Source organism: Myotis nattereri, assembly GCF_964212035.1.
Source record: "Myotis nattereri genome assembly, chromosome: X".
Classification (NCBI taxonomy): Eukaryota; Metazoa; Chordata; class Mammalia; order Chiroptera; family Vespertilionidae; genus Myotis; species Myotis nattereri.
In genome coordinates, this window is record NC_138078.1 from 17,254,501 (window position 1) to 17,326,321 (window position 71,821).

The 71,821-nt window shown below is 42.9% G+C and overlaps 4 protein-coding genes across 4 annotated transcripts; all 4 read right to left on the reverse strand.

Annotated features, from left to right (window-relative positions):
- Positions 1 to 2,925: 2,925 nt before the first annotated feature.
- On the reverse strand, positions 2,926 to 4,839 carry LOC308511425 (putative ATP-dependent RNA helicase DDX53; the record flags this gene model as incomplete). The annotated part of the gene is made up of 1 exon (XM_081081467.1): positions 2,926 to 4,839. One exon carries the CDS (start codon positions 4,837 to 4,839, stop codon positions 2,926 to 2,928), a length of 1,914 nt encoding a protein of 637 aa, XP_080937593.1.
- Positions 4,840 to 12,000: 7,161 nt separating this feature from the next.
- On the reverse strand, positions 12,001 to 13,914 carry LOC308510889 (putative ATP-dependent RNA helicase DDX53; the record flags this gene model as incomplete). Its single annotated transcript, XM_081080967.1, has 1 exon — positions 12,001 to 13,914. The coding sequence occupies one exon, from the start codon at positions 13,912 to 13,914 to the stop codon at positions 12,001 to 12,003; it is 1,914 nt and encodes a 637-aa protein (XP_080937093.1).
- Positions 13,915 to 21,076: 7,162 nt separating this feature from the next.
- Positions 21,077 to 22,990, reverse strand: LOC308512172 (putative ATP-dependent RNA helicase DDX53; the record flags this gene model as incomplete). The annotated part of the gene is made up of 1 exon (XM_081081985.1): positions 21,077 to 22,990. One exon carries the CDS (start codon positions 22,988 to 22,990, stop codon positions 21,077 to 21,079), a length of 1,914 nt encoding a protein of 637 aa, XP_080938111.1.
- A 7,164-nt stretch (positions 22,991 to 30,154) lies between these two features.
- Positions 30,155 to 32,068, reverse strand: LOC308535960 (putative ATP-dependent RNA helicase DDX53; the record flags this gene model as incomplete). Its single annotated transcript, XM_081114980.1, has 1 exon — positions 30,155 to 32,068. The coding sequence occupies one exon, from the start codon at positions 32,066 to 32,068 to the stop codon at positions 30,155 to 30,157; it is 1,914 nt and encodes a 637-aa protein (XP_080971106.1).
- Positions 32,069 to 71,821: the final 39,753 nt, after the last annotated feature.

Here is a 71,821-nt window from a genome sequence, read left to right on the forward strand (position 1 = left end):
TGATTTTTCATTTCTTTATTTAACTAAAAGTAGGCTTTACATTTATCATTTATAGTCACCCTATGGTCAATTGCAGCACCTGCGAGGCCTCAGGGCCGCGGGATCAGCGGATCCGAGAGGCCTCAGGGCCCCGGGATCAGCGGAGTGGGGAAGCCTCCCGGCCCTGGAATCAGCTGAGCCAGGAGGCCTCAGGGCCCCGGGATCAGCTGAGCCATGAGGCCTCAGGGCCCTGGGATCAGCGGAGATGAGAGGCCTCAGGGCCCCCGGGATCAGCGGAGCCGGGAGGCTTCAGGGCCCCGGGATCAGCGGAGCCGAGAGGCCTCAGGGCCCTGGGATCAGCGGAGCTAGGAGGCCTCAGGGCCCCGGGATCAGCGGAGCCAAGAGGCCTCAGGGCCCCAAGATCAGCGAGCCAAGAGGCCTCAGTGCTCCGGGAACAGCAGAGATGAGAGGCCTCAGAGCCTCGGCATCAGCGGAGCTGAGAGGCCTCCAGGCAGCGGGATCAGCGGAGCCGTGAGGCAGCGCCCGCCCTGGAGCCAGTGCCCAGGCCCCTAGATTTACCACAGGGCCCTTCACCCCTGCCCTTGCCCCGCCTCCACCGCCGCCCCCCTGTCCAGCTGCTGCCCCGCCTGCCTCACTTGCTGAAGTCCAAATCTTAGGCCAGCCTCCTGCAGCTGCTGGCAGGGGCCGCCACCCAGGGGGCTCCCCCAGCCCCCATCCGCAGCCTGTTGGAACTCTTCTTGGCTGCCACAGCCACAGGCGCATCAGGACCACCCTGCTGCTTAACTCCCAGGCCCTGAGCACAGTGTGGAGCCGCCATGCCTGGAGGGCGGGCACACGTGTGCCTGGTGCAGCGGGACTTGCTGGGGAGCCGCCCGCCTTCCCGGCCGAGCCTTAGGCCCGTTGCCCAACGTGGAAGGGCCGCAGCGGCCACCAGGCCCTGAAGGCTGCCCTGAAAGTCACACAAAGACAGCCTTCTACTGGAGGGCAGGCATGTGGTGCTCCGGGAAGATGCCGGAGGTAGGGAAGGAAGGTCATGGAAGGCAACAATTGCAAGAGGAGATCCCGAAGGTTCTGAAAGCAGAGGACCAGCTCCTTGCAGACCTGAACTCTGTGTGGGCCTCCTTATCGGCCCTGGCGGTGGGAGACACAGGAGGAGGTGATGGACCGGGGCTGCGCCCAAGGAAGACTCAGAGGAAGCAACGTGTGGACAGAGCCAGGCGGCGCAGGCAGGCCTGTGCGATGCCCACTGGAGCGCAGCCAGACCCCAAGGCGACCACCAAGCCAGGCCCCAGGGAGAAGGGAGCAGATGCCACTCCACTCTCTGGAGAAGACCATGGAGCAGAAAACTAAAGAAACCGATTTTACATCATTTCTCAGGTGGAGAACAGTTGGCATGTAAGCCCCTGACCAGTGCCCAGCCTCTCCTCTGTCTGTCTATCTCACTCTTAGGTACCATGTTCTTTGTTCTCTCTTAACTGAAACTCATTTTTAAACTAGATTGCTTTTAAAAGAAGACTGAATAAAGTTTCCCTTAAGTTATTTAGGTGGTGCTGGGGCTGCTGGGGCTGCTGGGGGCCTGATAGAAGACACAAACATGCAGCGGGGGGCCTGTACCCAGCAGCCCCAAGGCCCACCACCTTGGTGCTGGGGCTGCTGGGGCCCTGATCAGAGACCCCCAGCACCAAAATCAGAGACACAAACCCGCAGGCCCGGCACCCAGCAGACCCCAGGCCTTCGCGGCAGCGCTAAGGAGCAGCAAGCCGAGCGGTAGGAAGCAGCAAGCAGGTGGGCAGTAAGGAGGGAGGGGTCCCAGAATGCTAGAGGGCACATGCTGGGCTAAGGGACCCCCCACCCATCCCCAGTGCACGAATTTCCTGCACCGGGCCCCTAGTTTAATATAACCACCTGAATTTACTAGTGAAGAAAGTGAGAGCTCCAAAGTCAAGACCATTTTTACCAATGGTTGGTAACAAAATTTGTATGAAAATATGATTTGCACTGAGTCAGGCACCCTGTTCTGTTAGTCACATCTGTTGGGAAAAAAATAGAATTTGGGAATCTTCTAGAAGATTTAGCAGTTATCCTATATAATAAAAAGCTAATATGCAAATTGTCCCCTTGACTGGGAGTTTGACCAGTAGTTGGACCAGGGGATGGGGCCAGCCAGCCAACCACCTATGGCTCCGCCCCTTAGCCGGCCCTGCCCCTGACTGGCCCCCCCACCCCAATCAGGGGCGGGGCCGACCAGCCAACCACCTGTGGCCCCTCCCCCCGGCTGGCCCCATCCCCAATCGGACCCCCCCCCATCTGGGGCAAGCCAGCTGGCCAACCTCCCACGTCCCTTCTACCCCCCCCCCCACCCCCCCCGGCCACCCGGCTTGATGGCCCCGATTGGGGCGGGCTGGCCAGACCCCACCCATTCACAAATTTGTGCACTGGGCCTCTAGTTTTCTTATGAATTAAAATAATTAGGTAAGTACATTGGAGATATTTTTAGGGATTATTGTGGCACTGATCACTGGGTGAAAATGGAATATATTGACTGGGATAAGCTTGATAGAAACTATGTTTCATTTCAGTACAACTATTTTAAAACAAGAAAAGTGCCATTGTTGTCTACTACCAAGTCTTTTAGAGAAGACACAGATGGACATGGCAGGCTATAATAGAATCTAAACTTTAACCAACACATAATATCTATTTTCCCCCCGACAGAATCTCTCACTCCGTCATTTTCAAAACACTTGACTTTATTAAGGAGTTTACACACAATATTGAAAGCTTAGTGGTATTATTAAATAATCAGTTGTCTTCAAACTATCAGTATGTTTCCAATGCTTTTCAATAAGTATCTTGAACGCTGCATATCTTTAACTTATCTTGAATCTTCTGGTAGTCTGGCACAACTTCTTTTCACTGCAGATCTTAATGAAACTCCTTGGGTTTTTGTTGAAATAGTTTTGATTTGTGTCCTGTGTCTCTATTTTGTTCACCTAACTTGTATTTTTTGGCCACTGTTACAAGAGCTTCTGGGATACTTTGATTTGATCTTTCCAGAATTTTAATCAATTCAGGGGCAGTCTTCCAATCATTTTTCGTCATAAGAGTAATGGACGTGCCAGTCTTCCCTGCTCTTCCAGTACGCCCTACTCTGTGTACATATTCTTCAATGTTTCTTGGGAAATCATAATTATACACATGTGTGATATCATCAACATCAAGACCTCGGGATGCTAAGTCAGTAGAAATCAGTATTTTCACATTTCCACTTCTAAAGTCATTTAATGCCTGCTCACGGTCACTCTGTTCTCTGTTTCCATGCAAGGATTGTACAGATAGGCCTTGGACACTTAAATCGCTGGATAAGTCATCAGCAACAATTTTTCTACTGACAAACACAATGACTTTGTCTTTGGGTGACAGGCTGTGTAGGAATTCTTTTATAAGAGATCGTTTTTCTTCTTCTGTGGTAACAATTATATTTTGCTTCACTGTATTTACAGCAACTAGATCCAGAGTACCAACATAAACGATCATAGGCTCTTTCAAATAAGTTTGTGAAAGTCGACGAATGGCATCTGGCCAAGTTGCACTTGTCATAATCGTTTGCCGATCTGGGCGCACATCTAATAAAATCTTCATTATCTGAGGTTGAAATCCCATGTCTAGCATCTTATCAGCTTCATCTAAGACTAAGTAGGTTATGCTTCTAAGGTTGACAAAATTATTCATTTGCAGATCATTCAGTCGCCCAGGAGTTGCAATAATGATGTCTATGTCTTTGGCAACGTCTTTTATTTGTTGTTGTCTACTTCCACCACCGTATATACAGATACTTTTAAGATTTTTATATGCATACTTAGAACATTCATTTCCTATCTGGAGAGCTAATTCTCTAGTCGGTGTAAGGACTAGCATGCCGGGACCATTCCTCTGTTCTCTGGGTGTTGGTTGAGAACTGATGTGAATAAGCCCAGGCAATAAATAAGACAAAGTTTTGCCTGTGCCAGTTTGGGCGACTCCTACAAGATCTATCCCTTGTAGAACAATTGGCCACACCTGTGATTGAATTGGCGTTGGCTTTTGAAACCCTGCTTTTTGAATGTTTTTCATTATTTCAGGATAATTCTGGAAAGCGTCCTCAAATTTAATAGTTGGGTTGGGGATAGACCGTTTTTCACCATCTTTCAAATCATCACAAATTATATTGAAGTGTTCCTTCCTCCAAAGGTCTGCCTGCATTGGAGAAAGAGAACTTGTTGCTTTGGATTCTATGTAAAAGTCTTTTTTAATGGGTGCTAAGTCTTCCCATCGTCTTTTCTCCCAGTCCGTCACTCTTGCCTTAATTCGATCCCAGTCTATCAATGGTCGAACTTCTCTAACAGTGTTATCTGTGGTTAAGTCTCTTGCAACAGCTGGCTGGGCTGCAGCATTATTAGCAGTGCCTTCTGAATATTGGTGGTTGCTTCCTTGTCTTTCAACAATAGTCTCTATAATTGCTTTGGCCTTTGCTTGCATATCCTTGCTGCCAAAAATGTTTACGTCTGCTTCGGAATCACCCTGTACCGGGAAGATCTGTATTTTTGTGTTCGTCCTACTCTGAATGTCTCTTATTTTTGATCCGCCATGACCAATCACTGTACCAACCAGACTGTTTTTTATTTTAAAAACAAGAGGAGGGCCTTGGGGGCCAGGAGCCCTAGGCTCCAGGTGGCTGGAGGAGCTGCCCCAGCTCTGGCCTCTGCCACCTCTTCCTCCCCTGCCATCTCTGTAGGCCCTGCCAGCCCTGGGATCCCTTAGTTTTGGCTCTGCCCACTTCTGCTTTGGGGCCCAGGCCATTGCTACATGGTAGAATTGGTACAGACTTACCGCCTACCACCAGTTGGGAGATGTGGCCTCAGGTCTCTTTCTCTTCAGGCTCTGGAGAAACAGACCATACTGACTTGTATATAGGTAGGTATATACATGTTACCTAGGGAAACATTTAATGTGATGTCACAGAGGGATGGCCTGACCAATCACAGGCTTGGGACTAGGGTGAAGTAAGCAGGTATCTCTGAAGCAAATTTAAAGTGACACTCACTCTCAGAGGTTGAGCCTATAGGCCTTTACAGGACCTTGAGAGTGAGTGTTTCTGCACCATGGGTGTCATAGGTGCCTCCATTGCTCACTTCATGCTAATTTTAGCTCAGTTTGGGAGCAGATTTGAAGCAAGCCATGAACTTATCCACATAGTTTTGTTTTTTATTAAAAAAAATAAATAAATAAATCAATTATTTCCACAGGAAGAAATATAGTGGATTTGTTTGTTTCCTTAGATCCTTCTTCTTTTGCCAGTTACATCTTCATGGCATTTTTCTCTCTTCAGCAAAAGTTGAAGTTGCACAGAATAGGTTTGATTCTCCTTGTATCCTTGTATATGTAAGGACCAGTGTCAAATCCCCTTAAGGTTTCTGTTCATCAGGGTTAAATTCCTAGTTTTCTAAAATATTTCTCTTCTTTTCTTTTTCTTTTTTTGGTTGGCTGTAGGCCTGTCATATATGGCTTTTATTATGTTGAGGTATGATCCTTCTACTCCCGCCTTGCTGAGAGTTTTTATCAAAAATGGGTGTTGGATTTTGTCAAATGCTTTTTCTGCATCAATTGATATGACCATGTGTTTTTTTTCTTTCAATTTGTTTATGTGATGTATCACGTTTATTGATTTGCGGATATTGTACCATCCTTGCATCCCTGGGATAAATCCTACTTGGTCATGGTGGATGTTCTTTCTGATGTACTGCTGGATCCGATTTGCTAAGATTTTGTTGAGGATTTTGGCATCTATGTTCATGAGGGATATTGGCCTGTAATTCTCTTTCATTGTGTTGTCTTTACCTGGTTTTGGTATTAGGGTGATGCTGGCTTCATAGAATGAGCTTGGAAGTGTTCCTTCCTCTTGAATTTTTTGTAGTAGTCTGAGGAGGATAGGTTTTAGTTCTTCCTTGAATGTTTGGTAAAACTCCCCTGTGAAGCCGTCTGGTCCTGGGCTTTTGTTTGCTGGAAGCTTTTTGATGACTGCTTCAAGTTCTTCCATAGTTATTGGCCTATTGAGATTTTTAGATTCTTCCTGATTGAGTTTTGGAATGTTGTATTTTTCTAGGAATTTGTCCATTTCCTCCAGGTTGTCTAGTTTGTTGGAGTAAAGCTGTCCATAGTATTTTTTAACAATCATTTGTATTTCTGTGGGGTCTGTTGTTATTTCGCCTCTATCGTTTCTGATTTTGTTTATTTGGGTCCTCTCTCTTTGCTTCTTGGTGAGTCTGGCTAGAGGTTTGTCAATTTTGTTTATCCTTTCAAAGAACCAGCTCTTGGTTTCATTGATTTTCTGCATTGGTTTTTTTTTTTGGTCTCTATGTCATTTATTTCTGCTCTAATCTTTATTATCTCCTTCCTTCTGCTCACTCTGGGCTTTTCTTGTTGCTGTCTTTCTAATTCTTTGAGTTGTAGGGTTAGATGATTTACTACCATTTTTTCTTGTTTTTTGAGGTAGGCCTGTAGAGCTATAAACTTCCCTCTCAGGACTGCCTTCATTGTGTCCCATAGGTTTTGGATTGTTGTGTTTTCATTGTCATTAGTTTCCAGGATGTTTTTGATTTCTTCTTTGATCTCATTGTTAACCCAATCAATATTTAATAACATGCTATTCAGCTTCCAAGTGTTTGAGTATTTGGGGTTGTTTTTATTGTAGTTTATTTCTAATATTATGCCATCGTGGTCTGAGAAGATGCTTTTTATGATTTCAATCTTCTTGAATTTGGGGAGACTTTGCTTGTGACCCAATATGTGGTCTATTTTTGAATATGTCCCATGAGCACTTGAGAAGAAGGTATATTTTGTGGCTTTGGGGTGAAGTGTTCTGAAGATGTCAACTAAGTCCATCTGATCTAGTGAGTCATTTAGGATTGCTGTTTCTTTGCTGAGTTTTTGTCTAGCGGATTTATCCAGTGATGTCAGTGGTGTATTAAAGTCCCCTACTATGATTGTATTGTTGTCGATCTCTCCCCTGATATCTTCCAGGAGTTTTCTTATGTATGTGGGTGCTCCTGCATTGGGTGCATATATGTTTATCAGGGTTATATCCTCTTGTTGTATTGATCCCTTTAGTATTATGAAGTGGCCTTCCTTATCTCTTGTTATGGCCTTCACTTTGAGGTCTATTTTGTCTATATAAGTATTGCTACCCCAGCTTTTTTTTCATTTCCATTTGCCTGAAAGAGTCCCTTCTAATGAGGTGGGTCTCTTGTAGACAGCAAATATATGGGTCATGTTTTCTTATCCATTCAGCCACTCGATGTCTTTTGATTGGACCATTTAGTCCATTTACGTTTAAAGTTATTATTGAAAGGTACTTGTTTGTAGCCATTTCTATTTTTGTGTGTGTGTGTGTGTGGCTGTTTTCTTTCTGGGCTTTTTAGTTCTTCTTTTTACACCAGTCCCTTTAGCATTTCTTGCATTGCTGGCTTGGTGGTGATAAACTCCCTTAGCCTTTTTTTGTCTGTGAAGCTTCTTATTTCCCCTTCAATTTTGAATGATAGCCTTGCTGGATAGAGTATTCTTGGACTCGGTCCTTTGCTTTGCATCACTTTGTAAATTTCCATCCATTCTTTTCTGGCCTGATGTGTTTCTGTTGAGAAATCATTTGATAATCTAATGGGAGATCCCTTGTATGTAACTTTCCGTCTCTCTCTTGCAGCCTGTAAGATTCTCTCTTTGTCCTGAACATTTGCCATGGTAATTATGATGTGTCTTGGTGTGGGTCTTTTCGGGTTCACCTTGTTTGGGACTCTCTGGGCTTGTGTGACTTTTTTCTTCCCCACCTCAGGGAAGTTTTCTGATATTATTTCTTCGAATAGGTTTTCTAATCCTTGTTCATCTTTCTGTTGTTCTGGCACCCCTATTATTCGTATGTTGTTTCGTTTCATGTTGTCCCAAAGCTCCCTTAGGCTCTCCTCCTGTCTTTTAATTTTTTTTCTCCAATTGCAGTACATTTTGGGTGTGTTTTGCTTCCTTGTCTTCTAATTCACTAACTCGGTCCTCCGCTTCTCCTAGTCTACTGTTGATACTTTCCATGGTGTTTTTTATTGCAGCTATATCACTCTTCATTTCTTCTTGGGTCTTACTTAAGTTGTTGGTTTTTTCATCTGATTCTTCTAGCTTCTTCCATATGTTATTGATTTTTTCATCTGTTTCTTCTTGCTTCTTGCAGAAGTTGTTGATTTTTTCCTCCATCCGGTTTATGCACTCTAGGACCCTTACTCTGAATTCTTTTTCTGTCATGTTGCATGCCTCTGTATTACTCAGCTGCTTTTCTGGAGAGTCGTCCTTCTCTTTCCTTTGGGGGTTTCTTTGTCTACCCATGTTTGATCTCACTGACATATCTAGACGTTGAGTCGTTCAGTGGCTGCTCCCTGGGTGGCAGTGACTCCTTGGTCTGTGGTTGCTCTTCGGGCGGTTGCGGTGGCAGCTGCTCTTCAGTTGGCAGCAGCTCCTCTGGTGGGTGCTGTTCACAGCTGTGGTGGCTCTTCTGGCTGGTGGGGGGAGGTTTCACGTACAGCTGCTGTTCCTCAGCAGAGGGTGTGGTGCTCAGGAGGCTGCTGTTGCTTGGATCGGCTGCGTTGATTTAAAGGCACAAAATACAACACAACAAGGCGCCACATACCAGGCACTTAGTCCTGCCAGGTATTCACGAGAGTGTTGAATTTCCCTGCGATACACTGTTCCTCTGTGTTGTAAACCACAGTCCTTATTTTAAAGCAGGCCGTATTTGTTTCCCAGACTGCCTTATTTTGTGTTTAGCAAAGAGTCAGTTTGTGGCTCAGCCTCTGGGTGGCAGTGTTCTGGGGTTGACCTCAGAGGCTATACGGCTTCTCTATCGCACTTAGAGCTGGTTTGGGGAGGTCAAATATCCAGAGCTGTCTCTTTAATTGTTACCCTGCTCTCTAAAATATTTCCTGATATGTCATGGTTTCCATGATGCACATCATCCTGTTCCTTCTCCATTGGGAATGATTCATTGAGGAGCTTTTGTGATATGGCACATAGAACTACACAAATCAGCAGAAATGGCCTGAACTTTATATGTATTCATTACTGAGCATGACTGTTGTACTCATTCTACCTATGAAGTCAAGACACAAAGCCCCTCACTGGAACATGATGGGCATTTGAGTCCATTCTTCCTCGTCCTGTACTTACGTGATTGATTTTTCATTTCTTTATTTAACTAAAAGTAGGCTTTACATTTATCATTTATAGTCACCCTATGGTCAATTGCAGCACCTGCGAGGCCTCATGGCCGCGGGATCAGCGGATCCGAGAGGCCTCAGGGCCCCGGGATCAGCGGAGTGGGGAAGCCTCCCGGCCCTGGAATCAGCTGAGCCAGGAGGCCTCAGGGCCCCGAGATCAGCGGAGCCGAGAGGCCTCAGGGCCCCAAGATCAGCGAGCCAAGAGGCCTCAGTGCTCCGGGAACAGCAGAGACGAGAGGCCTCAGAGCCGCGGCATCAGCGGAGCTGAGAGGCCTCCAGGCAGCGGGATCAGCGGAGCCGTGAGGCAGCGCCCGCCCTGGAGCCAGTGCCCAGGCCCCTAGATTTACCACAGGGCCCTTCACCCCTGCCCTTGCCCCGCCTCCACCGCCGCCCCCCTGTCCAGCTGCTGCCCCGCCTGCCTCACTTGCTGAAGTCCAAATCTTAGGCCAGCCTCCTGCAGCTGCTGGCAGGGGCCGCCACCCAGGGGGCTCCCCCAGCCCCCATCTGCAGCCTGTTGGAACTCTTCTTGGCTGCCACAGCCACAGGTGCATCAGGACCACCCTGCTGCTTAACTCCCAGGCCCTGAGCACAGTGTGGAGCCGCCATGCCTGGAGGGCGGGCACACGTGTGCCTGGTGCAGCGGGACTTGCTGGGGAGCCGCCCGCCTTCCCGGCCGAGCCTTAGGCCCGTTGCCCAAAGTGGAAGGGCCGCAGCGGCCACCAGGCCCTGAAGGCTGCCCTGAAAGTCACACAAAGACAGCCTTCTACTGGAGGGCAGGCATGTGGCGCTCCGGGAAGATGCCGGAGGTAGGGAAGGAAGGTCATGGAAGGCAACAATTGCAAGAGGAGATCCCGAAGGTTCTGAAAGCAGAGGACCAGCTCCTTGCAGACCTGAACTCTGTGTGGGCCTCCTTATCGGCCCTGGCGGTGGGAGACACAGGAGGAGGTGATGGACCGGGGCTGCGCCCAAGGAAGACTCAGAGGAAGCAACGTGTGGACAGAGCCAGGCGGCGCAGGCAGGCCTGTGCGATGCCCACTGGAGCGCAGCCAGACCCCAAGGCGACCACCAAGCCAGGCCCCAGGGAGAAGGGAGCAGATGCCACTCCACTCTCTGGAGAAGACCATGGAGCAGAAAACTAAAGAAACCGATTTTACATCATTTCTCAGGTGGAGAACAGTTGGCATGTAAGCCCCTGACCAGTGCCCAGCCTCTCCTCTGTCTGTCTATCTCACTCTTAGGTACCATGTTCTTTGTTCTCTCTTAACTGAAACTCATTTTTAAACTAGATTGCTTTTAAAAGAAGACTAAATAAAGTTTCCCTTAAGTTATTTAGGTGGTGCTGGGGCTGCTGGGGCTGCTGGGGGCCTGATAGAAGACACAAACATGCAGCGGGGGGCCTGTACCCAGCAGCCCCAAGGCCCACCACCTTGGTGCTGGGGCTGCTGGGGCCCTGATCAGAGACCCCCAGCACCAAAATCAGAGACACAAACCCGCAGGCCCGGCACCCAGCAGACCCCAGGCCTTCGCGGCAGCGCTAAGGAGCAGCAAGCCGAGCGGTAGGAAGCAGCAAGCAGGTGGGCAGTAAGGAGGGAGGGGTCCCAGAATGCTAGAGGGCACATGCTGGGCTAAGGGACCCCCCACCCATCCCCAGTGCACGAATTTCCTGCACCGGGCCCCTAGTTTAATATAACCACCTGAATTTACTAGTGAAGAAAGTGAGAGCTCCAAAGTCAAGACCATTTTTACCAATGGTTGGTAACAAAATTTGTATGAAAATATGATTTGCACTGAGTCAGGCACCCTGTTCTGTTAGTCACATCTGTTGGGAAAAAAATAGAATTTGGGAATCTTCTAGAAGATTTAGCAGTTATCCTATATAATAAAAAGCTAATATGCAAATTGTCCCCTTGACTGGGAGTTTGACCAGTAGTTGGACCAGGGGATGGGGCCAGCCAGCCAACCACCTATGGCTCCGCCCCTTAGCCGGCCCTGCCCCTGACTGGCCCCCCCACCCCAATCAGGGGCGGGGCCGACCAGCCAACCACCTGTGGCCCCTCCCCCCGGCTGGCCCCATCCCCAATCGGACCCCCCCCCATCTGGGGCAAGCCAGCTGGCCAACCTCCCACGTCCCTTCTACCCCCCCCCCACCCCCCCCGGCCACCCGGCTTGATGGCCCCGATTGGGGCGGGCTGGCCAGACCCCACCCATTCACAAATTTGTGCACTGGGCCTCTAGTTTTCTTATGAATTAAAATAATTAGGTAAGTACATTGGAGATATTTTTAGGGATTATTGTGGCACTGATCACTGGGTGAAAATGGAATATATTGACTGGGATAAGCTTGATAGAAACTATGTTTCATTTCAGTACAACTATTTTAAAACAAGAAAAGTGCCATTGTTGTCTACTACCAAGTCTTTTAGAGAAGACACAGATGGACATGGCAGGCTATAATAGAATCTAAACTTTAACCAACACATAATATCTATTTTCCCCCCGACAGAATCTCTCACTCCGTCATTTTCAAAACACTTGACTTTATTAAGGAGTTTACACACAATATTGAAAGCTTAGTGGTATTATTAAATAATCAGTTGTCTTCAAACTATCAGTATGTTTCCAATGCTTTTCAATAAGTATCTTGAACGCTGCATATCTTTAACTTATCTTGAATCTTCTGGTAGTCTGGCACAACTTCTTTTCACTGCAGATCTTAATGAAACTCCTTGGGTTTTTGTTGAAATAGTTTTGATTTGTGTCCTGTGTCTCTATTTTGTTCACCTAACTTGTATTTTTTGGCCATTGTTACAAGAGCTTCTGGGATACTTTGATTTGATCTTTCCAGAATTTTAATCAATTCAGGGGCAGTCTTCCAATCATTTTTCGTCATAAGAGTAATGGACGTGCCAGTCTTCCCTGCTCTTCCAGTACGCCCTACTCTGTGTACATATTCTTCAATGTTTCTTGGGAAATCATAATTATACACATGTGTGATATCATCAACATCAAGACCTCGGGATGCTAAGTCAGTAGAAATCAGTATTTTCACATTTCCACTTCTAAAGTCATTTAATGCCTGCTCACGGTCACTCTGTTCTCTGTTTCCATGCAAGGATTGTACAGATAGGCCTTGGACACTTAAATCGCTGGATAAGTCATCAGCAACAATTTTTCTACTGACAAACACAATGACTTTGTCTTTGGGTGACAGGCTGTGTAGGAATTCTTTTATAAGAGATCGTTTTTCTTCTTCTGTGGTAACAATTATATTTTGCTTCACTGTATTTACAGCAACTAGATCCAGAGTACCAACATAAACGATCATAGGCTCTTTCAAATAAGTTTGTGAAAGTCGACGAATGGCATCTGGCCAAGTTGCACTTGTCATAATCGTTTGCCGATCTGGGCGCACATCTAATAAAATCTTCATTATCTGAGGTTGAAATCCCATGTCTAGCATCTTATCAGCTTCATCTAAGACTAAGTAGGTTATGCTTCTAAGGTTGACAAAATTATTCATTTGCAGATCATTCAGTCGCCCAGGAGTTGCAATAATGATGTCTATGTCTTTGGCAACGTCTTTTATTTGTTGTTGTCTACTTCCACCACCGTATATACAGATACTTTTAAGATTTTTATATGCATACTTAGAACATTCATTTCCTATCTGGAGAGCTAATTCTCTAGTCGGTGTAAGGACTAGCATGCCGGGACCATTCCTCTGTTCTCTGGGTGTTGGTTGAGAACTGATGTGAATAAGCCCAGGCAATAAATAAGACAAAGTTTTGCCTGTGCCAGTTTGGGCGACTCCTACAAGATCTATCCCTTGTAGAACAATTGGCCACACCTGTGATTGAATTGGCGTTGGCTTTTGAAACCCTGCTTTTTTAATGTTTTTCATTATTTCAGGATAATTCTGGAAAGCGTCCTCAAATTTAATAGTTGGGTTGGGGATAGACCGTTTTTCACCATCTTTCAAATCATCACAAATTATATTGAAGTGTTCCTTCCTCCAAAGGTCTGCCTGCATTGGAGAAAGAGAACTTGTTGCTTTGGATTCTATGTAAAAGTCTTTTTTAATGGGTGCTAAGTCTTCCCATCGTCTTTTCTCCCAGTCCGTCACTCTTGCCTTAATTCGATCCCAGTCTATCAATGGTCGAACTTCTCTAACAGTGTTATCTGTGGTTAAGTCTCTTGCAACAGCTGGCTGGGCTGCAGCATTATTAGCAGTGCCTTCTGAATATTGGTGGTTGCTTCCTTGTCTTTCAACAATAGTCTCTATAATTGCTTTGGCCTTTGCTTGCATATCCTTGCTGCCAAAAATGTTTACGTCTGCTTCGGAATCACCCTGTACCGGGAAGATCTGTATTTTTGTGTTCGTCCTACTCTGAATGTCTCTTATTTTTGATCCGCCATGACCAATCACTGTACCAACCAGACTGTTTTTTATTTTAAAAACAAGAGGAGGGCCTTGGGGGCCAGGAGCCCTAGGCTCCAGGTGGCTGGAGGAGCTGCCCCAGCTCTGGCCTCTGCCACCTCTTCCTCCCCTGCCATCTCTGTAGGCCCTGCCAGCCCTGGGATCCCTTAGTTTTGGCTCTGCCCACTTCTGCTTTGGGGCCCAGGCCATTGCTACATGGTAGAATTGGTACAGACTTACCGCCTACCACCAGTTGGGAGATGTGGCCTCAGGTCTCTTTCTCTTCAGGCTCTGGAGAAACAGACCATACTGACTTGTAGATAGGTAGGTATATACATGTTACCTAGGGAAACATTTAATGTGATGTCACAGAGGGATGGCCTGACCAATCACAGGCTTGGGACTAGGGTGAAGTAAGCAGGTATCTCTGAAGCAAATTTAAAGTGACACTCACTCTCAGAGGTTGAGCCTATAGGCCTTTACAGGACCTTGAGAGTGAGTGTTTCTGCACCATGGGTGTCATAGGTGCCTCCATTGCTCACTTCATGCTAATTTTAGCTCAGTTTGGGAGCAGATTTGAAGCAAGCCATGAACTTATCCACATAGTTTTGTTTTTTATTAAAAAAAATAAATAAATAAATCAATTATTTCCACAGGAAGAAATATAGTGGATTTGTTTGTTTCCTTAGATCCTTCTTCTTTTGCCAGTTACATCTTCATGGCATTTTTCTCTCTTCAGCAAAAGTTGAAGTTGCACAGAATAGGTTTGATTCTCCTTGTATCCTTGTATATGTAAGGACCAGTGTCAAATCCCCTTAAGGTTTCTGTTCATCAGGGTTAAATTCCTAGTTTTCTAAAATATTTCTCTTCTTTTCTTTTTCTTTTTTTGGTTGGCTGTAGGCCTGTCATATATGGCTTTTATTATGTTGAGGTATGATCCTTCTACTCCCGCCTTGCTGAGAGTTTTTATCAAAAATGGGTGTTGGATTTTGTCAAATGCTTTTTCTGCATCAATTGATATGACCATGTGTTTTTTTTCTTTCAATTTGTTTATGTGATGTATCACGTTTATTGATTTGCGGATATTGTACCATCCTTGCATCCCTGGGATAAATCCTACTTGGTCATGGTGGATGTTCTTTCTGATGTACTGCTGGATCTGATTTGCTAAGATTTTGTTGAGGATTTTGGCATCTATGTTCATGAGGGATATTGGCCTGTAATTCTCTTTCATTGTGTTGTCTTTACCTGGTTTTGGTATTAGGGTGATGCTGGCTTCATAGAATGAGCTTGGAAGTGTTCCTTCCTCTTGAATTTTTTGTAGTAGTCTGAGGAGGATAGGTTTTAGTTCTTCCTTGAATGTTTGGTAAAACTCCCCTGTGAAGCCGTCTGGTCCTGGGCTTTTGTTTGCTGGAAGCTTTTTGATGACTGCTTCAAGTTCTTCCATAGTTATTGGCCTATTGAGATTTTTAGATTCTTCCTGATTGAGTTTTGGAATGTTGTATTTTTCTAGGAATTTGTCCATTTCCTCCAGGTTGTCTAGTTTGTTGGAGTAAAGCTGTCCATAGTATTTTTTAACAATCATTTGTATTTCTGTGGGGTCTGTTGTTATTTCGCCTCTATCGTTTCTGATTTTGTTTATTTGGGTCCTCTCTCTTTGCTTCTTGGTGAGTCTGGCTAGAGGTTTGTCAATTTTGTTTATCCTTTCAAAGAACCAGCTCTTGGTTTCATTGATTTTCTGCATTGGTTTTTTTTTTGGTCTCTATGTCATTTATTTCTGCTCTAATCTTTATTATCTCCTTCCTTCTGCTCACTCTGGGCTTTTCTTGTTGCTGTCTTTCTAATTCTTTGAGTTGTAGGGTTAGATGATTTACTACCATTTTTTCTTGTTTTTTGAGGTAGGCCTGTAGAGCTATAAACTTCCCTCTCAGGACTGCCTTCATTGTGTCCCATAGGTTTTGGATTGTTGTGTTTTCATTGTCATTAGTTTCCAGGATGTTTTTGATTTCTTCTTTGATCTCATTGTTAACCCAATCAATATTTAATAACATGCTATTCAGCTTCCAAGTGTTTGAGTATTTGGGGTTGTTTTTATTGTAGTTTATTTCTAATATTATGCCATCGTGGTCTGAGAAGATGCTTTTTATGATTTCAATCTTCTTGAATTTGGGGAGACTTTGCTTGTGACCCAATATGTGGTCTATTTTTGAATATGTCCCATGAGCACTTGAGAAGAAGGTATATTTTGTGGCTTTGGGGTGAAGTGTTCTGAAGATGTCAACTAAGTCCATCTGATCTAGTGAGTCATTTAGGATTGCTGTTTCTTTGCTGAGTTTTTGTCTAGCGGATTTATCCAGTGATGTCAGTGGTGTATTAAAGTCCCCTACTATGATTGTATTGTTGTCGATCTCTCCCCTGATATCTTCCAGGAGTTTTCTTATGTATGTGGGTGCTCCTGCATTGGGTGCATATATGTTTATCAGGGTTATATCCTCTTGTTGTATTGATCCCTTTAGTATTATGAAGTGGCCTTCCTTATCTCTTGTTATGGCCTTCACTTTGAGGTCTATTTTGTCTATATAAGTATTGCTACCCCAGCTTTTTTTTCATTTCCATTTGCCTGAAAGAGTCCCTTCTAATGAGGTGGGTCTCTTGTAGACAGCAAATATATGGGTCATGTTTTCTTATCCATTCAGCCACTCGATGTCTTTTGATTGGACCATTTAGTCCATTTACGTTTAAAGTTATTATTGAAAGGTACTTGTTTGTAGCCATTTCTATTTTTTTGTGTGTGTGTGTGTGGCTGTTTTCTTTCTGGGCTTTTTAGTTCTTCTTTTTACACCAGTCCCTTTAGCATTTCTTGCATTGCTGGCTTGGTGGTGATAAACTCCCTTAGCCTTTTTTTGTCTGTGAAGCTTCTTATTTCCCCTTCAATTTTGAATGATAGCCTTGCTGGATAGAGTATTCTTGGACTCGGTCCTTTGCTTTGCATCACTTTGTAAATTTCCATCCATTCTTTTCTGGCCTGATGTGTTTCTGTTGAGAAATCATTTGATAATCTAATGGGAGATCCCTTGTATGTAACTTTCCGTCTCTCTCTTGCAGCCTGTAAGATTCTCTCTTTGTCCTGAACATTTGCCATGGTAATTATGATGTGTCTTGGTGTGGGTCTTTTCGGGTTCACCTTGTTTGGGACTCTCTGGGCTTGTGTGACTTTTTTCTTCCCCACCTCAGGGAAGTTTTCTGATATTATTTCTTCGAATAGGTTTTCTAATCCTTGTTCATCTTTCTGTTGTTCTGGCACCCCTATTATTCGTATGTTGTTTCGTTTCATGTTGTCCCAAAGCTCCCTTAGGCTCTCCTCCTGTCTTTTAATTTTTTTTCTCCAATTGCAGTACATTTTGGGTGTGTTTTGCTTCCTTGTCTTCTAATTCACCAACTCGGTCCTCCGCTTCTCCTAGTCTACTGTTGATACTTTCCATGGTGTTTTTTATTGCAGCTATATCACTCTTCATTTCTTCTTGGGTCTTACTTAAGTTGTTGGTTTTTTCATCTGATTCTTCTAGCTTCTTCCATATGTTATTGATTTTTTTCATCTGTTTCTTCTTGCTTCTTGCAGAAGTTGTTGATTTTTTCCTCCATCCGGTTTATGCACTCTAGGACCCTTACTCTGAATTCTTTTTCTGTCATGTTGCATGCCTCTGTATTACTCAGCTGCTTTTCTGGAGAGTCGTCCTTCTCTTTCCTTTGGGGGTTTCTTTGTCTACCCATGTTTGATCTCACTGACATATCTAGACGTTGAGTCGTTCAGTGGCTGCTCCCTGGGTGGCAGTGACTCCTTGGTCTGTGGTTGCTCTTCGGGCGGTTGCGGTGGCAGCTGCTCTTCAGTTGGCAGCAGCTCCTCTGGTGGGTGCTGTTCACAGCTGTGGTGGCTCTTCTGGCTGGTGGGGGGAGGTTTCACGTACAGCTGCTGTTCCTCAGCAGAGGGTGTGGTGCTCAGGAGGCTGCTGTTGCTTGGATCGGCTGCGTTGATTTAAAGGCACAAAATACAACACAACAAGGCGCCACATACCAGGCACTTAGTCCTGCCAGGTATTCACGAGAGTGTTGAATTTCCCTGCGATACACTGTTCCTCTGTGTTGTAAACCACAGTCCTTATTTTAAAGCAGGCCGTATTTGTTTCCCAGACTGCCTTATTTTGTGTTTAGCAAAGAGTCAGTTTGTGGCTCAGCCTCTGGGTGGCAGTGTTCTGGGGTTGACCTCAGAGGCTATACGGCTTCTCTATCGCACTTAGAGCTGGTTTGGGGAGGTCAAATATCCAGAGCTGTCTCTTTAATTGTTACCCTGCTCTCTAAAATATTTCCTGATATGTCATGGTTTCCATGATGCACATCATCCTGTTCCTTCTCCATTGGGAATGATTCATTGAGGAGCTTTTGTGATATGGCACATAGAACTACACAAATCAGCAGAAATGGCCTGAACTTTATATGTATTCATTACTGAGCATGACTGTTGTACTCATTCTACCTATGAAGTCAAGACACAAAGCCCCTCACTGGAACATGATGGGCATTTGAGTCCATTCTTCCTCGTCCTGTACTTACGTGATTGATTTTTCATTTCTTTATTTAACTAAAAGTAGGCTTTACATTTATCATTTATAGTCACCCTATGGTCAATTGCAGCACCTGCGAGGCCTCATGGCCGCGGGATCAGCGGATCCGAGAGGCCTCAGGGCCCCGGGATCAGCGGAGTGGGGAAGCCTCCCGGCCCTGGAATCAGCTGAGCCAGGAGGCCTCAGGGCCCCGAGATCAGCGGAGCCGAGAGGCCTCAGGGCCCCAAGATCAGCGAGCCAAGAGGCCTCAGTGCTCCGGGAACAGCAGAGACGAGAGGCCTCAGAGCCGCGGCATCAGCGGAGCTGAGAGGCCTCCAGGCAGCGGGATCAGTGGAGCCGTGAGGCAGCGCCCGCCCTGGAGCCAGTGCCCAGGCCCCTAGATTTACCACAGGGCCCTTCACCCCTGCCCTTGCCCCGCCTCCACCGCCGCCCCCCTGTCCAGCTGCTGCCCCGCCTGCCTCACTTGCTGAAGTCCAAATCTTAGGCCAGCCTCCTGCAGCTGCTGGCAGGGGCCGCCACCCAGGGGGCTCCCCCAGCCCCCATCTGCAGCCTGTTGGAACTCTTCTTGGCTGCCACAGCCACAGGCGCATCAGGACCACCCTGCTGCTTAACTCCCAGGCCCTGAGCACAGTGTGGAGCCGCCATGCCTGGAGGGCGGGCACACGTGTGCCTGGTGCAGCGGGACTTGCTGGGGAGCCGCCCGCCTTCCCGGCCGAGCCTTAGGCCCGTTGCCCAAAGTGGAAGGGCCGCAGCGGCCACCAGGCCCTGAAGGCTGCCCTGAAAGTCACACAAAGACAGCCTTCTACTGGAGGGCAGGCATGTGGCGCTCCGGGAAGATGCCGGAGGTAGGGAAGGAAGGTCATGGAAGGCAACAATTGCAAGAGGAGATCCCGAAGGTTCTGAAAGCAGAGGACCAGCTCCTTGCAGACCTGAACTCTGTGTGGGCCTCCTTATCGGCCCTGGCGGTGGGAGACACAGGAGGAGGTGATGGACCGGGGCTGCGCCCAAGGAAGACTCAGAGGAAGCAACGTGTGGACAGAGCCAGGCGGCGCAGGCAGGCCTGTGCGATGCCCACTGGAGCGCAGCCAGACCCCAAGGCGACCACCAAGCCAGGCCCCAGGGAGAAGGGAGCAGATGCCACTCCACTCTCTGGAGAAGACCATGGAGCAGAAAACTAAAGAAACCGATTTTACATCATTTCTCAGGTGGAGAACAGTTGGCATGTAAGCCCCTGACCAGTGCCCAGCCTCTCCTCTGTCTGTCTATCTCACTCTTAGGTACCATGTTCTTTGTTCTCTCTTAACTGAAACTCATTTTTAAACTAGATTGCTTTTAAAAGAAGACTAAATAAAGTTTCCCTTAAGTTATTTAGGTGGTGCTGGGGCTGCTGGGGCTGCTGGGGGCCTGATAGAAGACACAAACATGCAGCGGGGGGCCTGTACCCAGCAGCCCCAAGGCCCACCACCTTGGTGCTGGGGCTGCTGGGGCCCTGATCAGAGACCCCCAGCACCAAAATCAGAGACACAAACCCGCAGGCCCGGCACCCAGCAGACCCCAGGCCTTCGCGGCAGCGCTAAGGAGCAGCAAGCCGAGCGGTAGGAAGCAGCAAGCAGGTGGGCAGTAAGGAGGGAGGGGTCCCAGAATGCTAGAGGGCACATGCTGGGCTAAGGGACCCCCCACCCATCCCCAGTGCACGAATTTCCTGCACCGGGCCCCTAGTTTAATATAACCACCTGAATTTACTAGTGAAGAAAGTGAGAGCTCCAAAGTCAAGACCATTTTTACCAATGGTTGGTAACAAAATTTGTATGAAAATATGATTTGCACTGAGTCAGGCACCCTGTTCTGTTAGTCACATCTGTTGGGAAAAAAATAGAATTTGGGAATCTTCTAGAAGATTTAGCAGTTATCCTATATAATAAAAAGCTAATATGCAAATTGTCCCCTTGACTGGGAGTTTGACCAGTAGTTGGACCAGGGGATGGGGCCAGCCAGCCAACCACCTATGGCTCCGCCCCTTAGCCGGCCCTGCCCCTGACTGGCCCCCCCACCCCAATCAGGGGCGGGGCCGACCAGCCAACCACCTGTGGCCCCTCCCCCCGGCTGGCCCCATCCCCAATCGGACCCCCCCCCCATCTGGGGCAAGCCAGCTGGCCAACCTCCCACGTCCCTTCTACCCCCCCCCCACCCCCCCCGGCCACCCGGCTTGATGGCCCCGATTGGGGCGGGCTGGCCAGACCCCACCCATTCACAAATTTGTGCACTGGGCCTCTAGTTTTCTTATGAATTAAAATAATTAGGTAAGTACATTGGAGATATTTTTAGGGATTATTGTGGCACTGATCACTGGGTGAAAATGGAATATATTGACTGGGATAAGCTTGATAGAAACTATGTTTCATTTCAGTACAACTATTTTAAAACAAGAAAAGTGCCATTGTTGTCTACTACCAAGTCTTTTAGAGAAGACACAGATGGACATGGCAGGCTATAATAGAATCTAAACTTTAACCAACACATAATATCTATTTTCCCCCCGACAGAATCTCTCACTCCGTCATTTTCAAAACACTTGACTTTATTAAGGAGTTTACACACAATATTGAAAGCTTAGTGGTATTATTAAATAATCAGTTGTCTTCAAACTATCAGTATGTTTCCAATGCTTTTCAATAAGTATCTTGAACGCTGCATATCTTTAACTTATCTTGAATCTTCTGGTAGTCTGGCACAACTTCTTTTCACTGCAGATCTTAATGAAACTCCTTGGGTTTTTGTTGAAATAGTTTTGATTTGTGTCCTGTGTCTCTATTTTGTTCACCTAACTTGTATTTTTTGGCCATTGTTACAAGAGCTTCTGGGATACTTTGATTTGATCTTTCCAGAATTTTAATCAATTCAGGGGCAGTCTTCCAATCATTTTTCGTCATAAGAGTAATGGACGTGCCAGTCTTCCCTGCTCTTCCAGTACGCCCTACTCTGTGTACATATTCTTCAATGTTTCTTGGGAAATCATAATTATACACATGTGTGATATCATCAACATCAAGACCTCGGGATGCTAAGTCAGTAGAAATCAGTATTTTCACATTTCCACTTCTAAAGTCATTTAATGCCTGCTCACGGTCACTCTGTTCTCTGTTTCCATGCAAGGATTGTACAGATAGGCCTTGGACACTTAAATCGCTGGATAAGTCATCAGCAACAATTTTTCTACTGACAAACACAATGACTTTGTCTTTGGGTGACAGGCTGTGTAGGAATTCTTTTATAAGAGATCGTTTTTCTTCTTCTGTGGTAACAATTATATTTTGCTTCACTGTATTTACAGCAACTAGATCCAGAGTACCAACATAAACGATCATAGGCTCTTTCAAATAAGTTTGTGAAAGTCGACGAATGGCATCTGGCCAAGTTGCACTTGTCATAATCGTTTGCCGATCTGGGCGCACATCTAATAAAATCTTCATTATCTGAGGTTGAAATCCCATGTCTAGCATCTTATCAGCTTCATCTAAGACTAAGTAGGTTATGCTTCTAAGGTTGACAAAATTATTCATTTGCAGATCATTCAGTCGCCCAGGAGTTGCAATAATGATGTCTATGTCTTTGGCAACGTCTTTTATTTGTTGTTGTCTACTTCCACCACCGTATATACAGATACTTTTAAGATTTTTATATGCATACTTAGAACATTCATTTCCTATCTGGAGAGCTAATTCTCTAGTCGGTGTAAGGACTAGCATGCCGGGACCATTCCTCTGTTCTCTGGGTGTTGGTTGAGAACTGATGTGAATAAGCCCAGGCAATAAATAAGACAAAGTTTTGCCTGTGCCAGTTTGGGCGACTCCTACAAGATCTATCCCTTGTAGAACAATTGGCCACACCTGTGATTGAATTGGCGTTGGCTTTTGAAACCCTGCTTTTTGAATGTTTTTCATTATTTCAGGATAATTCTGGAAAGCGTCCTCAAATTTAATAGTTGGGTTGGGGATAGACCGTTTTTCACCATCTTTCAAATCATCACAAATTATATTGAAGTGTTCCTTCCTCCAAAGGTCTGCCTGCATTGGAGAAAGAGAACTTGTTGCTTTGGATTCTATGTAAAAGTCTTTTTTAATGGGTGCTAAGTCTTCCCATCGTCTTTTCTCCCAGTCCGTCACTCTTGCCTTAATTCGATCCCAGTCTATCAATGGTCGAACTTCTCTAACAGTGTTATCTGTGGTTAAGTCTCTTGCAACAGCTGGCTGGGCTGCAGCATTATTAGCAGTGCCTTCTGAATATTGGTGGTTGCTTCCTTGTCTTTCAACAATAGTCTCTATAATTGCTTTGGCCTTTGCTTGCATATCCTTGCTGCCAAAAATGTTTACGTCTGCTTCGGAATCACCCTGTACCGGGAAGATCTGTATTTTTGTGTTCGTCCTACTCTGAATGTCTCTTATTTTTGATCCGCCATGACCAATCACTGTACCAACCAGACTGTTTTTTATTTTAAAAACAAGAGGAGGGCCTTGGGGGCCAGGAGCCCTAGGCTCCAGGTGGCTGGAGGAGCTGCCCCAGCTCTGGCCTCTGCCACCTCTTCCTCCCCTGCCATCTCTGTAGGCCCTGCCAGCCCTGGGATCCCTTAGTTTTGGCTCTGCCCACTTCTGCTTTGGGGCCCAGGCCATTGCTACATGGTAGAATTGGTACAGACTTACCGCCTACCACCAGTTGGGAGATGTGGCCTCAGGTCTCTTTCTCTTCAGGCTCTGGAGAAACAGACCATACTGACTTGTAGATAGGTAGGTATATACATGTTACCTAGGGAAACATTTAATGTGATGTCACAGAGGGATGGCCTGACCAATCACAGGCTTGGGACTAGGGTGAAGTAAGCAGGTATCTCTGAAGCAAATTTAAAGTGACACTCACTCTCAGAGGTTGAGCCTATAGGCCTTTACAGGACCTTGAGAGTGAGTGTTTCTGCACCATGGGTGTCATAGGTGCCTCCATTGCTCACTTCATGCTAATTTTAGCTCAGTTTGGGAGCAGATTTGAAGCAAGCCATGAACTTATCCACATAGTTTTGTTTTTTATTAAAAAAAATAAATAAATAAATCAATTATTTCCACAGGAAGAAATATAGTGGATTTGTTTGTTTCCTTAGATCCTTCTTCTTTTGCCAGTTACATCTTCATGGCATTTTTCTCTCTTCAGCAAAAGTTGAAGTTGCACAGAATAGGTTTGATTCTCCTTGTATCCTTGTATATGTAAGGACCAGTGTCAAATCCCCTTAAGGTTTCTGTTCATCAGGGTTAAATTCCTAGTTTTCTAAAATATTTCTCTTCTTTTCCTTTTCTTTTTTTGGTTGGCTGTAGGCCTGTCATATATGGCTTTTATTATGTTGAGGTATGATCCTTCTACTCCCGCCTTGCTGAGAGTTTTTATCAAAAATGGGTGTTGGATTTTGTCAAATGCTTTTTCTGCATCAATTGATATGACCATGTGTTTTTTTTCTTTCAATTTGTTTATGTGATGTATCACGTTTATTGATTTGCGGATATTGTACCATCCTTGCATCCCTGGGATAAATCCTACTTGGTCATGGTGGATGTTCTTTCTGATGTACTGCTGGATCTGATTTGCTAAGATTTTGTTGAGGATTTTGGCATCTATGTTCATGAGGGATATTGGCCTGTAATTCTCTTTCATTGTGTTGTCTTTACCTGGTTTTGGTATTAGGGTGATGCTGGCTTCATAGAATGAGCTTGGAAGTGTTCCTTCCTCTTGAATTTTTTGTAGTAGTCTGAGGAGGATAGGTTTTAGTTCTTCCTTGAATGTTTGGTAAAACTCCCCTGTGAAGCCGTCTGGTCCTGGGCTTTTGTTTGCTGGAAGCTTTTTGATGACTGCTTCAAGTTCTTCCATAGTTATTGGCCTATTGAGATTTTTAGATTCTTCCTGATTGAGTTTTGGAATGTTGTATTTTTCTAGGAATTTGTCCATTTCCTCCAGGTTGTCTAGTTTGTTGGAGTAAAGCTGTCCATAGTATTTTTTAACAATCATTTGTATTTCTGTGGGGTCTGTTGTTATTTCGCCTCTATCGTTTCTGATTTTGTTTATTTGGGTCCTCTCTCTTTGCTTCTTGGTGAGTCTGGCTAGAGGTTTGTCAATTTTGTTTATCCTTTCAAAGAACCAGCTCTTGGTTTCATTGATTTTCTGCATTGGTTTTTTTTTTGGTCTCTATGTCATTTATTTCTGCTCTAATCTTTATTATCTCCTTCCTTCTGCTCACTCTGGGCTTTTCTTGTTGCTGTCTTTCTAATTCTTTGAGTTGTAGGGTTAGATGATTTACTACCATTTTTTCTTGTTTTTTGAGGTAGGCCTGTAGAGCTATAAACTTCCCTCTCAGGACTGCCTTCATTGTGTCCCATAGGTTTTGGATTGTTGTGTTTTCATTGTCATTAGTTTCCAGGATGTTTTTGATTTCTTCTTTGATCTCATTGTTAACCCAATCAATATTTAATAACATGCTATTCAGCTTCCAAGTGTTTGAGTATTTGGGGTTGTTTTTATTGTAGTTTATTTCTAATATTATGCCATCGTGGTCTGAGAAGATGCTTTTTATGATTTCAATCTTCTTGAATTTGGGGAGACTTTGCTTGTGACCCAATATGTGGTCTATTTTTGAATATGTCCCATGAGCACTTGAGAAGAAGGTATATTTTGTGGCTTTGGGGTGAAGTGTTCTGAAGATGTCAACTAAGTCCATCTGATCTAGTGAGTCATTTAGGATTGCTGTTTCTTTGCTGAGTTTTTGTCTAGCGGATTTATCCAGTGATGTCAGTGGTGTATTAAAGTCCCCTACTATGATTGTATTGTTGTCGATCTCTCCCCTGATATCTTCCAGGAGTTTTCTTATGTATGTGGGTGCTCCTGCATTGGGTGCATATATGTTTATCAGGGTTATATCCTCTTGTTGTATTGATCCCTTTAGTATTATGAAGTGGCCTTCCTTATCTCTTGTTATGGCCTTCACTTTGAGGTCTATTTTGTCTATATAAGTATTGCTACCCCAGCTTTTTTTTCATTTCCATTTGCCTGAAAGAGTCCCTTCTAATGAGGTGGGTCTCTTGTAGACAGCAAATATATGGGTCATGTTTTCTTATCCATTCAGCCACTCGATGTCTTTTGATTGGACCATTTAGTCCATTTACGTTTAAAGTTATTATTGAAAGGTACTTGTTTGTAGCCATTTCTATTTTTTTTTGTGTGTGTGTGTGGCTGTTTTCTTTCTGGGCTTTTTAGTTCTTCTTTTTACACCAGTCCCTTTAGCATTTCTTGCATTGCTGGCTTGGTGGTGATAAACTCCCTTAGCCTTTTTTTGTCTGTGAAGCTTCTTATTTCCCCTTCAATTTTGAATGATAGCCTTGCTGGATAGAGTATTCTTGGACTCGGTCCTTTGCTTTGCATCACTTTGTAAATTTCCATCCATTCTTTTCTGGCCTGATGTGTTTCTGTTGAGAAATCATTTGATAATCTAATGGGAGATCCCTTGTATGTAACTTTCCGTCTCTCTCTTGCAGCCTGTAAGATTCTCTCTTTGTCCTGAACATTTGCCATGGTAATTATGATGTGTCTTGGTGTGGGTCTTTTCGGGTTCACCTTGTTTGGGACTCTCTGGGCTTGTGTGACTTTTTTCTTCCCCACCTCAGGGAAGTTTTCTGATATTATTTCTTCGAATAGGTTTTCTAATCCTTGTTCATCTTTCTGTTGTTCTGGCACCCCTATTATTCGTATGTTGTTTCGTTTCATGTTGTCCCAAAGCTCCCTTAGGCTCTCCTCCTGTCTTTTAATTTTTTTTCTCCAATTGCAGTACATTTTGGGTGTGTTTTGCTTCCTTGTCTTCTAATTCACCAACTCGGTCCTCCGCTTCTCCTAGTCTACTGTTGATACTTTCCATGGTGTTTTTTATTGCAGCTATATCACTCTTCATTTCTTCTTGGGTCTTACTTAAGTTGTTGGTTTTTTCATCTGATTCTTCTAGCTTCTTCCATATGTTATTGATTTTTTCATCTGTTTCTTCTTGCTTCTTGCAGAAGTTGTTGATTTTTTCCTCCATCCGGTTTATGCACTCTAGGACCCTTACTCTGAATTCTTTTTCTGTCATGTTGCATGCCTCTGTATTACTCAGCTGCTTTTCTGGAGAGTCGTCCTTCTCTTTCCTTTGGGGGTTTCTTTGTCTACCCATGTTTGATCTCACTGACATATCTAGACGTTGAGTCGTTCAGTGGCTGCTCCCTGGGTGGCAGTGACTCCTTGGTCTGTGGTTGCTCTTCGGGCGGTTGCGGTGGCAGCTGCTCTTCAGTTGGCAGCAGCTCCTCTGGTGGGTGCTGTTCACAGCTGTGGTGGCTCTTCTGGCTGGTGGGGGGAGGTTTCACGTACAGCTGCTGTTCCTCAGCAGAGGGTGTGGTGCTCAGGAGGCTGCTGTTGCTTGGATCGGCTGCGTTGATTTAAAGGCACAAAATACAACACAACAAGGCGCCACATACCAGGCACTTAGTCCTGCCAGGTATTCACGAGAGTGTTGAATTTCCCTGCGATACACTGTTCCTCTGTGTTGTAAACCACAGTCCTTATTTTAAAGCAGGCCGTATTTGTTTCCCAGACTGCCTTATTTTGTGTTTAGCAAAGAGTCAGTTTGTGGCTCAGCCTCTGGGTGGCAGTGTTCTGGGGTTGACCTCAGAGGCTATACGGCTTCTCTATCGCACTTAGAGCTGGTTTGGGGAGGTCAAATATCCAGAGCTGTCTCTTTAATTGTTACCCTGCTCTCTAAAATATTTCCTGATATGTCATGGTTTCCATGATGCACATCATCCTGTTCCTTCTCCATTGGGAATGATTCATTGAGGAGCTTTTGTGATATGGCACATAGAACTACACAAATCAGCAGAAATGGCCTGAACTTTATATGTATTCATTACTGAGCATGACTGTTGTACTCATTCTACCTATGAAGTCAAGACACAAAGCCCCTCACTGGAACATGATGGGCATTTGAGTCCATTCTTCCTCGTCCTGTACTTACGTGATTGATTTTTCATTTCTTTATTTAACTAAAAGTAGGCTTTACATTTATCATTTATAGTCACCCTATGGTCAATTGCAGCACCTGCGAGGCCTCATGGCCGCGGGATCAGCGGATCCGAGAGGCCTCAGGGCCCCGGGATCAGCGGAGTGGGGAAGCCTCCCGGCCCTGGAATCAGCTGAGCCAGGAGGCCTCAGGGCCCCGAGATCAGCGGAGCCGAGAGGCCTCAGGGCCCCAAGATCAGCGAGCCAAGAGGCCTCAGTGCTCCGGGAACAGCAGAGACGAGAGGCCTCAGAGCCGCGGCATCAGCGGAGCTGAGAGGCCTCCAGGCAGCGGGATCAGTGGAGCCGTGAGGCAGCGCCCGCCCTGGAGCCAGTGCCCAGGCCCCTAGATTTACCACAGGGCCCTTCACCCCTGCCCTTGCCCCGCCTCCACCGCCGCCCCCCTATCCAGCTGCTGCCCCGCCTGCCTCACTTGCTGAAGTCCAAATCTTAGGCCAGCCTCCTGCAGCTGCTGGCAGGGGCCGCCACCCAGGGGGCTCCCCCAGCCCCCATCTGCAGCCTGTTGGAACTCTTCTTGGCTGCCACAGCCACAGGCGCATCAGGACCACCCTGCTGCTTAACTCCCAGGCCCTGAGCACAGTGTGGAGCCGCCATGCCTGGAGGGCGGGCACACGTGTGCCTGGTGCAGCGGGACTTGCTGGGGAGCCGCCCGCCTTCCCGGCCGAGCCTTAGGCCCGTTGCCCAAAGTGGAAGGGCCGCAGCGGCCACCAGGCCCTGAAGGCTGCCCTGAAAGTCACACAAAGACAGCCTTCTACTGGAGGGCAGGCATGTGGCGCTCCGGGAAGATGCCGGAGGTAGGGAAGGAAGGTCATGGAAGGCAACAATTGCAAGAGGAGATCCCGAAGGTTCTGAAAGCAGAGGACCAGCTCCTTGCAGACCTGAACTCTGTGTGGGCCTCCTTATCGGCCCTGGCGGTGGGAGACACAGGAGGAGGTGATGGACCGGGGCTGCGCCCAAGGAAGACTCAGAGGAAGCAACGTGTGGACAGAGCCAGGCGGCGCAGGCAGGCCTGTGCGATGCCCACTGGAGCGCAGCCAGACCCCAAGGCGACCACCAAGCCAGGCCCCAGGGAGAAGGGAGCAGATGCCACTCCACTCTCTGGAGAAGACCATGGAGCAGAAAACTAAAGAAACCGATTTTACATCATTTCTCAGGTGGAGAACAGTTGGCATGTAAGCCCCTGACCAGTGCCCAGCCTCTCCTCTGTCTGTCTATCTCACTCTTAGGTACCATGTTCTTTGTTCTCTCTTAACTGAAACTCATTTTTAAACTAGATTGCTTTTAAAAGAAGACTAAATAAAGTTTCCCTTAAGTTATTTAGGTGGTGCTGGGGCTGCTGGGGCTGCTGGGGGCCTGATAGAAGACACAAACATGCAGCGGGGGGCCTGTACCCAGCAGCCCCAAGGCCCACCACCTTGGTGCTGGGGCTGCTGGGGCCCTGATCAGAGACCCCCAGCACCAAAATCAGAGACACAAACCCGCAGGCCCGGCACCCAGCAGACCCCAGGCCTTCGCGGCAGCGCTAAGGAGCAGCAAGCCGAGCGGTAGGAAGCAGCAAGCAGGTGGGCAGTAAGGAGGGAGGGGTCCCAGAATGCTAGAGGGCACATGCTGGGCTAAGGGACCCCCCACCCATCCCCAGTGCACGAATTTCCTGCACCGGGCCCCTAGTTTAATATAACCACCTGAATTTACTAGTGAAGAAAGTGAGAGCTCCAAAGTCAAGACCATTTTTACCAATGGTTGGTAACAAAATTTGTATGAAAATATGATTTGCACTGAGTCAGGCACCCTGTTCTGTTAGTCACATCTGTTGGGAAAAAAATAGAATTTGGGAATCTTCTAGAAGATTTAGCAGTTATCCTATATAATAAAAAGCTAATATGCAAATTGTCCCCTTGACTGGGAGTTTGACCAGTAGTTGGACCAGGGGATGGGGCCAGCCAGCCAACCACCTATGGCTCCGCCCCTTAGCCGGCCCTGCCCCTGACTGGCCCCCCCACCCCAATCAGGGGCGGGGCCGACCAGCCAACCACCTGTGGCCCCTCCCCCCGGCTGGCCCCATCCCCAATCGGACCCCCCCCCCATCTGGGGCAAGCCAGCTGGCCAACCTCCCACGTCCCTTCTACCCCCCCCCCCCCACCCCCCCCGGCCACCCGGCTTGATGGCCCCGATTGGGGCGGGCTGGCCAGACCCCACCCATTCACAAATTTGTGCACTGGGCCTCTAGTTTTCTTATGAATTAAAATAATTAGGTAAGTACATTGGAGATATTTTTAGGGATTATTGTGGCACTGATCACTGGGTGAAAATGGAATATATTGACTGGGATAAGCTTGATAGAAACTATGTTTCATTTCAGTACAACTATTTTAAAACAAGAAAAGTGCCATTGTTGTCTACTACCAAGTCTTTTAGAGAAGACACAGATGGACATGGCAGGCTATAATAGAATCTAAACTTTAACCAACACATAATATCTATTTTCCCCCCGACAGAATCTCTCACTCCGTCATTTTCAAAACACTTGACTTTATTAAGGAGTTTACACACAATATTGAAAGCTTAGTGGTATTATTAAATAATCAGTTGTCTTCAAACTATCAGTATGTTTCCAATGCTTTTCAATAAGTATCTTGAACGCTGCATATCTTTAACTTATCTTGAATCTTCTGGTAGTCTGGCACAACTTCTTTTCACTGCAGATCTTAATGAAACTCCTTGGGTTTTTGTTGAAATAGTTTTGATTTGTGTCCTGTGTCTCTATTTTGTTCACCTAACTTGTATTTTTTGGCCATTGTTACAAGAGCTTCTGGGATACTTTGATTTGATCTTTCCAGAATTTTAATCAATTCAGGGGCAGTCTTCCAATCATTTTTCGTCATAAGAGTAATGGACGTGCCAGTCTTCCCTGCTCTTCCAGTACGCCCTACTCTGTGTACATATTCTTCAATGTTTCTTGGGAAATCATAATTATACACATGTGTGATATCATCAACATCAAGACCTCGGGATGCTAAGTCAGTAGAAATCAGTATTTTCACATTTCCACTTCTAAAGTCATTTAATGCCTGCTCACGGTCACTCTGTTCTCTGTTTCCATGCAAGGATTGTACAGATAGGCCTTGGACACTTAAATCGCTGGATAAGTCATCAGCAACAATTTTTCTACTGACAAACACAATGACTTTGTCTTTGGGTGACAGGCTGTGTAGGAATTCTTTTATAAGAGATCGTTTTTCTTCTTCTGTGGTAACAATTATATTTTGCTTCACTGTATTTACAGCAACTAGATCCAGAGTACCAACATAAACGATCATAGGCTCTTTCAAATAAGTTTGTGAAAGTCGACGAATGGCATCTGGCCAAGTTGCACTTGTCATAATCGTTTGCCGATCTGGGCGCACATCTAATAAAATCTTCATTATCTGAGGTTGAAATCCCATGTCTAGCATCTTATCAGCTTCATCTAAGACTAAGTAGGTTATGCTTCTAAGGTTGACAAAATTATTCATTTGCAGATCATTCAGTCGCCCAGGAGTTGCAATAATGATGTCTATGTCTTTGGCAACGTCTTTTATTTGTTGTTGTCTACTTCCACCACCGTATATACAGATACTTTTAAGATTTTTATATGCATACTTAGAACATTCATTTCCTATCTGGAGAGCTAATTCTCTAGTCGGTGTAAGGACTAGCATGCCGGGACCATTCCTCTGTTCTCTGGGTGTTGGTTGAGAACTGATGTGAATAAGCCCAGGCAATAAATAAGACAAAGTTTTGCCTGTGCCAGTTTGGGCGACTCCTACAAGATCTATCCCTTGTAGAACAATTGGCCACACCTGTGATTGAATTGGCGTTGGCTTTTGAAACCCTGCTTTTTGAATGTTTTTCATTATTTCAGGATAATTCTGGAAAGCGTCCTCAAATTTAATAGTTGGGTTGGGGATAGACCGTTTTTCACCATCTTTCAAATCATCACAAATTATATTGAAGTGTTCCTTCCTCCAAAGGTCTGCCTGCATTGGAGAAAGAGAACTTGTTGCTTTGGATTCTATGTAAAAGTCTTTTTTAATGGGTGCTAAGTCTTCCCATCGTCTTTTCTCCCAGTCCGTCACTCTTGCCTTAATTCGATCCCAGTCTATCAATGGTCGAACTTCTCTAACAGTGTTATCTGTGGTTAAGTCTCTTGCAACAGCTGGCTGGGCTGCAGCATTATTAGCAGTGCCTTCTGAATATTGGTGGTTGCTTCCTTGTCTTTCAACAATAGTCTCTATAATTGCTTTGGCCTTTGCTTGCATATCCTTGCTGCCAAAAATGTTTACGTCTGCTTCGGAATCACCCTGTACCGGGAAGATCTGTATTTTCGTGTTTGTCCTACTCTGAATGTCTCTTATTTTTGATCCGCCATGACCAATCACTGTACCAACCAGACTGTTTTTTATTTTAAAAACAAGAGGAGGGCCTTGGGGGCCAGGAGCCCTAGGCTCCAGGTGGCTGGAGGAGCTGCCCCAGCTCTGGCCTCTGCCACCTCTTCCTCCCCTGCCATCTCTGTAGGTCCTGCCAGCCCTGGGATCCCTTAGTTTTGGCTCTGCCCACTTCTGCTTTGGGGCCCAGGCCATTGCTACATGGTAGAATTGGTACAGACTTACCGCCTACCACCAGTTGGGAGATGTGGCCTCAGGTCTCTTTCTCTTCAGGCTCTGGAGAAACAGACCATACTGACTTGTAGATAGGTAGGTATATACATGTTACCTAGGGAAACATTTAATGTGATGTCACAGAGGGATGGCCTGACCAATCACAGGCTTGGGACTAGGGTGAAGTAAGCAGGTATCTCTGAAGCAAATTTAAAGTGACACTCACTCTCAGAGGTTGAGCCTATAGGCCTTTACAGGACCTTGAGAGTGAGTGTTTCTGCACCATGGGTGTCATAGGTGCCTCCATTGCTCACTTCATGCTAATTTTAGCTCAGTTTGGGAGCAGATTTGAAGCAAGCCATGAACTTATCCACATAGTTTTGCTTTTTATTAAAAAAAATAAATAAATCAATCAATTATTTCCACAGGAAGAAATATAGTGGATTTGTTTGTTTCCTTAGATCCTTCTTCTTTTGCCAGTTACATCTTCATGGCATTTTTCTCTCTTCAGCAAAAGTTGAAGTTGCACAGAATAGGTTTGATTCTCCTTGTATCCTTGTATATGTAAGGACCAGTGTCAAATCCCCTTAAGGTTTCTGTTCATCAGGGTTAAATTCCTAGTTTTCTAAAATATTTCTTTTCTTTTCTTTTTCTTTTTTTTGGTTGGCTGTAGGCCTGTCATATATGGCTTTTATTATGTTGAGGTATGATCCTTCTACTCCCGCCTTGCTGAGAGTTTTTATCAAAAATGGGTGTTGGATTTTGTCAAATGCTTTTTCTGCATCAATTGATATGACCATGTGTTTTTTTTCTTTCAATTTGTTTATGTGATGTATCACGTTTATTGATTTGCGGATATTGTACCATCCTTGCATCCCTGGGATAAATCCTACTTGGTCATGGTGTATGTTCTTTCTGATGTACTGCTGGATCCGATTTGCTAAGATTTTGTTGAGGATTTTGGCATCTATGTTCATGAGGGATATTGGCCTGTAATTCTCTTTCATTGTGTTGTCTTTACCTGGTTTTGGTATTAGGGTGATGCTGGCTTCATAGAATGAGCTTGGAAGTGTTCCTTCCTCTTGAATTTTTTGTAGTAGTCTGAGGAGGATAGGTTTTAGTTCTTCCTTGAATGTTTGGTAAAACTCCCCTGTGAAGCCATCTGGTCCTGGGCTTTTGTTTGCTGGAAGCTTTTTGATGACTGCTTCAAGTTCTTCCATAGTTATTGGCCTATTGAGATTTTTAGATTCTTCCTGATTGAGTTTTGGAATGTTGTATTTTTCTAGGAATTTGTCCATTTCCTCCAGGTTGTCTAGTTTGTTGGAGTAAAGCTGTCCATAGTATTTTTTAACAATCATTTGTATTTCTGTGGGGTCTGTTGTTATTTCGCCTCTATCGTTTCTGATTTTGTTTATTTGGGTCCTCTCTCTTTGCTTCTTGGTGAGTCTGGCTAGAGGTTTGTCAATTTTGTTTATCCTTTCAAAGAACCAGCTCTTGGTTTCATTGATTTTCTGCATTGGTTTTTTTTTGGTCTCTATGTCATTTATTTCTGCTCTAATCTTTATTATCTCCTTCCTTCTGCTCACTCTGGGCTTTTCTTGTTGCTGTCTTTCTAATTCTTTGAGTTGTAGAGTTAGATGATTTACTACCATTTTTTCTTGTTTTTTGAGGTAGGCCTGTAGAGCTATAAACTTCCCTCTCAGGACTGCCTTCATTGTGTCCCATAGGTTTTGGATTGTTGTGTTTTCATTGTCATTAGTTTCCAGGATGTTTTTGATTTCTTCTTTGATCTCATTGTTAACCCAATCAATATTTAATAACATGCTATTCAGCTTCCAAGTGTTTGAGTATTTGGGGTTGTTTTTATTGTAGTTTATTTCTAATATTATGCCATCGTGGTCTGAGAAGATGCTTTTTATGATTTCAATCTTCTTGAATTTGGGGAGACTTTGCTTGTGACCCAATATGTGGTCTATTTTTGAATATGTCCCATGAGCACTTGAGAAGAAGGTATATTTTGTGGCTTTGGGGTGAAGTGTTCTGAAGATGTCAACTAAGTCCATCTGATCTAGTGAGTCATTTAGGATTGCTGTTTCTTTGCTGAGTTTTTGTCTAGCGGATTTATCCAGTGATGTCAGTGGTGTATTAAAGTCCCCTACTATGATTGTATTGTTGTCGATCTCTCCCCTGATATCTTCCAGGAGTTTTCTTATGTATGTGGGTGCTCCTGCATTGGGTGCATATATGTTTATCAGGGTTATATCCTCTTGTTGTATTGATCCCTTTAGTATTATGAAGTGGCCTTCCTTATCTCTTGTTATGGCCTTCACTTTGAGGTCTATTTTGTCTATATAAGTATTGCTACCCCAGCTTTTTTTTTTCATTTCCATTTGCCTGAAAGAGTCCCTTCTAATGAGGTGGGTCTCTTGTAGACAGCAAATATATGGGTCATGTTTTCTTATCCATTCAGCCACTCGATGTCTTTTGATTGGACCATTTAGTCCATTTACATTTAAAGTTATTATTGAAAGGTACTTGTTTGTAGCCATTTCTATTTTTTTTGTGTGTGTGTGTGGCTGTTTTCTTTCTGGGCTTTTTAGTTCTTCTTTTTACACCAGTCCCTTTAGCATTTCTTGCATTGCTGGCTTGGTGGTGATAAACTCCCTTAGCCTTTTTTTGTCTGTGAAGCTTCTTATTTCCCCTTCAATTTTGAATGATAGCCTTGCTGGATAGAGTATTCTTGGACTCGGTCCTTTGCTTTGCATCACTTTGTAAATTTCCATCCGTTCTTTTCTGGCCTGATGTGTTTCTGTTGAGAAATCATTTGATAATCTAATGGGAGATCCCTTGTATGTAACTTTCCGTCTCTCTCTTGCAGCCTGTAAGATTCTCTCTTTGTCCTGAACATTTGCCATGGTAATTATGATGTGTCTTGGTGTGGGTCTTTTCGGGTTCACCTTGTTTGGGACTCTCTGGGCTTGTGTGACTTTTTTCTTCCCCACCTCAGGGAAGTTTTCTGATATTATTTCTTCGAATGGGTTTTCTAATCCTTGTTCATCTTTCTGTTGTTCTGGCACCCCTATTATTCGTATGTTGTTTCGTTTCATGTTGTCCCAAAGCTCCCTTAGGCTCTCCTCCTGTCTTTTAATTTTTTTCTCTAATTGCAGTACATTTTGTGTGTGTTTTGCTTCCTTGTCTTCTAATTCACCAACTCGGTCCTCCGCTTCTCCTAGTCTACTGTTGATACTTTCCATGGTGTTTTTTATTGCAGCTATATCACTCTTCATTTCTTCTTGGGTCTTACTTAAGTTGTTGGTTTTTTCATCTGATTCTTCTAGCTTCTTCCATATGTTATTGATTTTTTCATCTGTTTCTTCTTGCTTCTTGCAGAAGTTGTTGATTTTTTCCTCCATCCGGTTTATGCACTCTAGGACCCTTACTCTGAATTCTTTTTCTGTCATGTTGCATGCCTCTGTATCACTTAGCTGCTTTTCTGGAGAGTCGTCCTTCTCTTTCCTTTGGGGATTTCTTTGTCTACCCATGTTTGATCTCACTGACGCATATAGATATTGAGTCGTTCAGTGGCTGCTCCCTAGGTGGCAGTGGCTCCTCGGGCTGTGGTTGCTCCTTGGGCGGTTGTGGTAGCAGCTGCTCCTCTGTTGTTAGCGGGTCTTCTGATGGGTGCTGTTCACAGCTGTTGTGGCTCTTCTGGCTGGTGGAGGGAGGCTTCACCCACAGCAGCTGTTCCTCTGACAGAGCGTGTGGAGATCAGGAGGCCGCTGTTGCTTGGATCTGCTGCATTGATTTAAAGGCACAAAATACAACACAACAAGGCACAACGTACCAGGCACTGAACAGAAATGAATTACGGTATTAATAACCCCAAATAAATATGGCCACCCGAGCTAAGAGAGTTGGGGGGTAAGGATGATAGAAGAGAAAAAGATAGAAAAACAGAAAAAAGAGAAAAAAAAAGAAAAAGAAAAAAAAAGAAAAATAGAATGAAGTAGAAGAGGGGAGGAGACTATTCGTATGAGGAGAAAACTCCGATAGAACCGCCACTAATCCCAACAAATTCCAGCAACGGATCCCTGGAGTGAATACAAACTACAAACAGCCAATAATATCAAGTGAGGCAAGGGAAAGCAGAAGCACAAAAATAACTGGCCGGGGGGGGTGGGGGTTATGGGAGACAGAAAAAGAAAAAGAAAAAGCAGAACAACCTCACATACAATCCTTAAAGAAAAGAAAAGAAAAAAAACCCAATATATTCAACAATCGAGCAAGCAACAATAGAAAAATAGAGAAAAGGAGAGAATAAAAAATTTGGATAGTGAAGAAAGATAAGGGAGAAGTGGATAAGGATTTAGAGCAGGTGATTGGAAAAGGGATATATAAGTATGGTGAAATTTAGACAGGGCGTATGAAGAATAGGGAAAATCTAAAGCAGGAATAGGGTAAGAGAAACAGGACAGCAAAAGGGGAAAAGTGGGGAAGAGTTTTAGCACAGCAGCACAATTGAGGTAGAGGAAAATGATGCTAAAGGAACGATGAAAATAGAATGGAGAACCTTAGTCCCAAAATAAAATAAAGAGAAAATAAAATGACACTTTAAAAAAAAATGGTAAAATGGCAGCAGTAATAATACTGGTTAAAAATAAAAATGTAGTAATTAAAAGGGTAAAATCAGGTGATGAAAAAAGAAAATAAATGGTTTCTTAGTTAAAAGGTGAAACAATAATTAAAAAAAATAATTTAAAAAAATGGGCTGTAATGAAGGTGCTTCAGATCTTCTGCTCCTCTTTTTGGCACACCAGGTATTCAGGAGAATGTTGAATTTCCGTCTGATACACTGTTCCTCCATGTTGTAAGCCACAGTCCTGATTTTAAGGCAGGCTACATTGGTTTCCCAGACAGCCCTTATCTGTATTTACAGAAGAGTCAGTTCGTGGCTCTGCCTCTGGGTGGCAGTGCTTCGGGATTGACCTCTGAGGGTATAGGACCTCTCTGACCAGGTGTTCTCTATTGTACAGGAAGCTGGTTTGGAATGTCCTCCGCCCAGAGCTGGTTTCCCAGTAGTCACTCCCTGCTCTGTTTCCCAGGCTCCCCCAAAACAGCCTTCCCTTACAAGCTCTGTGACTGACCCCAACTGGGTAGTCCCTTGCACTGGGTTCAACAATCAAACGCACAGTTTTAAGAGCCTGGGAAGTTGTGCGAACTCGCAATGCTTCACCTTCCAAATCTGCACGAAGTCTCTGAGCACGCTCTGGCTCCTGGCACCGAGTAGCCGGCAAACTGGCGTAATCTGAGGCTGCCCGTTTGTGTCCCGTCCAACTGTGGGCTTATTTATAGCGTTCCCTTCTGCCAGCAGCCCTGGGGGTGCCCTTCCACACTCGTGGATCACGCTGGCTCCAATGGCCAAGGTCTTTGTGGGGCGCAGAGCCCCCACCCCCCTGTGCACGTTCCACTCTCCAACCTAAACTGCAAACCGCACCTTTGGGGAAAGTCTAACCTTTCTGTGGGGAGAAGCAGAGTTCCTCTGAGTTCACGTAGTCGCGCTGCTGCCTGAGAGCCGTTGTTGCCGGGTTAGTAGCTGGTCTCTGGATGCCGGTGACAGTCACCCAAGATGGCATGGTCTCCGTGGCTGTGCCGGCGCACCTGGAGAGGTTTCAGCCTCAGCCTCTAAGGGTTCCCTTTATCTAGGATTTCTCTGTCTTTCCTGGCTGCAGACTGTCTCAGCTGAATCTCCTCTGCTTATTCGGGCTGTATGCTACCCGTTTCAGCTGCCCGCCCTTATCTGCTCCGGGACAAGGCACCGACACGTCTGTCTAAACCTCCGCCATTTTCTTCCTCCCCCGGGTTCCTTTTTTAAATCCTTGAAGTGCAGTAATTTCACCAAGCCATATGTTTTTATTTTTATAATTTTTTCCCGGAATACATTTTGTACTAATGTGTAGATTTGAGTCTTTGTTTATTTTAGAATGGGTTTCTATTATTTTATATTGATTATTCTGCTCTCTTTTTGGCATCATCATCATCACCATCATCATCATCATCTGGCCATTAGAATTCCTTTGCCTCTCTTCCTTCTATTTTTCATTTATTTGCCTTCATCTCTTGGACTTTGTCTTATGTTTTATGCCTCTTTTCCACATTGTTGATGCTCTTGACAGAGTATATTTTCCTTCTTGCTCTTTTTATTTTAATGGAGCTTTATTATCATCTTCAATCCCCCCCCCCCTCATTTTAGTATAGCCAAATCACTTTTCATCTTCTGCTATTTTATTTATTATTTGAGCTATTTCTGCTAATAGTCCATATTTCTTTACTTTTTTTTGAGGTTATAAAGGTACTTATCTAGATTTTTCTCCAATTTCTTGGGGGTAATGCATCTGAAGTCCATCTGTTATTCCTTTTGCTTGCTATGGCAATTTCCCTTATATTTTTTTTAATATATTTCTATACAGGCCCAGTTGAACCCTTTCTACTTCTTATCTGGTGTATAATTGTCTAATTTAGTAAATTAAAAAAAAACCCACCCATTTAAAGTTTAATTTTAAAAAGACAATATATTTTAATATTACAAGTATGTGTTATGCCATATTTGGTACGTACTTAAGCTAGAATATTATTTTAGTACAATTCTAAAGGGTACTTTCCCCCTATATCTGCTCGCATCCCCTGCTTTGGAAGCATATCTTCCTCCCAGAGAGTTCAGAAACAATATGAGATCAACAGGGATCAAAGTGGAGCCTTTGAGTTCCCAAGTCTTTTATTTTATGATTTAGTACTTATTCCTCTTTGTTTATAAGAGTTTGCTGCAGAACCGACTGGAGTGTTTTCTTTCCTTCTGGTCTCATTTCTTTTGATTTAGACTTTGGAGCAGAAAATAATAAATACAGTGGTTATGCAAACCTTTTATTACCCTGCCTTTCATGACATTTGGTGACTTGGAACTAGACCCCCCAGTTCCATCATAGCCCACCTGTACCCATAGTCTTCATTGGTCCAAGTTCAGGAGCCTCAATGTAGTCTCTCAAGATGTATAGCTTCTCAGATCTTTTCATATTGTTCAAGAACAAGAGAAGTGAATTTTGGCTATCATCATCCTTCTTAATTTAAGTCTTCAATTCACTGAATTTTGGCAGATATTGTTTAGCAAATGTGGGTTGGGGTTTTTGCTATTTTCTAGGTTCATGTAGATGGATATTTATTCTGTTGAAGGGTTTTCACAGAGAAAGATGTAGAATAAATGTACTTTTAGTACATCATTGTCTATCAGCCAGTGGATTATTTTTTTTAAAAAAGTTATTTATTGTTTGAAGTATTACATATGTCCCCTTTTGGGGATGATTCTTAAGTTGGGTTTTACTATCTCTAATCATCATTATCATCAAGTATTTATTGAACATTTACCACAAGACAATAATAAAATTGAGCATTTTAGGTGGGTTTATATAAAACCATCCTATTATTATGGCCATAAATATAGAAATAAAACCCCCCACAAACACCAGGAGAATTTAGCTGACTTCCTCAAGATTGCACAACTATTAAATGACAGACACAGGATTTGGATCTGTTTCCAGAATCCCTTCATTATTGCTACACGGCTCTACCTCCAACATCAAATCAGGACTTTTACTAAAGAAGAAAACTTTTGGGTTCCAAAATTATCAATGTTCTGGCATTCCATTCATTAAAATATAATAAGAATGGATATAAGGGCACTATAATCAGATAACCTGGTCCAGGTCATAGATCTGGTCAAGAGGTTGGTAGAAACATGGTGTGGATGGGGTGGGCAAACGTCTTCTGAGGTCTCTAATCATCTCTCTTCATACATTTTCTGTGTTCTCATTGATCAAAAGAATTATCATGAGCTGTGGAGTGCCAGGAGGTCCAGCTTTGTGGGGATCCAGCTGAGGGATCCTGAAGAGGTTGGAAGTTCATCCTGAAAATTCAACATTTATGTAGCAACCTTGTGGAATTGACTCAAACTTTTGATGAACTGTGTTTTATTCCCCTGGAACAGTAATGAATATTGGTGATCTCTGCATAACAGATAGAACATGCTGGAAGAAAGATAACTTAGGCCCTAGCTGATTTGGCTCAGTGGTTGAACATAGGTCTGCAGACTGAAGGGTCCTGGGTTTGATTCTGGCCAAGGGCATACACCCAGGTTTCAGGCTCTATCCCCAGTAGGGGGCGTGCAAGAGGCAGCCAATTAGTGATTCTTTCTCATTATTGATGTTTCTATCTCTCTCTCTCCCTTCCTCTCTGAAATCAATAAAAATATCTGTATCTATCTATCTATCTATATCTATCTATCATCTATCTATCTATCTATCTATCTATCTATCTATCTATCTATCTCTATCTATCTAATCTAGCTATCTAGCTAGCTATCTAGCTATATAAAGAGGTAATATGCTAACTGGTCCTAATGGTGTCCCAGTTATGACTGCTAAGGAGGAGGCTGCCTAAGCTTGTGCAGCGAGGTGTTGCTCCTGGAGATGGGGTGGAAACGGGGAGGGGGGAGGGCCCAGAGGAGGCCTGTGCCCGGGAGGGTGGCGTGAGAGCCCATAGCACCCCCCTCACCAGTCCTTCGCCACCCACTGCTCGCACTCAGAGTGCTCTGCTGCGCACCTGCCTGGGGAAGGAGCACAGCCAAGCAGGTGGGAGGCTTCCATGCTCTCCTCCGGTGCCATGATGAGGCGGAGCCGCCGTTTTGCTCCAGAGACCTGGCGGAAGCAGGGAGGCGTCTGGAGAAGGCGGGGCCAGCCTGATGCTACTGGAAGGACTGAGGGTGGGGTTTGAAGTGGCCAGAGAAGGCCAGAGGGGTCAGGGGGCTGGGCCAGGTGTGCAGGCAGAGCGGCTGGTGGGTGGGTGGGCTGCACAATTTCATGCGCTGAGCTCCTAGTATTTTTTTATAAAAAGATAACAGGAAAAAAATCAGATTTCCTGTGACCGACTTTGTACCGCACTGGGGGAAAGGTCAAAAAACTCTATCCTGTGCCAATTTTGCCCTCATTCTTTCTGCAAACCCTTTCAAAAGAGATTAGGTTCTTATTACTTTATTACTGCAATAAAATGTACAGCCAGAATTCTGGAATGAAAGAGCTGCTGCTACAGGAGCTGTAATAGAAGAAGCCGTAACTTAAGTGCAGGCTTGAAAAATTGCAATAAAGGCAATCTTTTATATAGAGAGAACACCTTCTAATTTCTCACAGCAGAATATGTACCATGGACGCTGACTTCTTTCAAGAGTGACCCATACAGTATTTTTGCATAAAAGCTATTCTGTGAATATTTTTTTGTAACATAAAGCAGGGCATCATTAACTGTGGTTAATGTTTCTTTGATGGCATAACTAGTCGTTAACCAGTTAATACTAGGTAAATACAGTGCTTCTGTGATGAGCACTATTATTGAAATTTTGCTACTTAAAAAGGACATCAAATCCTTTTTAATCTTATATTTCTCTTTTGCTTCTCTTCTGTGTCCCTGTCTTATTCATTTTAAAAAATATATTTTTTATTGATTTCAGAGAGGAAGGAAGAGGGAGAGAGAGATAGAAACATCAATGATGAGAGAGAATCATTGATCGGCTGCCTCCTACACACCCCACATTGGGGACTGAGCCCGCAACCCAGGCATGTCCCCTGACCGGGAATCAAACCAGTGACCTACTGGTTCATAGGTCAATGCTCAACCACTGAGTCATGCCAATCTGGCTGTCTTATTCATTTTAGACTCTACTCTCCCATCCCTAAGAGCTGGTGTGATGGGAAAGGCATATCCATGTTTTTGGTCATTTCTTGTCACAGGTCATAAATTGTATTTTTATAATTATATGTTGTGCAGATGCAGGCACTGAATTTAATTCAGGGAAAAAAGGTCACAGTCAGGGTCACACTTCTGAATTTTCATAGTAGACCAGCTGAATTTTCATGATGTGATCCATTGACATCATCTAATAGACATTGCCTTTGCAAGCTAGAGAAACTTGACTCACATTTTTACTTTATTTTATTTTATATTTTTTTCAAAATAGACTTATTTTTAATTAAAAGCTAAGGAGAATGGGAATCAGTTTGTCATCAATGTTTCAACATTTAAGAATTCTGTTTATAAAGCATGTTTTATGTCAATGAAACATTTTTTTCAATATTAGCATTAATGAAATAAACAAGGATGTTCTTCCTTATCTACAAAACCTCCCAGGGACATGAAAGATCATTCCCACACCTACCTAGTACAAAACATTATGAAAAGCAGAACCAATCTTTCATAATTATTTGCCTTTTCCCATCTTGGAACAAGCAAAGATGCTTTTCTTGATAATCAATATTAATCCATATGTATCTTATAATAAAATTTATTTATTATGACTCATATTTGAATCCTTAAACAGCCCGGCCAGCATGGCTTAGTGGTTGAGCATAAACCTACGAACCAGGAGGTTATGGTTCAATTCCCAGTCAGTGCACATGCCCCAGTAGTGGGCTCGATCCCCACTGGGGGCGTGCAGGAGGCAGCTGATGAATGATTGATGAATGATTCCTTCTCATCACTGATGTTTTTCTCTCTCTCCATTCCTCTCTGAAATCATTAAAAATAACATTAAACAACCTCAAAAATAAACAGAAAATAAACAAGTGTCTATTCAGGAAAAAGGTGGTAGAACACTAACAATTGTTTCCCCTTAGTCTCAGGAGCAAAGGTAGGATTCAGACTGGGCCTTTAACACCAAGGCTCCTGACCTAGACCAACACCCCTGCACTAAGGTCCTAATCACAAAAATCGCATTATTTTGAGAACAGATTCCTAGATAGTCCTGTGACCTATTTCCAGTAACTACATGGCTTCATCTAGTCTGGAAGGAACATTGTTTCAAGATATTTTGTTTCCAGGCCTCATGAGCATCACTGTGCCTCTATACCATTTCCTTCGGGATTTTTAAGTCAAGCTCTGAATCATCTTTTTGGCATGCTTCGGGTACCAGTGTCTCCCCATGATAATGATTTCAACCTTGCCCTCAGGGGCCGGCTCTCCCATCTGGAGCAGGACTTTGAACTCCCATTCCAACATCAGGAGGAGCACTCTGTTCAGACGAATATCTTTTCCAGCAGACATGCTTCCGAGTGAAGCACTGGTGATTTCAGAAAGCACTTAAACTTAGCCTGGCCAGCGTGGCTCAGTGGTTGAGCATTGACCTATGAATCAGGAGGTCATGGTTCGATTCCAGTCAGGACACATGCCCGGGTTGCGGGCTCAATCCCTTGTGTGGGGTGTTCAGGAGGCAGTCGATCAATGATTCTCTCTCATCATTGATGTTGCTATCTCTCTCTCCCTCTTCCTTCCTCTCTGAAATCAATAAATATATATTTAAAAGGAAAAAGAAAGCACTTAAACTTAGACCTTTATTATGATAATTGGGGAAAAGGAGCCATATCCTGGAATGGGCACCCTTCCTGTTGGTCCCTGGGCAGTGCGATCTGTTCAGGGTCATCATCAGGCTGGGTGCCATCGCCCACACTCAGGATGAATTCTAAAGGAAGAAAAAACCCTATGTGGACAAGAGACAGAATGACACTGCCCTCTCACACATTTTTATATGCTTGAGTGGTCCTCAAAAGCTTCTGTGAAATAAATGGCAGAAGAGGTTTTGCACAAGTATGGGAGACGTTGTTTTAGTTGATATGAAAGGAACTATGAGCCCTGGCTGGGTGGCTAAGATGGTTAGAGCATTGTTCCCATATGCCAAAGTTGTTGGTTTGGTCTCCGGTCAGGGCATGCACAAGAAGCAACCAATGAATGCGTAAAACAAGTAGAATAACAAATTGATCTCTCTCTTCCTCTCTCTATCTCTCTCCTCCTCTCTCTTTCAAATTTAAAAAAGGAACTATGAGGCAAAGCAAAAAGAAAAACCACACCCCAATATTATATTGTAATATAATATCTAACAAATAGTATTTATACTGATGCAAATTAAAGGGAACCCATAGATTAAAGACATTTAAATCCTCTGGTACACTGTTAAGTCATTTTATGGCATGAACACCAAAATTATGCTTTTATGTTGCTGAAAATTTATGAGAGACTAGAAGCCTGGTGGACAAAATTCATCCATGAGTAGGGTCCCTAGGCCTGGCCAGCCATCAGGGTTGATCAGGTTCCCCACCTCCCTGTCTCTTGGCCTCCTCCTTCCCTCACCGCCTGCGAACCACCACCAATGGTTCCCCTGCCTCCCAGTCTCCCCATCTCCTTCCCTTGCTCCCTCAGTGCCCTGCCACTGCTGGCCACCCACCATATTCTGTGCCACCCCCTGATGGTCAGTGCACGTCATAGCAAGTGATTGAACTCCTGTTCTCCCAGTCGAACTCCTGAGGGGACACTTTGCATATTAGCCTTTTATATATATACTAGAGGCCCGGTGCACAAAAACTTGTGCACTTGGGGGGGAGGGAAGGGTCCCTCAGCCCAGCCTGTGCCCTCTCACAGTTTGGGACCCCTCAGGGGATGACCACCTGCTGGCTTAGGCCCGCTCCCCAGGGGATTGGGCCTAAGATGGCAATCAGGCATCCCTCTGGCAGCCCAACAGCCCTCAGGGGATGTCCTTGCCAGTGGGGAGCAGGCCTAAACTGCAGTTAGACATCCTTAGCGCTGCTGAGGAGACAGGAGAGGCTCCCACCACCACCGCTGTACTGGCAGCCATCAGCCTGGCTTGTGGCTGAGCAGAGCTCCTCCCATGTGAGAGCGCCCTGACCACCAGAGGGCAGCTCCTGCATTGAGAGTCTGCCCTCTGGTGGTCAGTGTGTGTCATAGTGACCAGTCATTCCCAGTCCTTCTGCTGTTAGGGTCAGTCTTCATATTACCCTTTTACTATATAAGATAGAGGCCTGGTGCACGGGTGGGGGCCGGCTGGTTTGCCCTGAATGGTGTCCCGGATCAGGGTGGGGGTCCTGCTTGGGTGCCTGGCCAGCCTGGATGAGGGGATGATGTCTGTTTACAGCTGGTCACACCCCCTTCAGGGTGGGGGTCCCCACTGGGGTGCCTGGCCAGTCTGGGTGAGGGGCTGAGGGCCGTTTTCAGGCTGGCGGGTGACTGAAGCTCCCAACCTCTCCTTTTTTTCTTTTTTTTTTTTTAATTCTGGGATTTATTTACCTTCTATGGCTGTCACTGGAACTGAGAGCTGGCTTTAGCTCTGAGGCTCGGCTCCAGCTCTGAGACTTTGGCTGCTGAAAGCAGGTATCTGGGTTTGTTTGGCTTCTATAATTGAAACACTGCTGCAGCTCCAGCTCTGAGGCCCGGCTGGCTGAAAACAGGTTTCTGGGGATTGTTTAGCTTCTATAATTGTAACATTGTTTCTTAGACTGCAGCTCAGAGGCTGGCAGCGTCAGGCGGGGAACCTTGGCTTCCTCCATCACTGGAGCAAGTAAGCCTCCTGTTTGCTTCAGCTGCCTGGCTGCCGGCCACCATCTTGGTTGGCAGTTAATTTGCATATCTCACTGATTAGCCAATGGGAAGGGTAGCAAAGTTATGGTTAATTACCATGTTTCTCTATTATTCGATAGGATATAGATAGATATTTTTACCTTGCTATTTCCACCATCTTCTTCCTCCTAAGTAATATCTCTCATCTGAATTACCTTTTAGTTTATCTAGTGCTTTCATGGACATTACCTAATTTGTTCCTACAGTGATTTTAGCACATGAGAAGGGCAGGTATGGCTAATTCCATTTTTCTAATTTTGCAATAGCATCTCAGAGACATTAAGTAACCTAGAAAGTGAATATTAGAAACCAGAGACTCACAGCTTCCAGATTGTACACAGAATAGATTAAAAGCAGATGGTAGACTGGCTGAGAGAATCTCAGCTTCTCTCATTATGATGCTCACCATGGACAGGTAGTGACTGGGCCTTTAGACCCTGCCACTACTTCCTTATCTATGCCGAGGCTATAACAGGGGCTTCTGTGTTATATAAAATACATAGACTATCCATCAAATGTGGAGATATTTGATGTGATGAGAATTCAGAAAAGCATTCGATCAGAGGCTATTTAAAAAAGAATACAGTGTAAGGCCTGGTTGGTGTGGTTCAGTGGTTGAGCATTGACCTATGAAACTGAAGGATCATGGTTTGATTCCTGGTTTTGGGCTCCAGCTTTAGTGTGGGATGTGCAAGAGGCAACCAATCAATGATTCTCTCATTATTTGCCAGGGCTGACCAGCAGACCCTGAGTGACAGATGAATGGATTACTTCGACACAACATTTGCTGTGAAAGAGAGGGCTAAGGGACTGCCTGGCTAAAGGAACCAGACAGCTTCGATCACCTGCCTCATTAGGCTTTTATTGTGATAGCAGTTTGAGATAAAGTTTATCTTTTAGATACAATCAGTAGGGTAAGTAATATTGGGAGGACACATATGTTTGTAATTTCCTTTAAGCAAGGACACCCAAAGATTTTAGCATAAGGATTCCAGTAAACACCCGAGGTCTGTATGTGCACAGACTTGTTTGGAAAGGTCAAAGAATAATCAGGGACACCACCTTTGGCACCCCTCAAAGTCGGAATTCTGATAAACAGGGAAGGCAGCCTTCTGCACACTTCCCTTTTCTTGGAATGTCCTCCTTACAAACTTCAACCAAGTCTCATGTGCTCCCCATAATCATTGATTTTTTTGTCTCTCTCCCTCTCCCTTATTCTCTGGAATCAATTATACACACACACACACACACACACACAAACACAAACACACTCACACACACACACACACACAGTGTAAGGCCCAGGACAAATTATTTTGTACCTCAATTTGTTCTTTTGGTTAGTATAATAACTGACAAACAAACCTGCTACTAAATATCATTGTTTCAGGAACTGAGGTCCTCTGTTCATCCTCCCTGGGGTGCTTTGATCTCTGTGGGTGGAAGTCACCCATGTGTTGCTTGGTCCAGATTTGATGGTTTATGCCAGTATGTTTTTTTTTAATGCCAGAATTTTAATTAGCAATTTACTTCCCCACTGGAAGTTTTGGAAACCATATGAACCAGTTAACTGTCCTTTCACATCATATTATTACTTGGTCTTTTGTGCTTTTGCCAAAGTCACTCTTCCCCCAGAGATTCTTTATCTCATCTATTCTTTTTTCCCTAGCTTTACTGAGATATAATTGACATTTAATATTGTGTAACTTTTAGGTCTACAGCGTGATTATTTGATACATGTGTGTATTGTGAAATAATTACCACAATAAAGTTAGTTAACACATCCATCACCTTACATAATTATCTTTGTGTGTGTGTGTGTGTGTGTTTGTGTTTGTGTGTGTGTGTGTTGAAGACATTTAAGATTTCCTCTATGCTATCCAAATATTCTTCTACTTTGTTGCTCCCTTTGAAGTTCCATCTTTTGTTGGAAATCTCAGTCAAAATTTAGCGCCCAAATAGTCTTTCATTTCTGTTAATTCCAGTCACATTTTATGGAGACATCATAGTTTAATATTTGACTTTGTTATTCTCTTGTGTCATATTTGATTTACCATTCTTTTGTGAATTCTGCTTTGTCTTTCCTACCAAATGGGAAACTTCTTGAAGAAAGGCATTTGAATTTTGAAGGTCTCATAAGGAATCAAGTGGAAACTCAAGTTGGGTAATTTTAGAAGAGTTTAAGAGAGGACTGTTTACAAATGTGTGACAATAGAAGGAAAACACGAGGCAGTATCCTGGTTAGTAACAGCATTATCTCCTCTAGGCCCCAAATGGTGAGTGGTTGGAATGCCTTCCAAAATCTAGAGGCAGAGAGAGCAGTGTGGACAGGGCTACCTGATGAGAGCTGTGGCCCAGCCAGCCTGTGATGAACCCACAGGAAATACATGGTCTTCTCACTCCCCTCTCACCATTTCACTTCTGATGCTCTTTATTTTTTAACATATTTTTTTCATTGATTTTAGAGAGGAAGGGAGAGGATGAGAGAGATGGAAACATCAATGATGAGAGAGAATCATTGATCAGCTGCCTCCTGGGGATTGAACTTGCAATCTGGGCATGTGCCCTTGACCAGAACCGAACCCGGGACTCTTCAGTCTGTTGGCCGACACTCTATCCACTGAACCAAACTGGCTAGGGCACTCCTGATGCTCTTTATTCGTCAAATCCTTACCAAGTAGGTAGAGGACAAGTGAACTCATTGATGTGATTCCTGTACATCACCTTTCCAAGGCACAGAGAAGAGTGCAAGATAGTGAAGAGTGGATCTGGAGGGTTAATAACCAGTGATAATGAGTGATAACCAGCACAAGCATCGTACCATTTATTACTCTTGTTTTGCATCTCTCGAGTTCCTAACACATTGTAGAGCTGACAATTTGTAGAACCAAAATGGCAGGGCTGTAAACATGGAACATTACACATAGTTCCTATAGTCACTTACCAAAGAGAATCATCATGGATTTTTCCATACATAACTTGCTGAACAGTACTTTGATTATTCATCAAAATTTTTGGTTACAGCTAACCAAATATAGAACCATCATTAGAAACATCATCAAGAATGCAAGGAACAAAAACTTCTGAGTATATAGCAGTGACATGCTAAGTGGGTGGCACGTGGCAAGATCTGACTAGGATGATTCACTATTTCATCTAAAAGCAGTTTCATAGCTTCTTGAATTTCAATTATTCCTTTGAAAAGGCATACTTTAGTTTGGAAATTTTGCTTGTCTCCAGAAAAATGTTTTATTTTTATTTGCATATTCCATGTTAATTAAATTTCAATTATTGCTACTAATACTCTATAAAAAGACTCCCAACACTCCAGCTCTTTGCCTACTTGTGACAAAATGTATCAGGGCAGATATCAGCATCCAAGGTAGCAAAATGAAGAAAACATTTTCAGTTAAGGTTAAAATGGAATGGATTTAAATTAAAGTCTGTTGACTTACATAATGGCAAAGTAAGCAGTTTTCAGCTGGTAAAAAACTTGGGTTAAAGATATCAAAATACTGTGGATCCATGTCAGAAAGGCATCTGAACAAATGCTGTAGAACATCAAAGTCACTTCAGGTGTCATCTGCGTTGAGAGAATATAAAGAAAACATGATGAATTTCATCCTGGGGTTAAGTAGGAAAGCTCTGCTAGCGATAAGGAAGGAATAAAAGAATTTGTGTAGTCCTAAAATATACTCTTTAACCCCAGGATGGGGAAGCTTATTAAATAATTTCAAGGTTACAAAAGCCAAAGATTCTACTACATTCAAGGTTGAGTTATGCACTGTAAATTTTATTTGCTCATAGGCACATAAATGTTATTTATACTTTTGCTCATTTTATTTTTAATTTTTAAAATTTTATTGATTTTTTAGAGAGAGGGGAGAGAGAGAGAGAGAGAGAGAGAGAGAGAGAGAGAGAGAGAGATATGAGAGAGATGAGAGAGAATCAGTTGCTTTCCTCACGCTCCCTGACTGGGGATCAAACCTGCAGCCTGGGTATGTGCCCTGACTGGGAATTGGTCCTGCTACCTTTTGGTGTAGGGGACAATGCTCCAACCGAGTCAGAACGGCCAGGGCAGATCATTTTAATTTAATACATGAACTTGATATTTCTTGGCAGGGAGTTGTCAAACATGAGAGAATTATACCATGATAGTGGAAGATAATTGACAAGTGCATTGATTTAAATATGTATTGATTTCATTTAAATAAATAATGATTATTTTGCTATTACCTGCAGTCGTTTGGTACATGCATTAGGAGAGGGCGGGGGCCTAGCTTTCCTTAACAGCATGCTTTGCCATTTTTTTTTTTAATCAAGAAAATTCTGTGTTCCATCAACTTCATGTTACATACTTGTTTTCAGGTCTCTTTCTTCTAAGAACTTAGGTGATCCCTTAGGAAGTAGATAAGTAAATGAAAATTGTTAAATTCCAAATGTCTATCTGATCTCTGAGTAAGAGAGGGCTCACCACTCAACTTTCAGGCCATTCAATTCTATTCCTGCAGCAAATATTTGTGAAGTGTTTACTATGCAACGCTTTATGAGCACTAGGCATAGACATGTGAACATTACAAAAAAAGTCCTCTACCCCCATATAGCATACATGTGAATGTCAGGAACTAGGTAATAAATGAATACATGAATGAAATATTTTCAGTGTAATGAGAGAAAATGTGGATGTTCTGATATTTGAGTGTAATGAAGAAAACGGTAGGATAATGTGGTGGAGAATAACTGTGTGTGAGCTATTTTAAATGGAGTGGTGTTGGAGGGCCTTTCTGAAAGGGAATATTTTAGTTGGGACCTGAATGAGAAGTAAGAGGCTGGTATGAATAGACGAGAGGAGAGAATGTTCTAGCAACATTGAAAAGCAAGCACAAATGCCCCGACGCGGGAACACACTCTCTGTTCAAGGTAAGCAAGGAATGGTTGCATGCGTTTAGAGAAAAGACTAAAATGGTATTTGATTTGACATTGAAAAACTTATATTGGTCTAAATATATGTTATTAAATGGTCCAGGGTGCTAGGACTTTTGAAATGGGTTACTGCTTAAATATATTTCAAATGATTAGGGAGAGAAATGAATTTTAACAAATTGGATAAAAATTTTAGTAACAAATCAACTTATGTTTTTTGAACACCTACCAGGTGCTATGTATATTGTGAGAAAGCTCTATGAGAAAAATAGAAAGTAAAGTAAGATGTAACTTTTATCCTTAAGATGAGCAGAGTTCAGGTACAAATGATACATTATACCCTGGTACAAATGTATCATGAAGTGATAAAGCAGAAAGAAAGGTTGCTTATGGATCACAGTGTTTAGGATGGCTTCTTGGGAGAAATGGGATTTGAACTGGAAGTAAGAGTTAAGTGACTAGAGACTGGTGAGGTTTGTGATAAGGAGCAGGGTGATGGGGAACAGTGACATATTAAGTACTTCTTTTTAAAAAAATATATTTTATTGATTTTTTACAGAGAAGAAGGGAGAGGGATAGAGAGTTAGAAACATCAATGAGAGAGAAGCATTGATCAGCTGCCTCCTGCACACTCCTCACTGGGGATATGCCCGCAACCAAGGTAGATGCCCTTGACCAGAATCGAATCTGGGACCCTTGAGTCCGCAGGCTGACGCTCTATCCACTGAGCCAAACCGATTAGGGCTAAGTACTTCTTTTTTACAAAAATATTTTTATTGATTTCAGAGAGGAAGGGAGAGAGAGGGAGAGAGAGTAAGATCAATGATGAGAGGAAATCATTGATCGGCTGCCTCCTGCACGCCCCACACTGGGGATAGAGCCTGCAACCCAGGCATGTGCCCTGCCTGGGAATCGAACCTGTGACCTCCTGGTTCATAGGTTGATGCTCAGTCACTGAGCCATGCCTTCCTTTCTTCTTCATACCATGAAGTTGAATAAAGTTTCAAAAATTGATTTTGCTTTTGACATGATCAAAATACGTATCTAAAGCATTAAGAAATAGGGTTTTCCTTACCTATTTTTCCTTACAGGAATTATCTCTTTGTATGTTATTTGGTACAGTAATCCTATTCTACTAGATAGCAGTTTACCATAGGACGAAAACTCTATTTTCATGATGCTTAACAATTGCAAACAAATGTAACTTCGTTTAGTATTGACAGGTAAAGGGGATGTGATGTAATAAATACTAATTCTTGAAATCTACCTCATTTCTTCTAAGGTGAAGTAGACGACTTGGGTTGCCATTGGGCCCTGTGTATAATTTCTACACTTTCCAGTGTCTTCTAAATAGTGTTCCCTTCAAGGTGAATCAAGATTGTTAATGTGTCCAGAGTTGCTAGATGCCTCTCTATGGGACCTGCCTGATACTGAAAACAGACTGAAAGCAAATAAAGAAAGACAGCGCAGGGAGCAGTTAAATCAACAGTGTAAAATGGTCTCAGAACCTCATTGACTTTCACTGGTCATTGAGTCAGGTCCATGCTGTTTGTTTAGGGTCAGTTCAGTAACTTGTTCTTCCTTTTCTCATCTGCTTGGTATATCTCTCTATTGGAGTCACTGTTGCTGCTTTGTGAGATGTTACTTTGTGGTGTGTGTGTGTGTATGTGTGTAGGTACCCACCTACCCATGTCTATTTTCTTGAGATCTTAGAATGGTTCTTAAAACTGGCTAATCACAGACACTGATGTTTACTGAGTGTCTCACCACTGGTCTGGCTCTATGCCAGATGCTTTCACATTTTATCCTCACAGATCTCACAAGAGGTATTATTTTTTTCCATTTTACAGATGACATGCATGAGTCTTATAGATGTTTAAATAACTTCCCAAAGCCACGCAATAAACCTTAGAGCCAAGTGTTAGGCGTAGAAAATTATTTTAATGATTTCTCAATGAATAAAGTCTTCAAATGAATAAAACTGGCTTGTCATTATAATTACTTGAGGTCTTTTACAAATACAGACGCTTGGGACTCATCCCAAACCATTTAGATAAGAACCTCTGTGTCCTGAGGCCTAGGCACCAGTATATTTTTTAAAAGCTCCCTTGGTGCTCTTAAAGTTCAGTGAGTTTTGAGGTCCACCGACCTCTCAGGAGAGGACGAATGCCTTGATTTGTATGCATGCATTTCTGTCAGATGCTTTAAATGAAACCATTAACCGAAATGCATTTCTAGAGTTTGGGTCATTGAGTTTAAAATCAAATGAAACGCATTTCTGGGTGAGAGAACAGTAAGGACGTGAAGAGAGCCAGGGTGAAGTACACAGATGTAGCTATTGACTGGTGCAGCACAGATACTGACCCAAAGAAAGCGAGTGCCCACATTGCAGCTGCAGAAACACATTGAAGAAGTATCAGTGACTTCACAACGCCCTTACACTGCCATTCAACTCCCTGTCCCTTGATCAAGAGGAGAATCTTATCTGGCCAACAGGCTAATCACATTGGACTAACCCAGTGGCCGGCAAACTGCAGCTCGAGAGCCATATGCGGCTCTTTGGCCCCTTGAGTGTGGCTCTTCCACAAAATACCACGTGCGGGCGCGCACGTACAGTGCGATTGAAACTTTGTGGCCCATGCGCAGAAGTTGGTATTTTGTGGAAGAGCAACACTCAAGGGGCCAAAGAGCCACATGTGGCTCGCGAGCCGCAGTTTGCCGACCACTGGTCACTAACCTGCTACACATGAGTGCTGAGGGGTTCATATTCCTCTAAGGAACAGAGGAAGAATAGAAATAGAAATCACATGTGAAAATTTTTTCTATCTATAAAGGGCCATGTAATGGTAAGGTTCCATCTTCTTCCCCAAAGCAGTGCAGTGAGTCTGGTTGAGCTCTTTTTTAGACCAATGTAAGTGGTAAAGTTGCAGAGAGTATAGAATTGGGACTTAGATATCAGATTTAAGTTGCATGACCTTGGGAAAGTCCCTTGACTTATCTGAACCTCCTTTTCTCTAAAATATGGACAATTATGCCTAGCCGGTTCGGCTCAGTGAATAGAGCATCAGCCTGCAGATTGAAGGTTCCTGGGTTCAATTCCGGTCAAGGGCACATGCCCAGGCTGCAGGCTCAATCCCCAATAAGGGGTGTGCAGAAGGCAGCCGATCAATGATTCTCTATCATCATTGATGCTTCTATCTCTCTCTCTCCCTTCCTCTCTGAAATCAATAAAAATATATAAAAAATAAAATGTGGACAATTAGAAGGCTGGTGTGAGAATTACAGCTAATTTGCTTATAAATGCATTTAATGAGTATTTATTGAATAACTACCATGGGTCAGGTACTGTTCTAGGTACTAAGGATAAAGCAAAAAACAAAACAAAGTCTCCAGCTTTTGTGGAATTTACAGGGGTGTAGTGGAACAAAGATATGGACAGGTGCCCAGCTGGCATGGCTCAGTGGTTGAACATTGACCTATGAACCAGGAGGTCACATTCGATTCCTAGTCAGGACACATGCTTGGGTTGCAGGCTTGATCCCCAGTGTGGGACATGCAGGAGGCAGCCAATCAGTGATTCTCTCTCATCATTGATGTTTCTCTCTTTCCCCCCTTTCCCTTCCTTTCTGAAATCAATAATAATAATAATAGACTATGGACAGGTAAACAAGCAAAGACATGGCATGCCAGGTGGTTAATAAGGGCTTTGGAGAAAAAGGAAGCAAGTAAATAGGATATGAATTCCTGAGGAAATATGGAGCTGTTGAGAATTGATATCAGGAAAGCCTCATTGGTTAGGAATATCTGAGAAGAGTCCTGAATGAATTTGGGCAACTGAGACAGGTAGATGTCCATGGAAAGTTTACTGCAGGCAGAAGACATAGCAAGTGAGAAGGCTCTCAGGTGCAATCATGCGTGGAATGCTCAAGAAATTTAAGGAAGCCACATGGCTGGAATAGAGCAAGAGAGAGGGAGACTGGTAGATGAAGTTAGAGTTAGTAAGGAGGCCAAGATATGCAAATAGCCCTTCTCAAGCTTTTTGTTTAAATATATTTTTATTGATTTCAGAGAGGAAGGGAGAGGGAGAGAGAGACAGAAACATCAATGAGGAGAGAGAATCATTGATCAGCTGCCTCCTGCACATCCACCCCTGGGGATCCAGCCTGCAACCTGGGTATGTGCCCTTGACCAGAATCAAACCTGGGACCCTTCAGTCCATAGGCCGATGCTCTATCCACTGAGCCAAACCAGTCAGGCCTCTTTTCAAGCTTCAATGTGCCTGTGAATGCCCTGGAGATGTTACTGAAATGTGCATTCGGATTCAGTGGGTCTAGAGTGGGGTCTGGGGTTCTGCATTTCTAACCTCTTCCAGGTCTGCAGACCACACTCTGAGTAGAAGTCTACAGGGCCATGTAAGCTATTGTCAATAAAGATGTTAGCTTTCACCCTGAGTAAATGGGAAGCCACGGGGAGGTTTTGAGCAGAATGGCATTTTGAAGTTATTGATCAGTCTGGCTGCTGAGGTGTGGTCAAGAGCTCTGGCTAGCCCCAGCCAGTTTGGCTCAATGCAGGAATAGAGCATTGTCTTGTGGACTGAAGAGTCCCGGGTTTGATTCTGGTCAAGGGCACATGCCCGGTTGTGGGCTTGATCCCCAGTAGGGGGTGTGCAGGAAGCAGCCGATCAGTGATTCTCTCTCATCATTGATGTTTCTATCTCTCTCTCTCTCTCCCTTCCTCTCTGAAATCATTAAAAAGAGCTCCAGCTGGTTTTGTAAACAGAATATCTTGGTTTCAGTCCCAGTCCCACCACTCACTCAATTGTGTGTCTTTGGAAAGGTGCTTAAACTCCCCTTTTTCCCAACTTTTTATTCTGAAAAATGTTAAACCTAGAGAAAAGGTGAAAGAAAAGTACAGTAAGCACACTTATATTCTTCACCTGGATTGACCGTTAGTGTTTTGCTATATTTGCATTATCTCATACTCTAAGTACATATTATCTCTGTTGTTATTAATTATTGCTATTTAAGAGTGAGTTTTTGACATAATGACCCTTCATCTCTATTTCATCATGTACCTTCTAACAATAAGAATATAACAATACTTGCAGAGTTGTTTGAAGATTAAATGAGAAAAGCTGTGTAAAAGGCTTTACACAATCCCTGGCACATAATATGTGCTCAATAAATTAATTTTAGTTTAACTATTTCCAAGGCAGTATAAATTGTAAAAGCATGGCTGGGTGTGTCAGGGCACAAACATGAGAATTATAGTAGATGAATTAGAAGATGTGAATGATAATGTCCTCTGAAGGAAAGCAAAAGGTTAATAGATTTTTCTAATAAGTCCATAAATACTTGCTTTATCTCTTGATGCATAGGTAGATGAGAAGCCATCACATGTGGCATTTTAGCATAAACAGCTACCAGTCTTGTGCTTAAGTCCTTATGAAAATAACATAGAAAATAAGTCATATTCTCAAGTAAATGAATTCTTAGTTTTGATGATTGAGAAGTGATTTTACATAAGACTATAAGTCCAAAATATTTCATTTAAAATTGTTTGCAAAAATTTCTTTAAGAAGGCAGCTTCATGTGGGGAGAGATTGGTCCCATTTTAGACCCAGCCATAGAACCAAGTAGCATGAGAACGTAATACTAGAGTCTTAGAGTAAAGAGGAGTTTGCATTGCTTCACTATTTCTAATTTTCTTGACCATGACCTTTGCTTGGAAGGGTTGGTCTTCATGTGTGGACCATTTTCTTAAAATTACCTTTAATTCTTCTTTATTATACAAATAATAGATGTTCCTTGGAGACACATTAGAACATACAAATAGGCAAAAATAAAAGAATTATCTTCATTCCATTACAAAAAATTAGCCATAATTAGCATTTAGCTAATATGTTATATTTTTGTATAATATGCATTTATATGTGTATGTATTATTTATATATAACAGGTATATGTGTGCTGCAATAGTGCGTGTACCTGCCTGTTCTTTTTATAACATATCAAAAACATCACTTCATGTCAATAAATATTTTATACCTTCATTTTCACAAATACAAAATAGTTATGTGGTTATATATAAATTTATGTAACCAATGTTGCTAAGCATTGTTTTTAATATTTCTCTATTAAATACAACAGCTCTTTATAGTTTAATTAAATACAACTCCCTTTTGTCTCTCCCATTAGATATAGAGCTACTTGAAGTCCTGAAACATATCTTGTTTAAGTATCCCTAACACCCAGTAGTATGCCTGGACCCACTTGGCACTCAGTAAATATTTCTTAAAGGCATGCATAGCCTATAAATACCTCAAGCTCATTGTTATCTTTAGGATTTTGTGTTTGTGCTTGGATACTTGATAAGACAGAATCTAAAAATAATTCTAGCAAAAAAAGCTGGAAACTGCCTCTTCAAGGTGAACAAGGACATATCCTAGGAATTGAGATTAAGATTCTCTGATCTTTCTTAACCCCTTAAGTGACATTTTATTTCATTTTATTATTTATTTGTTTTTAAATACATTTTATTGATTTTTTACAGAGAGGAAGGGAGAGGGATAGAGAGTCAGAAACATTGATGAGAGAGAAACATCGATCAGCTGCCTCCAGCACACCCCCTACTGGGGATGTGCCCACAACTAAGGTACATGCCCTTGACCGGAATTGAACCCAGGACCCCTCAGTCCGCAGGCTGATGCTCTATCCACTGAGCAAAACTTGCCAGGGATATTTTATTTTACTTTTAATATATTTTTATTGGTTTTAGAGAGGAAGGGAGAGGGAGAGAGAGATAGAAGCATCAATGATAGCGAATCATTGATTGGCTGCCTCCTGCATATGCCCTACTGGGAATCCAGCCCACAACCTAGGTATGTACTCTTGACCAGAATAGAACCCGGGACCCTTTAGTCCACAGGCTGATGCCCTATCCATTGAGCCAAACCAGCTAGGGCACCTATAGTTTTTTTTTAATGAACTAATGAAAGTTGCATCTCATGATGTTCCTTGGTACATTGGAGGGAAAGGGAGTGTATTTGCATGAGGGAAAGGAGCTTCGTGGGAATAATGGCATTGACACCTGCCCACATTTTGGAGAAACTGAAAGGTACTAGACTTTTTTTTTTAAATTCTCACTGGAGGATATGATTTCATTGATTTTTAGAGAGAGAGGAAGAGGGACAAGGAGAGAGAGAGAAAGAGAGAGAGAGAGAGAGAGAGAGAGAGAGAGAGAGAGAGAGAGATCCATAGCTGCTTCCAGTACACACCCTGACCAGGGATCAAACCCTCAACCGAGGTATGTGTCCTGACCAGGAATAGAACCCACAACCTTTTGGCGCAAAGAACGATGCTCCAACCAACCGAGCAACCCAACCAGGGCTGAAGGTACTAGAGTCTCTTCATTGATTAGATGGTGATGACTTGGGTCTATTGGATGAAAAAGTTCCAAAGAGAAGCTCACTCAAGAAAAGAGAGAGGTGCATTCCTTTCCCACTAGGGTATACGAGGTGTTGGGGGATGCCTGGTTCTCACAAAACTCATAATTGAGGCTCTGTGGCCCTCTAAACCCAGCTTCTTTGACTCAACAATTCTGCTTTGGAGACAAAAGGAAAGCATGCAAGTAGACATTTTTTTTCCTTTTTTAAAATTTTTATTGATTTCAGAGAGGAAGGGAGAGGGAGAGATAGAAACATCAATGATGAGAGAGAGTCATTGCCCGGCTGCCTCCTACACGCCCCCTACTGGGGATGGAGCCCACAACCCAGGCATGTGCCCTTGGCAGAAGCCAGGATCCTTCAATTCACAGGCCGACACTCTATCCACTGAGCCAAACCAGCTAGGGCAGTAGACACTTTTTAAAAAAATATATATATATTTTATTGATTTTTTACAGAGAGGAAGGGACAGGGATAGAGTTAGAAACATTGATGAGAGAGAAACATTGATCAGCTGCCTCCTGCACACTCCCCACCGGGTATGTGCCTGCAACCAAGGTACATGCCCCTGACAGGAATCGAACCTGGGACCCTTGAGTCTGTGGGCTCTATCCACTGAGCCAAACCGGTAAGGGCAATAGACACTTTTTAAAAAAGCCATAACCTTGAGAGTTCCAGGGATGTGGTACTCTTGAGTCTTGTGCAAACATCTAAACTATTATGGCTCTCATTGTAGTAGTGAAGAAAGATAGCCAACTCTCTGGGACAAATTTTCACAGTGACATCATATAATAGTGATGAGGGCATAGAAGCTTGAAACTGGGGGCTTCTGGGCTGAGAAAATTTTGGCTTTCTTTTAGCCTCATTTGGACTGAGTCAGTCAGTGACCACAGTAATTGTATAAATGAGGGGGTTGGTGCTGGTTTTTAATGGGAGACACCAGAATTCCTGCTGATATGGGCCAGTGGAGTAGTGGATAATCTCTCTCTCTCTATATATATAAAGAGCTAGGGGCCATCACATCCAAAACAACCGAATGGCCAACCGAACAAGCTGAGTGGGGCGACAAGGCTGGCAGGGAGGTTAGTGAAGGATGACCAAACAACTGAACAGCAGTCTGCGTGGGGCGACCAGGCCGGCAGGGGCATTAGTGAGGGATAACCAAATGACTGAACAGCAGGCTGCGTGGGGTGACCAAGTCGGCAGGGCGGGTAGTGAGGGGAGACCAGGCTGGCAGAGGGGGGAAGTTGGGGGCAACCAGGCCTGCCGGGGGGGGCAGTAAAGGGTGATCAGGCTGGCAGGGGGGGCAGTTAGGGGTGACCAGGCAGGCAAGCAGGTGAGCAGTTAGGATCCAGAGGTCCTGGATTGTGAGAGGGATGTTCGACTGCCAGTTTAGGCCTAATCCCCAGGACATCCCCTGAGGGGTCCTGGATTGGAGAGGGTGCAGGCTGGGCTGAGGGGACCCCCCCCCCTGAACAAATTTCATGCACCAGGCCTCTAGTTGGAGAATAAAAGAAACATGAAACATATTCAAAGCTGGCAAAGCATTTGCATGAGAAACAAATACCCTCTTATTGTTTTACCCTTTACCTATCCAAGTGATAACTTGTCTCCAAGTATATCTATCAGCTATGGATATGTAATAAAACTCAGTGGTAAACATTTTTTCCTGCATGTCTGCAAGTTGCATGATCTAGGCTGAGCTCAGCTCTATTTCAAACTGCAAGTCCAGATGATTTGGCTCCTCATAGAAAGTTGTGCTCAGGCCCTAACTGGTTTGGCTCAGTGGATGGAGCATTGGCCTGGGACTGAAGGGTCCCAGGTTCGATTCCAGTCAAGGGCACATGCCCAGGTTGCAGGCTCGATCCCCAGTAGGGGGTGTGCAGGAGGCAACCAATCAGTGATTCTTTTTCATCATTGATGTTTCTATCTCTTTCTCCCTCTCCTTTCCTCTCTGAAATCAATAAAAATATATTTTTAAAAAAGAAAGTTGTGCTCAGGTCTGCTCCACCTCTGTTCATTTTGGCACAGGCTGAGGAAGCATCAGGTACTTGGGGGACACTCTTCTTTCTGGGATGTCAGAAGCACAGGAAGGCTTGCCCTACCACGGGAGCACATTTCAAGCCTTTGCTCACAAGTCTTCTGTTGGGCAAAACAAGACACAGTTCATTCTCAAAGTTAAATGCAGTCTTTGATCGAGTAACTGCAATGTCACATGGTCAAAGCCTGTAGATAGGGGTGGGGTGAAGAATGTAGCCATTAAGTCCATTGATCACTCAGAGATATTAACTTCCTCTTTGAGCTTCTTGTTGTCTATTTCCATTGTCACTTGAAATTTCCCTCTTCAGAACTCATTTAGGAGTCAGATTTAGTAGAATTTGTTCTTGTGTTGTTTAGGTTTCTTTTTCTTAAAATTCACCCATTTTTTAAAAAAATATATTTTATTGATTTTTTACAGAGAGGAAGGGAGAGAGACAGAGAGTCAGAAACATTGATGAGAGAGAAACATCGATCAGCCGCCTCCTGCACATCTCCCACTGGGGATGTGCCCGCAACCCAGGTACACGCCCTTGACTGGAATCGAACCTGGGACCCTTCAGTCCGCAGGCCGACGCTCTATCCACTGAGCCAAACCGGTTTTGGCTAAAATTCACCCATTTTATTTTTTAAATTTATCTTTATTGTTGAATGTATTACAGATGTCCCCTTTGTTTTCTTTTCCCATTGACCCCCCTCCACCCCCCACCTGCCCCTCCCAGGCCTTCACTAAACTATTGTCTGTGTCCATAGTTTATGCATATGTGCATATAAGTCCCCTGGTTAATCACCCCCACTTTCCCTCTGAAATTTGTCTGCCTGCTCCATGCTTCTATGTCTCTGGACCTATTCTGTTCATCAGTTAATTTTGTTCATTGGATTCCACATATGAGTGTGATCATGTGATACTTGTCTTTCTCTGACTGGCTTACTTCACTTAGTATAATACTCTCTAGGTCCATACTATTGCAAATGGTAAGAGTTCTTTCTTTTTAATAGCTGCATAGTATTCCATTGTGTAAGTCAGTGGTTCTCAACCTTGTCTGCACATTAGAATTACCTGGGAATCTTTTTAAAATCCTGATTTCTGGGCCTCATCCTCTGGAAATTCTGTTTCTTTGTTACTAGTGTTTGGCCCCACCCCATAACAAAGAAATAGAATTTCTGGAGGATGAGGCCCGGAAATCAGAATTTTAAAAAGATTCCCAGGTGATTCTAATGTGCAGCCAAGGTTGAGAACCACTGGTGTAAGCACACCACAGATTTTTAATCCACTCATCTGCTGATGGGCACTTGGCTGTTTCCAGATCTTGGCTATTGTCAATTGTGCTGCATATATTCTTTCTGATTGCTGTTTCTGGTTTCTTAGGATATAATCCTCGAAGTGGGGTCATGATCTTTTCTCTTTAGTTAAATTGTAAGCAACTCAATATAGAGAGCATATCCAATGCTTTTTCATATTTCCTGCATGTCCTACAACAGTGGTGCGCACATATGCATATATTAGATACCAACAAAAACATAAGTAATATATTTGTAAAAGTCACATAAGAAATGTTTCCTGGAGAAATAGAGATCTTATACTTGCTAAGGTCTTAATATAAAATTCTCATAAAAGGTAGGCTTTAAGCATACAACACCTTCTTAAAGAATTTGGCACAAACTAGACTGACTAGACTTTTTTCAAATAAATACAAATTGGAAAGCAGAAGGAGTTGTATGTTTCTGGGCGGCCTACCGCTGTAATATTAACTATTTCTGGTATAATGGCAGGCTGTCTCCTCTATAATCAAAGGAAAAAGTCCAGATTGTCAATTCTTCCAACTATTCAAATGTCTCTCAAAATAAAATTGGTGGTAAGTAACAGGCATTTTGCTTGTACTGGTTATTTTGACCTGATGGATTTGCAAATTTCTTATGAGCACAGAAAATAAAAACTGCAGCTTCTTTTTAAGTACAAATCTTGTGTGAAGCAAATGAAGTCACATTTTTTATTTATTCATCTATTAGAAAACCACTTTTCAGTGAATGTGAGGGACAATACTTATTAGGCTAACAGCAGAATCAGAAATGGGGCATGTAAACAAATTTGCCTCTAGGATAGAATGTGGAATTACCGAAGGCTAAGAATCTGTAATGATCAATGGGGCCAAGAGCTAAAAATAGATAAGTAACATTGAGAAAAAAAGGGAAAAGAAAAAGAAAACACTAAGAAGCCACTAACAGTGTTTAGGATGGCTATTTTGTCTCGGTTCCCTGTTGAAAATATCTAAGATCTTATTAAGAGATAGTGAGAAATTCCTCCAAATAAATCATTTTTATTTATGCACAATGTCTAACCTCCTGCCACTATCTTCCTTTTCCATTTTAACAGGCTCAATGTCTCTCTCTCTCTCTCTCTCTCTCTCTCTCTCTCACACACACACACACACACACCTTTGACTTAATAATGTAACATATTGTCAATTTATGAATATAACTAATTCAGTAAAATATGTTAATGTGATTAGTAAAAAATGAAGGTGGTTGTAATATGTAAAGCTGATTCTTAAGTATAATGCTTCCACTACCCAAATGGAAAATGTGTAAGTATTAGTATTGAAACATCCCCATATAATGCAATATACTTTCTTTGACAGAAATGCAGATTTTTAAAAATCTGTATTTTTATTGATCTTAGAGAGGAAGGGAGAAGGAGAGAGAGATAGAAACATCAATGATGAGAGAGAATCATTGATTGGCTGCCTCCTGCATGCCCCCTATTGGAGAGTGAGCCTGCACCCCAGGCATGTGCCCTGACTGGGAATTAAATAAGTGACCACCTGGTTCATAGGTCGATGCTCAACCACTGAGCCATGCTGGCCAGTTGCAGATATTTTGATGAAAGTTTTATTCCTAATTTCCTCTCAATTTTCAGTGGAATATTAGGAAAGATGTTTACTCTTTTTTTTAAAATTTATTTTTTAATAATTTTTTTCTTTATTGATTAAGGTATTACATATGTGTCCTTATCCCTCCATTGCCCCCCCCCCCCACTCATGCCCTCACCCCCTTGTTGTCTGTGTCCATTGTTTAGGCTTATATGCGTGCATACAAGTCCTTTGGTTGATCTCTTCCCCTTACTCCCACCCTCCCCTACCTTCCCTCTGAGGTTTGATGGTTTGATCGATGCTTCTCTGTCTCTGGATCTGTTTTTGTCCATCAGTTTATGTTGCTCATTATATTCCATCAATGAGTGAGATCATGTGATATTTATCTTTCTCTGACTGGCTTATTTCACTTAGCATATAGACTAAGTGCCCATCAGCAGCTGAGTGGATCTAAAAACTGTGGTACATCTACACAGTGGAATACTGCGCTGTGGTAAAAAATAAGGAATTCTCACCATTTGCAACAGCATGGATGTTTACTCTTTATGAAGGTATCTATTCAGCGTGAAACAGGAAGACCATGGCATAAGACCAGGCAGTTTTATTTGCCTATGGACTTCTTCATGATTTATCCTTCCTTATCCCCAAGTTCCAAAGGAATCCCAGAATTCATGTTCTGCATTCTAGAAAAATAGATAAAAATTACAAGAAGGCTGCCCTAGCCAGTTTTGCTCAGTGGATAGAGCGTCAGCCTGCGGACTGAAGGGTCCTGGGCTTGATTCAGGTCCAGGGCACGTACCTTGGTTGCAGGCTCCTCCCCAGCCTGGGCCCTGGTCTGGGCTCGTGCAGGTGGCAACTAATCAATATGTTTCTCTCACATCAATATTTCTCTCTGTCTTTCCCTCTCTCTCCCACTCTCTCTAAAAATCAGTGGAAAAATATCCCTGGGTGAGAAATAAAATTTTTTTAAAAAAATTATAAAAAGGCAAGCCTTTTTTTTTTTTGGACCTCTAGTATTCATGAAATTATTGTTGGTCTCAACCTATAACTCACAGCCTATTTTGAAAGTACATAAGAGATAGTAAAATATGCTATTTTTTTGTATTAATTTACCCTGTCCTCCCATTTATCGGTTATAATTTTGGAAGTCCTTTCATATCCCTATTGTATCTAAGTTTAAACAATTTCAATATAACTTCTGATCTTTGGGAACTTGGATGAAGACTAGGACCTATATGGGCACACGGTGTTAGTCTGCTAGAGCTGCCATATCAAAGTATCACAGACTGGGTGGCTAAAATAACAGAAACATACTTTCTCACAGTTTCGGAGGCTAAAAGTCAGAGATCAAGCATTGACAGGGTTGATTTCTTCTCAGGCTTCATTCCTTGGTTTGTAGATAGCCATCTTTTCACTGTGTCTTCACTTGGTGTTCCTCTATGCTTGTCTGTGTCCAAATTTTGTCTTCTTATGAGCATACCAGTCATATGAGCCACACGACCTCATTTTATCTGATCACCTCTTCAAAGGCTCTATCTTCACATATAATCTTAAGGGATTGGAGATCAGGACTTCAACATATGAATTTTGGGGGAACACAGTTCACCCATAACACATACCTCTCACTCACATGGTACAAGCATCTTTAGGTCAATTTATCTGTAGAGAAAAAAATCTCTGTTTTAAGTCATATTTTTTTCTGAATCACATCAATATCACTATTTGCGGTTCAACATACGGTTGGTGAGCCAGAAGTGCATCAAGGATTTTAAAAAAGTGTTTTTAGATATTCCAACACATTCACTAGGTAATCCAATCCTATTGGACAGACTGCCCACCCTGACCAAATGTCATGGAATTATTTGTGGAAAAGATTATGAGTAAAAGAATCAAGAAAAAAAAACAAAAACAAATTTTCTTCCTAAAACTCTTCTAGGTTTTCATCTAAATCATTATATGTACCTATATTTTTTAAATTTTATTTTTAAAAGATGTATTATCACAGCGAGAATGGCATCGCATAGCACCTTTATCATATAAAACCCTTCTAGGTGTAATGCTGCAAATATCTGAGATGTCACATTTCCTCCCTCCCTTTCTATCTTCTTGCTCCCTCTCCCCACCCTCATTTCCTTGACTCTATAATTCCCTAATTCACACATACAAGGAGGCAGGGTTAGCCTCAAGTAAACTGATTGCTAATGCAATTCATTTACCATTCATCTCTCCGTGATCACTCTGAGTCATCTGATGAGGACAATGAAGTTAATGAGGACACAGAAATGAAGAGAAGCAGGGAAGGATGATGATAAGGAAACAAACACATGACTGAGAAGCATGGGGAAGGGGGTGGGCTATGACCCCAGTCAGGGGCACACCAGGACCCAGAAGTGAGGCCAAGAATGAAGTCTTCGCCCTGTGACCCTCACTGTGTTAGGACGTGGCTGATCACGTTACCCAATTGGATTTTCTGACAAAAAAAACACACAACACAAAACAAAACTCAGTTGAAGCAAAAAATGTTATTCTAAGGATAATATGTGTATAGGAATGATTATATGGCTTTGGTATGTTATTTCCTTGCTATAAAGAAGAATACATTATTTATTTATAGAAGTAGCACAATTTCCATAGGTATGAGGAATAATTTACAAACAAAATATTAGAATCTACCAATGTAGAAAGCAGCAAGTTGTCATGGGGAGGATGCTTTTTTAAAATTTTTTCCAGAAAAATGAAAAGTGCCAGCATGCTGTCACAGGGGATAACTGTGCAGTTGTTTGCAGGTCATGTTGTTCAGTAAACTGGCCCAATGCTATTAAGAATTATAGAAAGCACATTTGTTTTTCTGCTTGATGACCAGAAGTAATTTCAATAGATTCCTGAATATTGTCTCCAGGCAAGCCAGGAACATATGGGAATTATTTTTACTTGTTAATAATTTTGTTGCTGATGGGAATTGCAAAGAGGATTTATTTTAATCATTTTAGGACTTATTAAAGGGGCTGCTCATAGCTGGGGACCGAGAAGATTCGTTACTTCTGGTGAGCTCACTAGCAGTGAAAGTGGGATTTTGTCTGTCAGGAGACAACATACCCACTCTCACTGTCCCAATAGCATAGCGTAAAAGGAGTCTGGGACCCCTGCAAGATCAGAGATCACAGCCTGGTGACAGATCAATATGTACCAAAAACATCTCTCATTGTTCTGAATATTTCTAAGCAAAGCAAAACTCACTAAAGCAGTTAAGGTGCTGGGTTTAGCTTGGGCAATTATTAATTCTATGGTCCTGGGCAAATTACTTCACCTTTCTCTTTATATGCAAAAATGGTGATAACAACAGCAACTCCCTACTTACAGTAGCACTTTGAAAGTCAAATACGATGATGTGTGTCAGTTTTACAGCACCAGGCCTGAGTGAATGCTCAATAAATCACAATAATTCTTCGTAATATCATTATTGCTATTGTTATGCTTAAAATCTATATCTGCTTCATTATACATGTTAGAAAGAGGAGCCCAAACTTACAGATTATTGAGAGAAGAATAAGCCTAGGACTAGAATTTTGATGGTATACATTGTAAAATAATGGGTTTGCAGTTTGGAAAACAGAATTTACAACATTTTCTTCGTAGAAAATTCATGATGTTCTAATACTCTCCAGTTCCTTGAATTATCTACTTATCAACTCAAGATATATTGCCATGCTTTGTTTGATTTTGCTTGTTCCTTTGCTACTCAAAAATATTATTCCTATCTAAAGGTTTCTGGCATTTTCTTCGGTTATTTATAAAACGTGAAGTTTATATGATCAGATTGAGTCCTTTTTTTTTGAATTTTAACCAGCCCAACCATTTCCTAAAATTAAACATCTGTAATCATTCCATTGAATAAGCAGGTGTATAATTATAAAGCAACTTGATTTTGTCTCTCAATACCTCCTTAAATGTATTCTGTGGGGCTGGTTCTTTTGTTGGCTTTTGATGAAATTTGAGAAAAGTATCATGATTTTGATGGTAACTTTTAGGTAATAAACTTTTAGTCAGTAACGAATTTGTCCTGTCAAAACATTAAATTTCTTATGAAGGTAAAGCTTCCCTCTTCTAGTCAGTTCACTGCAGGCTGGTTGCCAGTGGTTCTGTGTGGTTTGTTCTTTTTCCTCTTGTAGCTTAATCCCTCTACCCCGAAAGCAATTGCAGATCACTCTAGAGCTAAGGAAAGCAGAAGGGTCAAGGGGACAAGAATATTCTTGCTTACCTGCCATCATTTGGTGATCTAGCATCAATGCTTTCTAGATCTGCTAGGGGTTTAAAGCTGAGTCTTTTGAGGGACTTTATTTTTCTATAAATATATTTTTATTGATTTCAGAGAGGGAGGGAGGGAGAGAGAGAGAGAGAGAGAGAGAGAGAGAGAGAGAGAGAGAGAGAGAGAGAGAAACACTAATGATGAGAGAGAATCATTGATTGGCTACCTCCTGCACCCCCTGCCCCCCACTGGGATCTGTGCTGTACTCAGCAAGGCCAGAGGTGAATCTGAGGGGTGATGTTGAAGGATTAAAGAAGACAGACAAGAGAATAAAGCTGGGTCTAGGTGGGGCACTGCTCTCAGATGGAGAGACAGTGGCGCAGCCTGCAAACCAAGTCTTTATTTTATAGCCAGATTCCACGAGGCAAAGTAAGGGTGTGGTCAAGATGTTTACAATGTTATCTTGGGTTTTGAATCTATTCAATTACGTGCACCTGAACTCTATCAAGCTTTGTTTTGGCAGCACTTGCTGCACCTCCCACAGCCTACCTCACTTAGCCACCTGAAGCCACAGGTTCGGACCATAAGGTCAAGCTTACAACCATAGCCTTTGGCTATAATTGTGCTGGGAGGGCTTTGCCCTCCAAGCTGGGACTTGCACGTAGCTTTGCCATAAGAGGATCTTGCCCTCTCATTAGTCCGAGGCTAGAACCTGTCCAAACGCTGTAGCTGCTCTCCACAGGGATCAAGCCTGCAACCTGGGCATATGTCCTGACTGGATAATTGAACCATGACCTCCTGGTTCATAGGTCCATGCTCAACCCCGGAGCCATGCGGGCCGGGCGTTTGGGGGCCCTTATGGGTTCATCTGAGACCCTGTGGCCCTTTGCCTCTCTTTCTCTCATTGTTGGGGATCTCTAGCACTTACTTTCAGTTCCTTTGATCAAGCAAATGCATCTCTGCCCTTGGCTGGCTATTAACTCCTTCCTCAGCACTTTCAGATTCTTTCTATTTGTCCCTTCAGTGCACTCTTTTGGACAAGCTGAAGCTACACTAACTCTCTCATGTGTAGATTACATGTTTCTCCTAAATTATTCTAGGACTGCACATGTTCACCCATGAAGCAATCTTTCTTTCACTCCTATTTGAAGCTTTGAAGAAGCACATAGCCCCATTCTGGACCCTTACATTTTTAGGGTTGAGCCCAACTCTTGTCCAGTGTGTTTCTCAACCTGCAGGAGAAATATATGGAGCTTTTCAGGTGGTCTCATTATACTCCCTTCCCTAGGTTTGAGAAAAGCAATCACAGCAAATCAATTTGTTTTTCCAAATTTCTTCTATTATCCAACTACTTTTATTCTTTAATATCCTCAGTTGGGGTGTGGGGTTAAGAGTAGAATAACAGGTTATTTTGATTTGACTCTAAACTAAGGGATAACATTATATTATTCTGGAAAATACCATTATTATGTGAGTATATCACAAATAAAACAAGAAGCTTTATTCTAAACTCACTTATAATTCTGCACTATGTCCCATTTTCCCCTATTTTCTTTACATGATCTCATAGAGAAAAATATATATTATGTAATAAATATATAAACATAAATAAATAAATAAAATTGTGGTATAAAGCACATAACATAAATTTACAATCCTAACCATTTTTAAGTATTAAAATTCAGCAGTGTTAAGTGTATTCACATTGTTGTGAAACATGGACCACATTTTAAACATCCCATTTTATACTGAAAAAAAAATCCGGCCTTTTCTGTGATTAAGTTTTTTTCTTTTTGTTAATCCTCACCCCAGGGTATATTTTGCATTGATTTTTAGAGAGAGTGGAAGGGAAGAAGGAGGGAGGGGGAGAGAGAGAGAGAGAGAGAGAGAGAGAGAGAGAGAGAGAATGGATGTAAGAGAGACACATCAATTGGTTGCCTCTCTCACATGCCCCAACCGGAGCCAGGGATTGAACCAGCAACCCAGGTATGTGCCCCTGACTGGGACTTGAACCTGAGACCCTTTGGCCCATGGGCCAATGCTCTAACCACTGAGCAAACAGGCCAGAGTTCTGTGATTAACTTTTTAATAAACATTTTGATTACTGATTGTTAAACATTTAATCAGGTGACTTCACATAAAGGGGAACTGGTACCAGTACAGACACGGCCAACAAGGAGGTAGAATCTCATTTTAGTACCCATAACAGTACCCAGCCTCATGGAGATTGTCATTGGAAGAAGAGGTAGGAACTGAAATAGCTCTTGAAGCTTCAGCTTCCTGAGTCTCCATTCCATAGCTATCCCATTAATAAAACTTGAGTGTTCCTAGTCTGCTGGCTTCCTTTGAACTGATATTATCTGCTTATTTTTTTTCCCTCTGTTTCATGTGTCCTTTTTTCAGACATCAGAATTTTGGTTTTCTCATAGTTTCTAGTTCATAATAATTTCTGTTTACTGCCTATGGCTCTGAAAAGTGTTCATAACTCCAGCTCATCCTCCCACAGAGAAATTCCTCTTTCTCTTGGTCGTGGTATTTCCTAATTTATATTTTCAAGAAAGGAAAATGGATTGTCTTTGCTTATCTTTTCATACTATGTTGCATAGTCCGCCAAAAGATTGGCTACTCTTGAGTCAAGATGTGTCCATATATGGCTGCCCTTTGTGTAGAGGCCGGGGGTGGGGGGGTGGGGGGATGGGTCCTGAGAAGGAGCCCTGGGTGTAGCAGGAAAGATGATTAATTTTATGTACATAATACAGATCTTTGTGTGCATGCTTAAACAAGAGTAAGTCTTTCTATATTCACTTTTGCAGTTTTTGGCAAAAAATAGGAACTTGTATAGGAGATGGATGCTAACAAAGACTCTCTGAGAGCAAAGGATTGAAAAAAAAGGCTGCTGAGTTTCTGATTATAGTGGATTTTTTTGAGGGAGGGGCTGTTTTTCTGGTTTGGGTTCCCCCAGCAACAGGCCTGAAACAAGAATGCTATGGCGAATAGTTTATTTGGAAGACAACAGGAAACACTGGTAAGGAAAGAAGGAATGAGACAACACAAGAATGACAACCAGTAAAAAAGTGCATTCTTTTTTTTTTAATTTAAATTTCTTTATTTATTGCTAATCCTCACTGGAGGATATTTTTTTCCATTGATTTTTTTAGAGAGGGTGGAAGGAAGGGAAGAGACAGAGAGAGAGGAAAAAAAAAAGCATCGATGTGAGAAAAAAAAATCAATGTGAGAGAAAGACATTGATTGGTTACTTCCCACACACGCCCACACCAGGGCTGGGGATCGAGCCTGCAACCTAAGTGTGTACCCTTGACTGGAATCAAACCCAGGACCCTTCAGTCCACTGGCTGATGCTCTATCCATTGAGCCAAACCGGCCACAGCAAAAATGTGGATTCTTAAGTAGTTATTACCATGGCTTATTCCACTGGTTAATTCTAGGAAATGTACAACACATCTCAAAGTTATTTCAAATGAGGACCCAGGAGGCTGGATCCTCTGCCAACTCTTTATCATTGGTTAAAGGCTGCTTCTGAGCCATTGATTCTCTGCCACTTGTAGCTTGCCCTGAGCTCAGCTAATAGCTCCATGCCCAGTAGAAAGCCCTCAAGCCATGAATTACAGGGGTTTGCAGTCAGCAGCCTTGAATATGCAGGGTCAAGAGCAGAGTACAAATGAGCAGGATATGGACTGCATTTATCCCAACATTCCTTTCCACCTTCTACTTTCTTGAATGAAACCTGATTTTATTCAAGTATTCATCTCTTAGGGAAGGTGACCTTACCTAAAACTCAAGGGAAAATCTGGATTAATCTTAACTATTCATGGTGATAGTATTCCTTGTGCCTGCTTTTTGGTGTAGATGTGGACATGTGGTGCAATATGGCTTGACATGTTTGATGAGGTTAGCCAAAGGACCTCTGGGAAGGGTTTCTTCTTTCTTATGGACTCATAGGAAAAGGAAGCATTGTATTTTGCACTAGACATGCCACATATCCATGTGTCACTTGGAAATGTAAGACCCACCTTGGTACCATGAGCCCTGAAGATGTCCTATCTTGGGATTTCTCATTTTGAGAAATGACAACTTTTTCTGATGATATAAATCATTTTGAGTAAAGTTCATTGTTTGCAGTCAAAGACCTCCTAATTGGTACAAAAATAAAGTGTTGTATCCCGGATGAGCCCCCCCACTCAAAAAAAAATAAAGTGTTGTAAGTACAAGATGAGAAAGTTCATTTCTTGAAGTTTACAAAAAAGTTTATTAAGAGACTAGTGGCCTGGTGCACAAATTTGTGCACATTGAAAGGAAATTAATTAAATTAGAAGAAATATTTTAATATCGCTATTTGCCCTTTCTCTATAATAGAAGTGTCAACCAAGTTCATGATCAAAAATGACAGATGGAAACACACGTGTGCAACTGGCACCAGTGAGAGCTTTATATGTATCGTGCATGCGCAAGTCAACTTAGCCTTTTGTAGATATAGAATAAACTTGCTTAATTAGACCTGCTTTCTGATTTTGCTAAACTTTTTCCAGCCTACTGAAGCATGGCAACTTCTCTTTCAGGTAATTGTCAGCAACACAGCAGTAAATATCAACACAAAGCAGATTATTATTGCAGATCATGCAGGGAGAACAAAGGGTAAAATATTTAACTGCAGCAGTGTTTGACTATATTCTGTGCAGTGAGAAAACCTGAAGTCA